Raw genomic sequence first — 66,227 nt, 5'->3', positions numbered from 1 at the left:
CTAAGTCATGAGGACAGGTGAGCAACAGGTGTGCAAATGCATCCATGGGTTAAAAACACTGCCAAAAGGACAGTGTAGGAGTGGAGTCAGAGCAAAACCAAGACAGAAATGAATTGTTGTAAAATCTATAACGCACCTCTTGCTTCTTAAGCCTGAAGTCAGCTCAGCTCTGTGGCCCCTTCATCACACCCCTACAAGGGGACAAATGTGTTTGCCAGTCCTCCTCCGCACTGTAGTCACTCCACTGTTTAATGTTCTGCATTTTCCATTATCACTAATCTCCTCACACGAAAGGAGGGAGCCCAGGCTGCTCCTCTGCCCGTGCCAGAGCTAATGTGCTAAGCCAGCCCTCCTGCCTGGCAGCACTGGGGGAGCTGGGTTCCATCCCATGCAGCAGCCTCTTCCTGCCCATCCCCTGGTGCTGGCCACAGTGAAAGCACACGTAGGGAGGATGGGCAGCAATGCACCACAGCCTGCGGGACCACAAAGCTCTTTTCCCCTTCCCACACTCTGAAAGAAGGTCCAGCATCATGACTTACATGGCTTAAAACTGAAGGGTTGCCAAAAACGTGGAAGAGGCCTTCCTGCATCTTGCAGACCCATAAAGCTCAGAATTCCTCTGGGAGGAAGATGTGGGATGAGACTATTGGCACCCCCAGGGTTACCCAATAACAAAACTGATCTTTAATAACTCTAACCATCTCTTCAGCTTTCATTAGCCTCCTCCTTGGCTTGATAGTGCTTGGGCATGAAGAATATGAGGATTTGAACAATTAACCGAATTAATGAGGGCTGATTATTAATATTCAGAGCTCAATAAAAAAGGGGAGAGAAATAAAACACTAAAAAAATGAGCTGAAAATAAGGGTAATCTTTCATTCCCCCCCAATGAGATATATTGAATTATTGCTATACTTAGAATTGCAGCACCAAAGGAATGGAAATAAATAGCTCCCATCAGCTATTAGAGGGTCTGTGAAATCTGCTGCAAGCAAACATCCAAGTCAGAAGAAGAGGGTGATAAGAGCAGGCTCTGGGCAACTCCTTTGGGGCCAGACCTTGAAGAACACTCAGTCTCTATGCTGTGGCCAGATCACCAAAGAACCCAGGGCCCCTTCTCCCCTGCCAGGGTGAATCCTGGCATTGGGTCCAGGTCCATAACCAAAAGGAGCTGGTCCATAATCAGAAGCTGTTGAGGTGTTCAACTCTTCTCAAGGTTTTAGCATTCAGTATTGTCAGAAGCCTGCTCCACTGCACCTATGGGTATCTGACCATTAACTCCTCATCTCCAGTTGCACAGAGCCATTGGTGCTCCCATGTGCTGAGGATGCAAGATCTCCGGAAGAGGGGCTGTCTGTGGAAGTCTGAACTCAGGCACAGCTGCAGCACAGATGCTGCTACCAGCAATCCCTGCCTTCCCTCCATCCCAAGTCCTAACCAGCTTCACCCTTACAAGAAAAGCACTTAATTATCTGCATAGCAAGAACTACAGAATCGACTGCCATTGCTCCTGCTCCATGGGTGGGATCGTCCGGGATTGTCAGGCCTAATGGTAATTGATGTTTCCTTTCACACCTGCTCTCTTTCCTGCTTTATTAAGCCTCTGCAAACACTGCTGTCTCTGGGGAAACAGTGGGAGTGGAGGAGGAAGCCTGTGGAAGAGAACAATTCCGGTTGTTCAGCGCAGCGCTTTGCTAAATTGCATTCGGGCTCTTTTGCAGAGTAATAAAGTGTTGTCTGAAAGGCAGCGTGGAGTTTTCATTTTCTCATTGTCAATGGATGCTGTAATCACGTAATTAACAAAGTGGGGGAGATAGTCGTTTAGAGCAAGCCGAGGAAGGCAGGACATGAAGCAGATGCTTGGGGGAGCGGAACAGCTTTTATGTGAGCTCTTCTAGACCTGGAGACCTTTTTAGTACTTGAAGGATGGAGGAATCACAGCAGTCGTTGAAAGGAGTGTGCTTTGGTTTGCTGTTTTATCCTTAACTGAATTCACAGGTCAGGTTTTCCCCTGCATTGACCCGCTCTGAGCCTGGCTACTCAGTGAGGGGTGAATCCCAGCATCCAACCCCTGGCTTCAGGGGTGCTGATCTCTCTGCTCCTGCAGCCTCAAATCTCACACTGTATTTTCTCCTGCAACTTGAAGATTTCTCCCTACCCCAGCAATCTTCACTAGACCTGTTTTTCACAGCCATTGCGCTTCTACCCAGGTTTCTTACTGGCTGGACAGAGCCCTGAGTGCTTTAGATTACAATGACACCGGTGTTTCTTCTGCTGTGGTTTTGTGGGTTTCTCCAAAGAGAGCAAAAGGCTTTTTAGACCAAATAGCTGATGGAGCGGTGAGGGTGTTGGGTTTGCCATGCTCTCTGTGTCACGTCAGAGTAATCAGCAGCCTTCAGAGAGACAGGAGGCAGTGACACGTAACCAGTAACTTCCCACACCGTGTGATGGGTGATGGGCAGCTGATGACCAGAGCAGAAAGAAATCACCCAACAGAGCCAATAATTTCGTATTCCTTCCACTAGAGCAGCTTGTTCCAAGCCCCTGTGTCCAACCTGGCCTTGAGCACTGCCAGGGATGGGGCAGCCACAGCTTCTCTGGGCACCCTGCACCAGCGCCTCAGCACCCTCATAGTAAAGAAGTTCTTCCTTATATCTAATCTAAATCTCCCCTCTTTCAGCTTAAAGCTATTCCCCTTTGTGCTATACTTACCTGCCCTTGTAAAGTGGTTGCAATTCCTGCATTCACCATCTCTAGGAGGCAAGGTTACTCCTTGACATTACGTCCCTAAATAGTATGTGATGTGCATCCCTCACCGCTGTCTTAGCCGTCACAGTTGCTCTACCTCTCAGAGCCTCATGTAGTGTTTTGGGTGTAGGGCCAGGAAGCACACAAAGACCTCCCACATCTCATTTTTACCCATCACCACATCTGTGCCAAACCGATGCCAGATTTAGACACGGGCACAAATGCACTGGCTCTGTGGATCGGCTCCCTGCTTGTGCATGAGTAAATGAAAGGACCATGATTTCTGTGTGTGCTTCTCAGGACTGTCACTGTCGGCAGCCCCTCTTCCAGATGGGAGAACAGGAAACCTCGCTGGTGGCTACGGTGCTAGCAGCGTGCAGAGTTTGTCTCCTCTGCAAGTCACTGCTTGCGCAGCCCGCAGCCACCCACAGCAGTAATTATTCACAGCTCTTTAAGTTCCTTTTGTACTGCAGTTTTAAATCACTCCATCAGTTGTGACAGTTTATGAGCGCTGATGTGGCTCATCCTCTGGAACTGACAAGCGTGCATCGGAGCAATTATTCTGTAAACTCCATGTTATTGCTCACCCCGATCCTTCAGCCATTAGGTATCAACTGCTTTCATTGGGTGCTTTTCTCCTTGCTATTCGAGCAGCTCTTGTCAGCAGGGCTGGAGCCCAAGTTCTTCTTTTCAGAGCACCCCAGAGTGTTCCCAGCTCCAGCACTCCCGCACAAATGACAGGCTCCATATTGTGCCAGGGAAAGGTGAGCTGTTAAGTGCACTTAGTTCTGTTGATGCAGGAGCTGACAGGGTGCAGCCTCCTCTTTGAGCTGCCAGGCATCCCTGTGGCTTCTAAGCAGATGCCACTCGGTTACCCTGGAAGGATAAATGGGGCTCCGAAACCCTGAAGACGAAGGGGAGGGAATTTGCTTGTGTGGCTCCTGTAAAATGATTAAGTTCTATTCATTAACAACTCCTTTTCCAGGATAGGCGTCAGAAGCAGACAAGAGCCAGGCAGCAAACATGGGAGCACAAGGGCTGTGCAGGAGCAGGGCTGGTGGCAACAGCAGGGAACAGGACAAGGAAGAGGAGGAGCTGTGCCAGGGGATGTTGGCATCAGCCCCGCTGGTGTCTTAGACCACAGGATGAGCTGCTCCAGGCCTTGCAGGTGAACTGTAATGGCTCTCCTTGGTGTACCCACTGTGATGTGTAACAGGGATAGCCCTACTGAAAGGTAACGGATGTAAAAATCACTGAAGCCTAGAAGTTTAGAATTCATTTAGGTGCCTGGTAGCCATTGAAATCAATGTTAGACACTTAAAACCCCTTAAATACAGCAGATTTTACTGAAAGCCAGTGAAGCCAATGGAAAATATCCTGCTGGTTGCAACAGGTACTCATCAGAGATGGAAATATAAGACAGAATCATGGAATGGTTTGATGTGGCCCTGTTAGTTTCTTGTGATGTTACCCTGCACATCTGCACAAGCCAGGACTAAGGGGCACGTTCAGATGTAAAACTTGAGCAATAACTTGTTTCCCAATGCACGGCGAGGTCAAGGGAAGGAGTCAGCAATCTCTGGGCAGTTTTATGATCTAATTTAATTTCCCAAGTGCATCAGTCTGTGGTTCATATAGTCCCTGACATATGTACTTGACCAAAACCTAGGAATAGGAATATGTGGGTGGCAGAATAACTTTGGATGAGACAAGAATGTAGACCCTTATCGGCAGAATGAAATCAACCCTTTATGTGTTTGAATTGCTTACCTTCACTCTCCTACAGAGCCAGATCTCCAGCTGATATATACGTAAGCATTATCAGCGGAGAATAAAGTCCTTAGAAATGTGCATTAATCATCTAGGAGGAAGCATTTGCATCTGCATGCACAGCTGAATTTTGCCTTGAGGTGTGTCAGTTCTGTCTCCATTTAAAAGAGTAGCTCTATCAGCCCAGTCAAGGGCAGAATTTGGGCCAGCGTGGTTTGGAGCAGCCAAGGAAGGTGTAAACGTGGCCAGAGCCTTCTCTTCTCACACTCATTTGCACAAGTGGCCAAGGTGAGCCTGCATTTTGATATCCTCACTGCATTCGGAAGCATAGGGAATTATTCCAGGTGTTGTGTTGAGGGCTGTAGTCCCCTTGGACTCCAGAAATCAGACGTATGGGGCCTCTCGAGTACGTGAGGAGTTAAGCTGCAGGATGCTTGGTAAGGTCATGTAACACCATGAAGGCTTTCATTTCCATGCAATTAATTTGCTAAAGACAACTTGAGGTCTGCATGCAGGGAAAGCTCATTTAAACAAGAGAGATGAGTCTTTCCAACACACCTTGATTGGCAATTGTGATAAATTCCTATCATTGCCATTGATCCACAGAAGGTGTTCGTTTGGTAGAGACAGAACGACAGCCCAGCAATGGCATCAAACAGGTAAAAGGGGAAGTTGTATGGAATGCCTGCCTCTGGAGAGCAATCTGAGTACATCTGTGATGAGCCACCAGTCTTCATTCTCCTCTTAGCACCTCTTCTCTCGTAGTCAGCTGTTGAAGTTGTTTTGCTCTGTTTTCTGACCCAGTAGTTTCCAACGTGGTCATTTACCAGTGCTCCAGCATTGCTTGAATCCCACGGGGTTTAAGCATAGGAATAATATACTTACAAAGGTGAACTGTTTCATAAGTCTCTATGGTCTCTACCAATCATTGAGAAATTGTGAGCATCACCCAGAAACATGTTGATCTCTTAAAAAGCCAGAAGTTTAGCAACAGTATAACACATGTGGAATCTTCACCTCCTCATTTCTGATTCTGCAAGTTGTTCTTGTTCATGGTTTCAAGCTTTTGTTATTCCCACTCTCCTAAAAATAATGGAAATTGTCATGTTCTTGCCATGATTCAGCAGCTAAAACTGTAAGAAGAAATCAGGGCTGAGCCCCATGATAAAACAGCAAAAGCAGGCAACATTGCGACACCCTCCTAAAAGTGAATCAGGAGGTTTGCAAAGCCTTTAACCTCTAGGGAGTCTTTCCAGATGTGTTTGGAAGTTGTTCTGGCCCCAAAGCTCCCAGGACAAGAAGAACAAGACCAAATGAGAGCTGCAGCTGGGCTCTGTGTTAAATCGGAGAAGTCCTGGGCTCAGATGCATCGATTCAGCAGGATTTGGAAGGAGCCCAGGAGGCAAAGAGCTCCAGAGCTGTTATGCTTCCATTAAGGAATGAGAGTACGAGACCAGGTCACTCGTGTTGGATACAGGGCTCTTTTAACAAGCAGACCACACGTTCATTATTCCCTCTTGGGAGACAGCCCCGCAGCCCACGCTGTGTCGTAACCTCACAGATTGAGAAACACAGGCCTGGAGCTGCATGAGCAAACCCAAAGGGGTCAGATGCTTTCCCTCTGCAAAGAAAACTGCACGTTTACATCTGCTCTTTGTTTCCAAAAGAAAACCGGTTTATAAGCGACAGAGAGATGCGGAGCACTCACACTGACCACACACAAACCTGCCTCTCTGCACCATAAACCTTCCTACCTCAAATCTGGCCAGTTGTGTGGGTGTGGAAGGCTCAGCCAGAAGCCGTGCTTCTTGCAGGGAAGAAGTGAGTGAACACAAAGCACCGGCAAAGGAAAAGAACAGCAGGTAGAGCGATTGCCTTGTAGGAGTCCTCCAGTCATTACTGCAACGACGATTTGAGTCGTGCACTTTTGCTTTTGGGCTTGCTGCCTCCTTGAAGACAGAACACCTAATGATAAAATACCACCTTTGTTAAAGCAGAGCTAATGTTTAAGAGCTGCAAAGCAGCCAGTTCACACTGGAGTCAGCTCCTTCGGCAGAGAAGGAAGGGGGAAATGTCAAGGGCACAGCGGGTGCTGCAGTTTCCTCCCAGCCTGCTTGTGCCTGTGTTTGAAGAGGGTTTATAGATTGCTCATGCTCAGGGCCAGGGGCAGTCTGCAGATCCAGCACAACATGAACATATAAGGCTGCCTGTAAGACACAGTGGTACCTCGCTCTTCACCTGGCAGCGCTGGAGCAGAGGTGTCCCCACGGTCCCCTGTGTATGGCACTGCCACCAGATACACGTACTTAGACACGAACCATTGCACACATCAACATGCCCTCACGCATGCCTGCAGCCACCTCAGGAGTACGTGGCTCTGCTCAGAGCCACAGGGAGGTCTGAGCTTTCCTTCCCATCCTGAAGAAACTGAATAACTAAAACTACCATCTACAGCCTGCCCAGCCTCCCCAGGACCATGTGAAAGGAGCTGGCACAGACCATTCACAGGGAAAGTTCTCTGTGGGGAATGAACATTGAGGTCCTGGCTTAGCCCTGCTTACAAATTGCAATCCTTGGGTTATTTGCACTGGAGGAGGACAGAGCAAGACACAGCGCAGATGGAGCCAATGCAGGAAAGGACAATGCAAGCCCTTCCTACAGGACAAGCCACTGGGAAAACATCAGGCTGAAAAGTCACTGTAGTTTTGTGCTCTGGAAGAGCTCTGAGGGCAGAGGAAGAGTGAACTTCTGGCACTGATGGGCATTTCTGAATCAGTTCTTCCAGCACAGACAGAGCCCTTCCAGTGCCTGGGTTTCTGTTCCCATTAAGGGTTTGCATTCACCTCTAAGACCTCCCTGCTGAAAAGGGCAGGGAAGCCTCCTTTATCTCCCCAAAACCATGTTTGAAGGCCCGGTTGTCTCCTATAGATTCTCCCTGGTTTCAGTGGGAATCTGGCACACACAGGAAGGTGAGGGCAGAATCAGGACTTTCATGTTAAGAGCATCATCCAAGACCAGCCCCTTTCCACTTCTTCCCCAACCACCTCCTTGCCAACAGCCCTACAATTCCATAGGATTCCTTTGTAAATGCACTGTTAGGGTGAATGGCAGAATTTGACCTGTCTGAGTCAGTACTTCCCCACCATTCCCACCATTCCTAAGTAATCACAGTAGCTCTGTATTATTGTTAAGACCCGCTGGCTTAATTCTCCTTCTCCTCTGGAATTCCAGGAGTGTGTAGACGTATTCCAGATATATTCTGCATTGTAGCCAAGGCTTGGTGAGTGCAATGTGTGTATCCCACCAGTTACAGCTGTAGCATGAGTAATTTGGGGAAGGAGGGAGGTGAGGCAGCAGAGGAAGAAAAGAGCTTCTCCAAATCCTTCAGCTCCTCACTTGGACACAGTGAATGAGATCTTTAAATACATTGCCATGGAAACAATCAAAGAGGGGGTCTGTGTGAGTGCGTGTGTTTTAGTCATCCCAAAGGGGGGATTTAATTGGAATCAACCACAGCTTTTTAACTGTGTTTTAAATTGGAGAGAAATGAAAGGAAGAAGCTGCCAGAAAAGGAACATTAAATAAAAGGGGAGGGTGGAGGGAAAGGTCCACATGAAACAAGACGGGGGGAAAGAAGGAAATCAAAAGAATAAATTTACTGTAACCAGCAAAGGATTCATTAGGGCTACAACAAAGCTCAGTTCAATTTCCCTCCTATTGACATGAATGAGTTTGATGTAGGTCCAGGCCGAAAGGCAAAGGAACGTCTCTCCCAGGGGACGCAGCAGCTGTCTGTGAACTGCTCCACCCAGGGGAATAAGGTTCCTTTTCTTTCCTCCTGATGTTTTCCTTTGTCCAACAGCACCTGCACTGAGCCTAGGAGCCTGCCTTTCCATTTCCCACTCCTTGCAGCATCTCTCCTCCCTTCTGGAATCTCTCACCGGGACAAGCTGTTCTGTTGCTGCTAAACCTGAGGTGTTATTTATTACTATCCTGCAGCTTGAATACATTGAGCTTAAGCAGGGTTATTTCTGGGCCCAGCAACAGCCCCTTTAGGCTTGTAATTAACGACTGTTATTGTTAATGTTAGTATTGAAGTTTCTATTTAAGCTAGGGGACACTGCTAGTGTGACAGCAACCTCACTGTGAGTAAACTTAGGACACATTGGAAAGACTGATCCTGGAGTAAGGGCAGTAGGAGAGGAAGCCTAACAGCATTAAGAGAAAATCAGGTAGGGTATGAATGAGATTGTACCTCAAAGAGCTGAACCTCATGGTCCAGAAGGTCTTTTCCAATCTCTTGCTCCTATGTTTTAAGCTTTTTGTGTTGAAGTGAGACGTCAAAGTGTCCGAATTACAATGCAGTCGTGCACACAGAGCGGGAGGCAGCTTCTGACCCTTGTGTAAAAAGACAAGATTACATTTGAGATTAATTCTGCATGGACAGAGGTGCCAGGAGGTGCGTGCTAAGGAAGGAGCATTGATCCCAGATGCCTGGACCAGGCTCTGATGTTCTATTGCAGAGAGAGGCAGCGCAAAATTAGCACACAAGATAGGCAGTAGCTGGGAGGAGTCCAGAGGCACAGAGAAAGGCAGGGACTTATTCAAGGTCCAGTTCTAGTCCTATTTATAGATACAGCACATTTTCACCATCCCCTGGAGAGGCAATGGGAGGATGCTGCTTGGTCCTTTCTGAAGGACTCGGAGCTCAGGTGACTGAAGAAGTTGGGTGGTTTTGTCACTATTCATAATCACCTACTGGACCTGTAAGCGCAGTGTTTAGAAACAAGGAATGCCCTGGGAGGTGAGGAAATCAGCTGAGCTGGACCAAGCTAATTCAGCCTCAGCCTTGTGTAACCTTGCAGAGCGGCTCTGTGACACTGGGAGATGTGTGTGAAGAGGCTGTGACTGTGATGGAGGTGCTCTGCACTCGGTACTCTCCCAACACACAAGAACAGCAGCCTGGCAGAGATAAGCCTCAGAGACCCTGGTGCGCTATCAGGAGCAGCTTTATCTCATGGACCAGAAATCAGGACACGCTGCGCTCCCATCAGTTGAAACCATCCTGGTTTGGCAATATTCTCCCTTCCAACTTGGCTATTCCTTGACTGGATCTTCCAGTTTCCAACCACCACAGTTCAAGTGCAGAAGCCTCTGCTTGCTTCTCCCTCCTTTTCACCATAAACCAAAGCCCTCCTGCCATCCTTTCCCCCTCACTCCCCCCACTCTTTGCAACTGGCACCTTCCTTGAAGAAGAATAGCAAGAAAGAAGATGTGGAGTTGTAATAGATTTTCCCCACTGGAGTGTACATTAAATTTAAGGCTTGGCTCTGGACACCGAATGGTTGGTCATTAACACACCTCGAACCAGCAGCATAAACCAAGCCTCATAAGTGCTGCCATGAAAAATGGTGGCAGAGATCAGAAGTGATCAGAATGCAGACAGGAGCTGCAGCTCTCGGCGTAAAAATGATTAATGAAACATCCCTTTCTTCTCTTTGCAAGGGAGGAGGCAAGCGAGCTTGACAAGAACAACGGCTCCTCATGTGAGGAGGATAACAGCAAGCATGATATGTCTCCAGGAGCTTCCCAAGGCCTTGTACATACATAATAAATGGCCCTTGTCGCTTTTGGGAAACTTATGAAGAAGAATCACCAAAGCCAGCAGAAGCAGTGAGGGGAAAGAGCAAAAGATTCAACCCAAAAGAGCCCAGCCTTGCCTGGGAGGTGCAGCAGTTCTGCTTGCCCCCTGCTTCCATTTGCTCAGCAAAGTGATTTTGAAGTGAACAGAAGGGTCCCCAGGCTCATCTCTCAGCGTGTGATGGCAGTAAAGCCAAGAAAGGGACTGCACAAAGCAGAGCTGCAGATCTTAAGCCTTGTGTCAGAGAGCAGGGGATGCCACTGAGATGCTGGCCTGTGCGGCCATGGCCTGTGCTTGCAGGAGTCTGGGTGACCGATGAGGATGCTTTGGCACGGGATCTCTTCCTGAATTGAGTCAAACTTCTTACACAAATGGTCCAAATTCATCTGATTTCTTCCTCCTCAGTTCCCTACCTGTAGTACAGAAATGCTCCCTTTCTGTTCTCTCTTGGCTGCCTATATGCAGTGCCCCATGAGCAGTGCCACATAGACTGAGCCTTATCCCTGTGAGTTTGCATAAACCCATTGGTGAGGTGAGGAAGGATTCAAAGAAGAGGTCACATTGGGAAATCTGCTTTAATTTCCTGCTCTGCCTCAAGCTTCCATGTGACACTGTAAATCACTGAGAGCAAGAAACATGAAGATAGATGGATTTGGAGATGCTTGACTGGTGCTGCCCAAAGCACACAGGGACCATCTAACAGAGTGCAGCCAACACAGCTCCAGGCAGCTATTTGTGCACATGCAGGAAAGGCAATTGGACAGAGCAGGGGTCCTTCAGGCACTGACTCAGGAGTGAGATAGTTCCCCTTTGTGAGTCATCTGGTAAGACTTTGGGACCTTGCAAATGATCTTTGTGGATTTTTCCTTTAGTGTCTCTATGTCACACTGTATTTTAATGATGGGGATGGCAGCACTTGCTGTTATCCTTCTTTCCCTTGGGCATGCAATTGAACACCTACTGCAAGTGGTCCATCCTCCCTTGCTAAAACACCATCAGCCTCAGCTGTGAGAAGATTGCCATGAATGCCTGCCAGGTGCATGGAGAAGATAAAGGCAGCTCTTGAATTGATGGCTGCTTGTTGGGTTTCTGCCACAGCTCCAGGACTGGCTGTGAAAGGAGGGCTGGACCAGAGGTAGGTAAAAGTACCCCTTGGCACAACAGGGATGTCCACGTTCAAAGAGATGCCACGAATCCTGCATTGCTATTCCACTGAGAACAATAGAGAGGAATGGCTTTTGCTGAAGCAACAGCATTCCCAGGTCTGTGCGGGTAGACAACAACCTGGTGAGGCCAGGTTAGGGCTGGCGTGAGAAACACACAGAGTTTCATTCCATGAGAATGAATGGAGGAGAAGCTTCATTCCACCTTCTACTCTGGGCATCATAGATCAATCAATGACTCTCCTTACCTGGCCACACTCCTTTACCTGCTGTCGTATCCTGTTAGTTCCAGTGCCTAATGAAAGGCAGGCTTTGGCCTCCCAGGCTCAGCCAAGTTCTTCCAAGGTATTTCCCTTCTTCCTCTGTGCAGCGCTGGAATAACAGCAGCCAGTAGCTGGGTCGTTTATTTGGCCTTTCATCCTTCAGCATGATGGATGAGGATACTGATAAATAGCTGCCTCTGTGAGAGAGTCTGCTTTGGGTCCTTAGCTCTCGTATGTGGCTGTGTGAATTGTCTTCCTGCGCCCTTACTGCATGAACAACTGCTGAAGACTTCGGGATGTTTGAATGCTGTGTCCAGCGTTAAAGCTGGGCCTCCTGACAAAGGCTGGGGATTTTCTGCTTCCTTACTGTCAATAGGAGTGAGCTCCTTCCCTCCTTACATCCAGATCCTTCCCATGGGGCAGTGTCTCCAGGGAAGCCCCACAGACACCCCTGGGGCCGCATCAACTCTGCGTGGAATTCACTGCCTGTTACGTGTCTGATCCCTTGGCACTTCCCAGCTCCCGAGGGACTGATTGCTGCTGTAACTTCCAGGTCAAGGAATCCCAGCTGCGTATCCCTCAGGAGACCGGGAAACATCCTCACGGGTTACAGGGAAGTTAAGCCAAGGGAAGCTTTGGCATGGGAGCTGCGTGCAGGAGGCGCAGGGCTGCATGGCTTTGCAGCAGTCACTGTGCAGAAGTTTCTGCTTCAATCTGCTCTCTCTTTCTAAGCAGATTCTCTGTTATTTTCTGCCTTTGTGCAAGGCAGAACTCGGGATAGCTTTAGATACCTGCATTCCTCGTGCCATGGGACACGGATTTCATTTGGGTTTCTAATTTCTCTCACAATACTGAGGAATAATTAGAATTATTAAAGCCAAAAGGCTCTTTGCTGCCTCTTTCTATTAGGCAAAGCAGCTCAGACTGCCAGGTCTTTGGGGAGCGAGGAGCAGGTTTGTGTTTTACCACCTCCCCAGCTTTTGTCCTTCATGACCTTTACTACTTTTGCTAAAATCAACACTTGTGTAAAAAAGCAGAGGTGGAAAACGGGTCCCTCTTCCCACTGCACCAAACATCCCTGTGCAGGAAAGGTTATTCCTTTCACAGCTGTGCTCTAGGGCATAGCAGATCTTCTGATCTGCCCTTTCTCAGGCTAAATCATCAGCTATAATGCGGTTCCCTTCTTTCATTATTGCTGTCCTCTCCTTGGAACAGGAGTACTTTCCATGTCGACTGTAACATTACTGCCTCTGCTAGTAGCAGATGGAAAGCCAAGCTGGAGGTACAAGTCATGTTACCATTAAGAGCCAGCAGCAAACTGCAATGGTTTCTAATGTAACCCTTCAAGTCGTTGACAGAGCTGTTCCTCAAGAAAATAGAAAATGAAAGAAAGAAGCAAGAAAACGCCAACAAGCCTGAGGCACAGCTAAATGTGCTGGTAAAACCCTGCCTTTAAGATGCTGAGGGCTTTACCACGGACTTTGATGGAACCGGGAATTTTTAGCTTTTTATTGGAATAGATCAATCAATCGAGTGAGAGCTTTCCGGGGGATAAGCGAGAAAGAATTCCCATCCTAGGAAATCAAGCAGCTGGCTTTTCAGGAGCGCTATTCCTGACACTCTCATTTGAAGCATCAGTTTAGGGTCTAATCAGCTGAAGCAAATCAGGTCCCACATAACCGGAGTGCATGCAAGGAAAATCAGAATCTCTGTGTAGTGGGGAGAGGCGCTGAGCCTGCATCTGCTCTAGCCAAACGAGCCATTTGGAAACTGCAGAACAGTTTGCTGTAGTTTAACTCAAACGGGTTAAATGGTTTGGGTTGATCCGGTGTCATTTCCCTTCCTCCCCCGCTGACATTCTTCATTTCATCTTGAGCTAAAGGCTCCTGTGCAGATCTGAAGTTCTCGTGTGGATTCTGGTCCCGGTTGGGCTGGTTTCACGCTGGGGCTGACACATTGACTTCAGGGGCATCCCGCTTACCTTGGGTAAGCAATGCAGAGGTCGGAGCTGGAGGATGGTTTAAGGAATCCTGCTGGAACTCGGGATGCGTTGCTCAGAATGGGCTCTGGAGGCACATCCATCTCCCTTGGCACAGCTCTAGAAGGCAGCTGCCCATCTGGGTTAGGAAGAGCTGGAAAGGTTGGATGTGAGCTCGAGCCGTGCCACTCTTCTGGATCTTTGGATATTGCAGTTAACGTCCCTTTAACCGTTGACTTGCCAAGGCCCCTACAAGCTTTCAGAGCCTCATGCTGGGATCATTCTGACTCAGTCCAGAGATCCTTTCCTCCCTCCCTTCCCAATCTTGTGCAGCCAGCTGCTGCCAGGGAGCAAACCCTGAACTGAGACGGCAAGAAGCTGATTTTGATTCTTTTCCTTTGCAAATGCAGCGCCTTGCCATTGTTATGGCTCTGTAGCCAGTATGGGATTTTTAAAGCTCTCTGTATTAGCCATCTTCCCCTTGTCCTGTTCCCCGCTCCCTCCAAGCCTCCTCATTCCCTATTCAAGGAACCGTGGTGAGTCTTTGTGCTCCGAAGGCCCAGCAGTCACCGTTGGGTCTCTGCTCATCGACAAAGAGAAACCTTATCTTCTGATGGACACATACAGCACATTCTCTGTGACATTTAAATCTCCCTTTGTAGCCAGCTCAGATATTTTTCCTGTTAAAAGAAGACTGTGCAGCCGGCTGATTTCATTACTGCAAATGTTATTACAGTGAAAGCTTGTTTAAGACATAATGTCACTGAAGGGAAAATAGCATCTAGCAGCAAGTGTGGCCTGATGGAGGGTGCTGGGATTCATCACAGGCTGAAAGAAACCTCTCAAACATCAGACCTGCTAATGGAGCGGCTTTTTCCTTCATCACATCAAACCAGCCACTTCCTCAAAGCCCTGAGGCTAGGAATTAGAAAGAAGATTGAAAGGAATTAGGCACCCAGCTCTCACTGACTTTATATTTGAGCTCCTGAGCTGTTTTTGCTGCTTTAGAAATTATAGCTGGGCTGCCAGGGTTCTTAGTGCCATAGACACAGTGAATAGAAATGCGTTGTGTTAAACAGCAGCCACAAGCCTCAGAAAGACACTGCTGCTGCGTGTCCATGTTCATGGTGATTAGTTCTTGGTCCAAGAACACTCGAGAAGAGAAATCATCACAGACAGGTCCCAGCTTCCCTGAATGAAATCAGCATGAAATTGCCAGGGACTTGGCCCCAATTTCCACCCTGACGTTGATGTAATTCCTTTCTTCTCCAAAGCGGATTTCCCTGAGGGGTTTGGATTTGCAAGAGTCAATTCTGAGCTCCTGCAGTTGGAAGTGCCACGCAGCCGGCTCAGCACTCGGCTTTGGGAGTATGGGGCTTTGCACGCACGGGTGTGAGCTGCTGTGTGTGGATGTGGGGTCAGGTACAGAGCAGACACCCTAACCCTAACCCTCTGCCTTTGAGGTGCTGGTTGCCAGTGACATGCTCTGTTTTGAAGAGCGCTTTGCTATGCAAGGTAGACATGACCTTCATTGTAGCCCCTACAGAGTGTGAATAGCTCCAAACTCTGCCCAATGGGGACAGCAGATGTCTCAGCTGTGCTCCCTTCTGGGAGGTGGGTCGCTCTCTTCCACTTGACATCCTTCCCACCGCTGAAACACAAGGAGCATCAGGTCAACAGCAAACCTCCCACCCTCTTCAAGGTGGTTTGGACCCAGCCTGCTCCTCTAACAAGATGTGACAAGCCCAAGTGAGCAGTCAGACAGAAAGCATCAGGATTTCACAGCAGATTTTGCCAGCAACTGCGTGCTTTTTCAGCTGTGTTTTTGTCTTTGATTCTCCCCCCTCCTGCAGTGCAGCAGCTCAAATCCATCCCAGGCTGCCCCTGACATTAACAAGACAGTGGATGACAGGCGAAATGCATCCACGAGCGATTCAGAGCCTGCCCACTAAGGAATCATAAGCACTACAAGTTGGGAACAAGGCAGGCAGCTGTCTTTGTCCCTCTGGACAAGGGCTGCTTCCTCACAAATGGAGGCTCTGCAGGCTTTACAGCGGTCGGACAATGACTGGTGCCTGTTATTGCCTCCTCCTTCTTCTTTCCCCCCCCTTTTTCTGTCTTTTAGTGGGAGACATCTCAGCATTGCCAGAACTCGAGTGGCCCCCTCCAGCAGTGAATCAATACAGCCAAGTGCCGAGGCTTTGACTTTCTGGCTGATGCTGCTGCAATGGGCACAGAGGCGTTGTGTTACTCACACATCCTCCCTTCCAAGGGTTTATTACCTCGGTCACAGCTCTTACAGGGAAGCAGGTATTTATTTGGGAGCTGGGAGAGGATTCAACAGCTCCCAATGGTGCTGAGGGTGAAGAGTGGGATGGTCACATTGGCCACGATGAGCTTTGTCTTTTCTTTCCAGCCTGCCAGAGCATGTATGGATCTCCAAGAGAAATCATAGAACCACAGAACGGGTTGGGTTGGAAAGGACCTTAAGATCATCCAGTTCCAACCCCCTGCCATAGGCAGGGACACCTCACATTAGACCATGTCACCCAAGGCTCTGTCCAGCCTGGCCTTGAGCACTGCCAGGGATGGAGCATTCACCACATCTCTGGGCACCCTGTGCCAGCGCCTCAGCACCCTCACAGGGAAGAGCTTCTGCCTTATCTCCAACCTGAACTCCTCCTGTTTCAGTCTGAACCCCTTGTCCTATCACTCCAGTCCCTGATGAAGAGCCCCTCTCCAGCATCCTTGTAGCCCCCTTCAGACACTGGAAGCTGCTCTGAGGTCTCCACGCAGCTTCTCTTCTCCAGGCTGAACAGCCCCAGTGTTCTCAGCCTGGTTCCATACAGGAGCTGCTGCAGCCCCTGAGCATCCTCGTGGCCTTCTCTGGACTCGCTCCAACAGCTCCATGTCCTTATGCTGAGGGCACCAGAACTGCACACAGTGCTGCAAGTGGGGTCTCAAAAGAGCAGGGTAGAGGGGCAGGATCACCTCCTTCAACCTGCTGGCCACACTCCTTTTGATGCAGCCCAGGACACGGTTGCACCCTGAAGCAGCTCATGTTCAGTTTCCCATCAACCAACATTCCCAAGTCCTCCTCCTCAGGGCTGATCTGAATCACCTCTCCGCCCAACCTGATCCATCACCTCGATGTAGGCAAATAGAGAGTGAAGATTGCTCTTTATTAGCCCATTACGTTGACAGAGAGTTGGTCCTACCCTGCACTGACTGCCCAGGTGACCTCAGATCCATCTTCCGTGTTATATTCCAAAGCAGCCTGCAATGGACCCACCTCTACCATACTTCATCCTTGCTGCAGTTAGAGAAGAGCCTGTGCCATGATGTGAGTGGGGATTTACTGAGTTATTGCCCCCTCAGCTGAGCACACAACCCCTCCTGGGCACTTTCAGTGCCAGGTAAATCATATTTGTTCCAACCCTTGCCAGTGGGTGGCTGCCGTGGAGCCTGCACTCCTCTTTTCAACTCTTATTTTCTCTTCTTATCCTGAGAGCTTAAAGTAGGTTTAATTCTACCTGGTTACGCTACAGCTGTCTGTGCCCTCTGCACTGCCTCCATCTGCCACCCTTCTCTGCAGTGGCTCTGTCAAATAGCACATGGAGGAAGAAATACACATATTCTTTCTGTTTATGATTGAGGATAATGAAGTCTGGCTCCTGCACCTTCCAGGTGGCTTTTGGACGCGCAGCATTTAATGCGTGAAGTGATTGAGCTCTGATCTTTAAAACAGAGCTGCGAAGACCGTGGTGAATTTGCATGCAGGGGGAGTAGAAAGGCAGGAAATAGCAGCTCCGAAACTCTCCAACCCCTGCCCTTTTGTTTCCTGGCGTTGAGTTTTCCCTGCCTGACAAGGCGAGCAGCAGTGATTTATGTATAACCAGAGCAGCCTCCAGTGGCTGGGTGGGTGAACTTTCCCAAGCAGCCCTTTACCTTAGCTCAGTTTGCAGACCCCAGCCCCGATTCCTCCCTGCTCCAAGCTCAGCCTAGGAAGAAGGGGGAACGCTGGAAGCGGCGGGTGCCCGGCTTATTCTGCTGGGAGCTGATTTCGTCCCTAATTGTGCTGAAAACATCTGCTGCATCCTCCCTGCCGCAGGCCTGCTGTGCACAGCAGTTCCCTACAACAGCTGAGCCATAGGGATGTCAGTGTGCCTGTGCCAGCATCCCACCCCTGGTGCAGCAGCAATCGGGCAAGTCTGCTTGTCAGGGGATACAGGGAACCTCCGCAGTGCTGGCCTTAAGCTATCCAGCCCTATAGGTGCTCTCTGCGGGTACCCGACACTGGGGAAGCCAGACCCTACCTCTCTGAAGCTCTGCTCCCACATAGTCTTTATCTGCCAAGGACCAGATGGTCCTTCTCAGGGATCATGGAATGATAAAGCTTGCAGGGAAGTGAGGACGCAGGGCACTTTTGCGTCCTGTCCTGCAGCTGGATGCTTCCAGAGGGAACAGTTTGGAGAGGATCAGTGCTAGGAAGAGAGAACCTGGGGTCTGTGTTTTCAGTTCTCTCCTTGTGCTTTGCTGATTGGCTCTCAGAGTGGTTTCTGCTTCTCAGAGCCCTTCAGGGCAAAAAGAGATGAGAGACAGGACTCTGACCTGGGGGTGGCTGAGAGGAGGTGGAGAAACTGAGCAACTGAGTATGGGAAAGTCACTACAAAGCCCCAGTGGTGTTTGTGCCCCCAGTGAGCCTGCAGACCCATCGCAGTGCTCTGAGTGGCCTCTTGTCTTTAAAGACAGGAGCTTCAGAAGCAACGTACCCAGCTGACGAATCCTACTGGGGGGCAAGGAGCAACTCAAGTCTCTCCTACAGCACTGATGTTTATGGAAAACTAGGAGAGGAGGTGAGGCAAAGAGGTCTGCTTTGCATCTAAGGAACCCTTACAAAGGATGGATGCTGACATTTCTCGTTGATGCAGCTGCCCAGGCATTTCAAAGCATCTGAGAATTCATTACCCAAGAAGCAGTCACGGGCTTTGTTGGGGACTTCTGGCTCCTTTGCCAAGCAATTCCAGGGTTATTATTGGAATAAAAACAGAACAACTACTAATCCTCTGTTTAAATGACCAGTAAGTTCCCTGCAGGCGATGCTCTGCCAAAACATTTATCCACCTAATTTCATCTCATGTAGGTGTTTTAAATTCAGATGTAACCTTTTGTGACGGGGGTTGCGGGCACTTCTGTTTAGAAGCACATCTTACAGACTACTGGGAATGTAATCCCATGGTGCAGGGGAGGCAGAGGGCCTCTGCCTATCCACATTAGAGGTGTGAGAGTGCACGTGTCCTTTTGGTCACTCAACCCCTGGTTTATGGAGGGGGCACAAGTGCAAAGCTCAACTTCCCTGCAGCCCTTTTCAGGATACAGGGACAGGCTTTTCCCAAGCTGGCAGCATCACACTGCAGTGACACTGTTAGCTCAGTGAGGTCAGCAAAGCCAGCCCTCACCCAGGACCTGCTGAGCTTTGTCCCTCTCTGTCACTTGTGCATCCCCGGTTGTCTGGGCATGGAGGAACTGGAGCAAAGCATGGAGGAAGGGGATAAATCAGGTTTCTGGGTGCTGCTTCTCATGTGGGGCACAGGAGCCAGAGGGTGGGATCAGCAACTGCTGCTCAGTTATGGAATCATAGATTGGTTTGGGTTGGAAAGGACCTTAAGATTCCAACCCTGATGGGGTTGACTGAGCTGGAGCCTCTGTTCCCTAAGGATCAGGTGATGGTATCTGGCAGGGACCCCCAGATCTGCAGCTTTATGGGTCTCTCCTGGGGCTTGCTAACAGTGAATGAATATTTCTGCAGGTGCAAAGGAATTGGAGCAGGCAAAGTCCATCATCCCTGGTACCCCGCTCCTACAGCAGCCAGCAGTTACTGCCTGGGGAAAGCAGCAAAGAGGTAGAGCCTTGGGTGACATGGGTTAGTGGGAGGTGTCCCTGCCTATGGCAGGGGGGTTGGAACTGGATGATCTTCAGGTCCTTTCCAACCCAAACCATCCTATGATTCTATATCCCAAATGCCTTCCTGAGCATATTCTCCATCTTCTGGGGTGTTATGCACTTCCCAGGCTGAAGCTGTATCCAGAACCCCATGCGGAAAGCTGAGAGATCTGCAATCCAGGTGTGTCCAAAGTCTTTTTGAACCCATATATGCTGTTAACCTCCAGTTTGGCTCCTGACAACCCTGCCATTTAGCTGTACATGAAGGGGGGGAAACCAGGCCTGTGATACACTGAAAGTTGATGGGGCTGCACACGTGCGACCTGTGCTGCCCATGATGGATGCTGGAAAAGCCCAGCTAAACCACGTTGCATGTACACACTTGTGGTGCAGGTGGGTCTGGTGATGCTGAGTTCATCCTTGGAGCTTCTGCATCCTGGGATCAACACAAGCTCAGCTGAAAACCCAGCAAAACTTCCTGGGTTTTCATCCCTTAGGAGTATGGGAGGGAATGCTATAAAACCTCTTAGGATGAGTTTGGCCTGGAACAGCATGCTTTGATTCTTCCCTAGGTTGGTTGTTTCCCACCACACTCCTACCTGCTGATTTGAATCAAACTTTTACACTGAAAGGGGAAAAGGGAGCATATTCTGCCTGGAAAACGCTGAAGTGAAAACCACTGCAGCACTTGTGAAGTGAATGGTGTCATTTAGAAAATGTGTCAAAACAAAAAGCTGCAATTTTCCTGTTTCCTCTACCTTTTTTCCCCCATTAAAAAAAAAAGTATTCCCTACATTTGACACCACTTTGTAAATAGTTTGTCAGCTCACCACAAACACACACACACACCCCTTTAAGTCTTAGTCTCTTAGCAAATGAAGCTGTCACCAAGCCATAGAGACCCTGGCAATAGGAGGGGGGGATGAGGTCAACTGTAAGTGAAGCAGCATCCTCTGGGCACGGCTGCAGGTTTGAGGTACGGGTGGGAATGGCACCGGCTTTTTCTTCTCCCCCTCTCAGAGCAGCTCCTGTTTTGCTGGAGGAGGAGTGAGAGGAAAGCTGGCAGGAGGATTTTGCCATGTTATTGTTGCCGTTGGTTTTGTCTGCACGGCCGTGGGCACTTGGATGTATGTGGATGTATGTGTGTGCATGTGTGCGTGCGTGCTCGCCTTGTCCTTCTCCCGCATCCCTCCCTCACCCATCCATGCACAGCATGAGATAAACAAACCTGCCTCTGGCCATGTCATGGCTTAAAATAGATGTTCATACATCAGCCTTTCTCCAGCGGCGGCGGCGGCAGCGGGAAGACATGGCCGACTGGATCTGACTACGGCACTCGCTCCGAGCCGGGGAGCCACAGCCCTCGCCAAGGTAGAGCAATGGGGTGGGCGCCTCCTCCCTCCCTCCTGCCTGTCTGTCTGTCTGTCCCTGCCGCCCGTGCGGGGCTGCCTCCTCCAGCGCTGCCTCCTCCGAGCATCCAGGCAGGCTCTGGCTGCGCTTCCCGTCCCTCCCAGCGGGGCACGATGGGCAGAGGGGCTCCGGAGCCAGCCATGAGCGGGCTTTGGGGAGCGGGGAGCAAGCCCCGTGCTCGGATGGTTAAAGAGGGGGGGGGAACAACCGATACCTGATTGAGCTGTGGGTGCCGAGAGCGCTTTGGGGTCTGTTTGGAGGTCTTGGGTGTGGGGCAGCTTCTCCTCCCCCGCAGCGCTTTGGGGGGGCTGGCAAGGTGCTGTGTTAGGGGTGGGATGCTGGAAGCCAGCTTTTGGGCCTGAGGTTTCTAGAGGCACATCCCGGGATAGGTGTGGGTTGCTGGTTTTCCAGCTGTGGCCATAGCAGGGTCTGCTGTTTGGGGTAGTTACAGCCTTATGAGTCAGTTGCTTTTTTCAGACCCTTCTGCTGTTTGTTCCTTAATGCTGCCCCATGGCTGGTGGCATGTGGCTTGTGCTGCAGCCAAGGTCACACAAGGTTTAAGGGCCCCAGCACATAGCCATGCTGGAATGCCTTTTCCAGGTGGGGGTTTGCCAAGTCTCAATTCCCAGCATGAAGGAGTCCAAAACCCATCAGGGCAGGGGAGATGTGTCAGGGTGAGACCTGGGGGAGCTCAGTGCTATGGGCAGTGCAGGCAGGGCTGAGCCGGGGTGCAGCACCCCAGGGTGCCAGGCAGGCTTGGAGCTGCCACCCTGGAACAGGGGGCATGGAAGGGGACACCCATGAGGCTCCCTGCACTCCCTCTGAGGTCCCCCATGCCCTTGCAATGTTTTCCTCCCCTGCACAGTGCCAAGGAATGGCTGGAGGCTCCCTCCTTCTGCACCCTTGGCTGCTGGCCGGCGCCTTAGGCAACATGTCAGAGCAGACAGACGTGCTCTGAGCCAGCCCAAGGTCACAGCTTTTCCTTCCCTGAGTCCCAGGGACAACTGACCAGTGCAGAGCTGCTGCTGGGGGCTCTGCTGGGATGCTCTTTGGACACCTTCCAGAGTGCGATGCAGTGATTTTGGGGACAGGGAATTGTATTCTCATGTGTGCGTGGTTCTGTCAGCGGGGCAGCAGCAAACAGGCAACCAAAGGCAGCTCTGAGGAGCATCTGGCTGCAGGGGCTGTTTCCTGCTCCATAAGGCTGTCCGGGGGGGGGGGGGTTCTTGCAGATGTGTGACAAGTATCGGCATGAACTAAAGGTCTGAGAGCAGAGCTGCATCCTTGAGGATCTGCTCTCCAAAATGAGCTTTCTCATCCCCTGGAATTAACTCTTCCCACCCCATACCAGGCCTAGATGTTCAAATGCAGCGCCAGGACTGCTGTACTTGGAGGGGTTAATCCTGTCTTTCCCTCCCCACAGGCTTTTGTGCCTGCTCTGTAGGTGTCTGGGTCCTGGCCAGACGCTGAGTGCTGCCATATGGAATCCTCCACCTGTTTGGGGGTTTTTCCTCCCCAATCCTGGTGGCTTGCCGAGGCCTGGCCGCCTTTCATTGCTTCTGATCACAGGTTGGCAGCATCAGCTCTCGAGCTGGCATTGTCCCGCTGGCAGGCAAAGCCCCAGAGCCAGCTCAGAAGGAAGGTGGTCCTGTGTAGAACACCTCTTTGCCAATGTGGCCTCAACCCAAATTCCTGGGGCTGGAGCAAAACTGCAGCCTGTGGAGACTCAGCAATCTGGCTGCCTCTGGGGCTGCTCTCACCAGCCCTGGCATCATTAGCTTCTCCCCAGCAGTATTGATCCTTGGGAGCGAGTGTAGATGGTGCTCTGTCTCACACTGGGAAGCTGACTTAGAATCATAGAATCATAGTTCGGGTTGGAAAGGACCTTAAGATCATCCAGTTCCAGCCCCCTGCCATGGGCAGCGACACCTCACACTAAACCATCTCATCCAAGGCCTCGTCCAACCTGGCCTTGAACACTGCCAGGGATGGAGCATTCACAACCTCCCTGGGCAACCCATTCCAGTGCCTCACCACCCTAACAGGAAAGAATTTCCTCCTTAGATCCAATCTAAACTTCCCCTGTTTCAGTTTTAACCCGTTACCCCTTGTCCTGGCACTACAGTCCCTGATGAAGAGTCCCTCTCCAGCATCCTTGTAGCCCCCTTCAGATACTGGAAGCTGCTCTGAGGTCTCCACGCAGCTTCTCTTCTCCAGGCTGAACAGCCCCAACTTTCTCAGCCTGGCTTCATACAGGAGGTGCTCCAGCCCCTGATCATCCTTGTGGCCTCCTCTGGACTTGTTCCAACAGTTCCATGTCCTTTTTATGTTGAGGACACGAGAACTGCACACAGACCTCTCCCCAGGAAGGTGAGAACTGGCTGCTTTGAGCCAGTGACTGTATGGAAGGGACGGAGTGAGAGGTCCCCAGCTGTTTTAATGGCATCTCCGCTGCTTCCATGACAGGACCGTGGGTGGCAGCAGCAGCAGAAGCAACCTCCAGGCCACTCTCCGGCCTTCACGATCCCACAGGTATGCCTTGTGGGTCTCGGCAGCTCCAATGGCTTTCCTATCGAGGTTCTCCAGGAACGGCACCAGGTCGCCGAGCCGGGGCACGCGGGAGGAGCGCAACAACCACCCCATCCTCAGCGTCTTCGAGCTGGAAAGGTTGCTGTACACGGGAAAGACAGCCTGTAACCATGCTGATGAGGTCTGGCCAGGACTCTACCTGGGCGATCAGTATGTATCGGAAGGGGGGCAAGAACCACGGGGCTTCAGGGCTGTTGTCGTGAAAGGGGGAAATCTGGGAGCGGGAGGATGGGAAAGGGGAGGGAGAGGAGGATGCGATGAGCATGGTACATTGGGACAAAGGAGGAGGAAGGGTGTAAGCATGGCTGTGTGAGTTCAGAGCACTGCTGTGGTGGAGTGCTGTGGAGCCAGGCACTGAGATTGAGTTAAAACACAACAGTCTGGCATATTTACCTTCACATCCAGATGTGAACATGATCCAGAACAGCCCTTATATTGTCCTTGGAAACTGTTTACTAGTCTAAACCTATGCTGCTTCACACTCTATCTTCTCTGCAGAGATATAGCAGCCAACCGGCGCGAGCTGGCTCACCTGCGCATCACCCACATCCTCAACGCCTCGCACAGCAAGTGGAGGGGGGGTGCTGAGTACTACGAGGGCACGGGCATCCGCTACCTGGGCATCGAGGCCCACGACTCGCCTTCCTTCGACATGAGCCCCTACTTTTACCCTGCAGCTGACTTCATCCACCAAGCGCTGAATGAAGGTCGGTGGTAAAGATTGCTGGGAGAGAAGGGGGGAGCAGGGATGGGAAGAAGGTGGGAAGCTAGAGTGACATCCTATTGCTAAGCAATGGTGTTTCTAGCCTGGGCTGGTGTCTCCTGCACTGAATCACCTCCTCCAAAGAGGAAACAAGCTAGATGTGAGCACCAGTACCCCAGGTCACAGCCCCAGCCTGTGTCCTAAGCTGTGCCTCAGTCTGTTTTGGCAGATAAGGATACACTGATACCCTCTGCCAGGAGGGGGACCTCAGAGCATCACAGCCATCCTATAACTGGGGCTCCACATCTAGCCCTAGAAGGCAGCACATCTGGAGGTCTAGAGTTCCACAGTGACAAACAGCTGGGTCCTCAGTAAGTTTTTAATGGGGATACTGGCTCTGCTGCGACACAGCCCCTGTGTTTCACCCCCAGGAAGGATCCTTGTGCACTGTGCTGTCGGGGTGAGCAGGTCGGCCACCTTGGTCCTCGCCTACCTCATGATCCGCCACCACATGCCCCTTGTAGAAGCCATAAAGACGGTCAAGGACCACCGTGGTATCATCCCCAACCGGGGTTTCTTGCGCCAGTTGGTCGCCCTGGACAATGCCCTGAGGCTGAAGAGGAGTGCGTGAAGAGGGGTTGTGTGCGATGAAGAGCATTGTGTGTGTGATGCTCACCCGATCCCACTGCCCGCTGAGAGGCAGAGATAGGGCTTTCCTCGCGGTGCAGATGCTTGGCAGCTAATGGGTTACATGCAACTGACCCCTGGGCCTCCTTCTCAGTTAAGAGGGTCCCCAAACATCTGAGCTATTCCTAGTGGTAATGCCTAGGCCCTCAACCTGCAATCTTGCCACCCAGGTAGGTCTAAAGTATAGCATCCTTCCCAACCTGCTCGCTCCAAGATGCCTCCAGAGGGACTCAGCCCCACGTTACAGGTTACTCTATCCCTGTGGGCTCCAGGAAGCTTTTAAGGCTTCATTCTCCCATGTGGCAGATGCATTTGCCAAGGCAGTCCTGTCCCTCCCTCCCAGGAGACCGAAGCTCTGTGTGTTCCTTGTCTTGTCTCCCATTTGTTTTTGGTCTGCGTAGCAATGTGAAGTAAATCTGGCGTGTGGGCTCAGGCAAGCAGGCCTTGTGTCGCAGTGTTTGGATGTCCTCCATGCCTTGTGTTAACCTGTACAAATAAAGACAGCGCTAAGGAAAAAGTCTGCCCATCCCTTGTGTGCTTTGGGAGAGCCTTTATGGGTTTAGGCTGGGGTTTGGCAACGGAGTTGGTGGGAGAGCATCACCAAGTGCTCAAGGCTGAGATGAACTTGAGTCCTCCTGGATCGAGGGGTGAACCCATCAGACCCCAGTGCCTGTGCTGGGCCTCCCCACTCCTTTTTCTCCATCAGTGGTGGGCTCCCGGTGGAAAGCAGAGCCGGGCTCTGGCCATCACCGGGGGCACCATCCATCACGAGGTGGCGATGTTGGTCTCCCAAAGGCAGGCACCAGGCTCGCAGAAGGGCTGGCTGTCCCCTGGGACCTGTGACAGCACCTTCGCCGCTTGCAGATGGGATGGATGGAGCCCCAGGAGGGTAAGCAGGGCCAGGAGTGAGTGCTTGTGATGGCACCGGTCCCACGGGTACCAAGCTGTCCCCGCACACGCTCATTGTCCACCCGCTCTTATTATAGCCCCATTCTTCCTCCACTTCCTGAGTGGAAACTCCGCTTGGCCAATGTGTTCTGCTGAGATCACATAAACACGGAGGAAGAGGGGCCCGATGGCCACGCAGACTGAGCCCCTCTGCTTGGAGCACTGGATAAGCTCCTGGGATGGGGACTTATAAGGTGCCCCAGCGTGCTCAGAGCACAGCATCACCCGGATCAGATCAGTTGCTGGCAGCAGGGCTGAGGTTACCCTGAGTTACCCTGAGCAAGGGCTGCAGACACTGAGCAAGGAGGAACTTGTATTGAGCAACACAACACATAGGGGCTGGTCACACCTGTGCCAGCACGGGGCACTGCTGGGACTGTTGGACACGCCAGAAGCTTCGGCAGGGGATGATTGCAGCTTGACAAGGCCTGGGGCTGTGAAATGCCTCCTGTTGTGGTTTTACAGCTTTGCTTTGTGCTCCTTGCTGCCGCAGAGCTCCCTTTGTGCAGCTTGCTGCAAACGGGGCTCTGAATGCGGAGCGGGGCTGTTGTTGGACAAAGCTGGGATCAGGGAGGCTCTGAGCATGAGGGGAGGTCGTGTATGGAGGATCAGCAAACTCATCTAGAGAGCACAACCACCGCCGGAGCCCGCGGCGTGCTGCACCTTGCTGTGTGCCTGCGGTGCCCAGGGACACCGCAGTGCAGCGGGGGAAAGCACCCCGATTTGGGGAGGACAATCAGCAGGGACCATCCTCAGAGCTGTTGGAGGAGGAGGAGGACACAGCCCCTGCGATGCTGCTGTCCCTGACACAGGGCTCATGGGGCCATTTCACGGCCCCTCGTGGTCCCCCATCACCCGCAGGGCGCACAGTCCGGATGAAGATGCTGAGCGTGTCCAAAGCCATCTCCTGCGCAAGACACCAGGAGCTCAAGCACACGCTGAAGCCGGGTCATGGCGAGCTTCTCCTCAACACCCCCAACTCCTCCTCCTCCTCCTCAGGGCTGCTCCATCCAGCCTGGGATCACCCCGTGTCTCCCATCACTCCCATCTCCAACCGCCCGGCGCTCGCCGCTGCTCCTTCGGCTGGGGCGGCCCCGGGGGCGGCCCCGGGGGCTCGGGGCGGGGTTTGGGGCCGCTCCCGTTCCCATTCCCAGTCCCGTTCCCGGCTATGGCCATGGCCCCGCGCCGCGCACGGCGGAGCGGCTCCCGGCTGCAACGGTGAGAGCGGGGCCGCGGAGGGGCGGGAGGGGTTTGGGGTACGATGGGGACCCGCTCCCCGCCCTCCTGCTGCGGGGCGATGGGGGGGAATATCCCCCTTTTCCCCCTCCCTGCCCTTCCTCGGAGCCCCAGTTCCATGCAGGAACGCACCAGGGAGCGCTTCTGCTTCCAGAGCAGCGGCTCCTGCCCCGTTCCTAGGAATGAGGCCAATTCCTGAATGAATTTGCCTTGCTGCAACCAACAAAACCTCTTCCATGTGTCCGCAGATGGGGAATAAACTTGTTGTAACGGACCCCAGGCGAGGCCCCAGCTCTGGTGTTGGCTGTAAGGAATTCTCAGGAACGTGGAACTGAGTTTGCACATGTGAGGGGGGTTCGGTTGGAAGGAGAAGCGGTTGATTTTTATGGCTAAGGAGTGGGGAAGCTGCGCTGGGAATTCCAGCATCAAAGCCCTGCCCCAGCAGCAAAGGCTGGGTGATTTTAATTTGTGAAAGGGTTACAGCCTTTGAAGCTAAATATAACGCAAGCAGTGGCTTCCTCTCCTGTAACGCATCCCTTGTGGGTTCTTGGGCAGCTTGGGGGATGAGAAGCCACCGGTGCTGCAGGCAATGAGTTCTGGACATAGGATAACGATAACGGAATGGTTTGGGTTGAAAGGGACCTTAAAGATCATCGCATTGCAACTCCCTGCCCTGGATATGTGGTAAATGGGGGGGTTCTGTTGAGCAGGGTGTGAGTGAACACTCTCCAGCTGAAGATGTAACTTGGTTGTGTTAAAGGAACGTCCTAAATAAAAGAGACTCGGCTTTTAGAGGCTCTGAGCAGCAACAGCTTTCGCTGGCTTCCCAAGGCAGGGGCTTTGGGGAGCACCAAGAACAGAGCCCACCCTTGTTCAAAGGCTGGGATATGGGTTTGGGAGCCTGACCATGGGCATCTGACTTGTACCTCTTGGCTTTCAGCCCTGAGCTCACAAATGCTGAGGTCAGCAAAGTCCAGCAAAACGGTGTCTGGGGTGCTGCAGAACTAGTGGGAATAAGTCTGAAAGCCAGGTTAGAAGTCTCATTTTCCACCTAAATAGGTGTATTCAGAGTTATCTGAACAGACAGCATGTGCCATGTGGCCTGGGCATGTCAGCTCCTCTTCTGCATCATGAGTTCTCCTCCTGTTGCTACAAGAAACCTGGAGAGGGGCTTCGGACAAAGGCCTGTAGGGACAGGCCAAGGGGAATGGCTTTAAGCTGCCAGAGGGGAGACTGAGATGAGCTCTTAGGCAGAAGCTCTTCCCTGTGAGGGTGCTGAGGTGCTGGCACAGGGTGCCCAGAGAAGCTGTGGCTGCCCCATCCCTGGCAGTGTTCAAGGCCAGGTTGGACACAGGGGCTTGGAGCAAGCTGCTCTAGGGGAAGGGGTCCCTGGCTGTGGCAGGGGTTGGAGCTGGATGAGCTTTAAGGTCCTTTCCAACCCAAACCAGTCTGGGATGCTGTGATTCTGTGATCACAGCAGAAACGGTTTGGGAGCTGTGCTCAGTTTTTCTGATGCAAAGCCCACAGCTTTTGTGTGGGAGGGGAAAGAATGGTTTGATTTAATGACCTGCTGAGTTTTCCATTTGTTTCACTGAACAAGGATCGGGGCGAGGGAGAAGCTCAGCTCAGCAAAACCTCAGTGCCTGCACACATTGGGTGGAAACTTGTGTCTGTCCTCATGTAAAACACAGAACTGCTGTATCCAGAGGACCAAACCGTGCAGCATCACTGGAGCATGAGGGTGCCATTAATGGGGTTATGATGGTCAGGGGTTTGGGGAGCAGGGCTGGGGTTCCCCCCATCAACCAGCTCAACCAGCAGCACTGTGTGTCCTCACCACAGCTTGCAGCAGGGCATTTAGGGCAGCTCAGCACTTCAATCTGGCTGTGTGGGCTGGAGGAGGAGAGGTGCAACCGACAGCCCCAACAGGTCAAACTGCATCTTTGCTGCTCCTGCTTAGGAAGGGGAGGGTTTGCAGCTCACATGAAGAACACGGTAAAATGAACCATCTTCTTGTAGTGAGAAGAGTGCGCAAAGTCAGCACTGGTCTGTAGGTGCTTTCATAGATGCCTATGATCCCTGTTGTCTCATTTTCCTACTAAATAATTGCTCCAGCCTGCTGTCTTACAGTGTCAGGTACAAAACTAGCAGAGTTAAGCTATTAACTAGACTTAAGACTACTTAAACTAACCCAAGTTAAGAAATGGGTTGTTCCGGTTTGGGTCTGGCGCCCATCAGGTCTTCATTTCGTGTTGGTTAAAGCCAGATTGGATCCATTCCCCTTGAACTAAAAATACCAACGCCTCTGTCAGGCAAAGGGCTTTGTGCTAATGGAAACCATGGCTCAGCTGTGTCGGGGAGCCCTCATGGGGAGAAGCAAGAGGGGAAGGGGCTGGGAGGACCTGGCTTTTGGGAAGGCTCCATTGCCTCGCTGGGACCCGCTGCTCCAGGGCTTGTCCTTCCCATCCCGGCTGAGCCGATGGCTGCTCCTCCACCAGGACAGGGCATTGCCATGGAATTCTTCGGCACCACAGCCTGGAGCTCATGAGTTCTGCTGAGCAGGAATGACCCTTGCTAAGCTGGTGAGTCTAAACTTAGCCTTGCCAGCTGTGTTGCGGCTGGCAGGGACGTGTTAGACCGGCTCCTCTGCTTCCTTCGGCACCAGAGTTACAGCATCTCGTGTTCCACCTCGGTTTTCTGCTCTCTCAGCACCCATGGGGCTTTTACACACAGCCCTTGCCACCCATAGGGAATTCGGGCATCCAACCCGGAGCAGTGCTCGGTAAGCGGCTTATGGGGTTGGGAGTTTTCTGCCCCATGGGATGGGGAAGAGCCTGTGTTGAGGGGCGAAGTCTGGGTGTGATGTTCAGGAGTTTGGATGCTGGGGGTTGAGCCCCTTAAGACGAGCACAAAGCACAGAGGGATGTGCTGGGAGGGGGGGGTTAGCATGGGATTGATAGGGTTTGGCTCCCATGGGGCTCTCCTGATGCTCCAAGGGCTGAGAACATTGGGGTTGTTCAGCCTGGGGAAGAGAAGGCTCCTTAGGGGGAGACCATAGAGCAGCTCCAGTGCCTAAAGGGGCTGCAGGAAAGCTGGAGACGGGCTTTGGACAAGGGCCTGTAGGGACAGGCCAAGGGGAATGGCTTTAACCTACCAGAGGGGAGACTGAGATGAGCTCTTAGGCAGAAGCTCTTCCCTGTGAGGGTGCTGAGGCGCTGGCACAGGGTGCCCAGGGAAGCTGTGGCTGCCCCATCCCTGGCAGTGCTCAAGGCCAGGTTGGACACAGGGGCTTGGAGCAAGCTGCTCCAGTGGAAGTTGTCCCTGGCCGTGGCAGGGGTTGCAGCTGGATGAGCTTTAAGGTCCCTTCAACCCAAACCAATCTGGGATCCTGATTCCCAGCCCATTGAGTACTTCTCCTGGAAACCCTCTGGGATGCCCATCCCAGCCTTCCCCTGCTCTCTGTGGTGCTGATTCTCCCACTGTTCTCATGAGGCTTCCTCTGTCCATCCACAGCTGCTCTGCAGCCTGTGTCCCACCACCAGCATTACCTTATTTAGCTGCTCAGTGCTGCTTTCAGAGCTGAACACTTCTTTTTTTTTCAGAGCATTTCTCCATCATTTCCAGCAAGGAAATGAAAAAAAAAACAAAACCCACCAATTTTCCCATTGTCTTTTCCTGCACCTGGAGGTCTCAGGAGCAGAAGGACTTGACAAACAAATCCTCCCTTTCTTGCCCTGTAGATGAATTGTCTCCCGGAGCCTTTGGCCATTGCATCAATGGAACTTGTGAATTCGAAGTAGACACCTGGGAATAGCAGGGAATGAAAGTGTCCCGGGGCAGGATCTCACCCCATTGCTGCTGCCTGCCTGCCCTGCTCGGGCTCCCCTTGCTATCCAGGTGTTCCAGGCAATGGAGCCCACAGTGCAGGGAGAAAACCAGGCAGACCAAGCCTGGGATCTCAGTGCTTGTGCAGAGGTTTCTGCCGCCTGCTCTCTTCCTGTCTCCATGGGACAGAGCGAATTCCAGCCTCATGGGAAGCAGGCGGCCCGTAATTAAAGCCACAAGTGTTCCTGGAGGAGCTGCTTGATGGGATGGCGCCGAGCGGAAGGGGCAGGGGGAGATGCTCCGTGGAGCACAGATGGGGCCGGGGGCTGCTCGCCTTTAAAGTCCTGTCTGAGAAGGATCTGATGGGAAATCAAAGCTCCGGCTCTTGTGGGGTCAGCGTGGTTTTGGGGCATAAAAGGGCTGACTTTGCACCAGCTCCTGGCAGTGCCAAGGGTTGAGGGTCCCTGTGCCTTTCCCCTCTGGGGTGACCGCATTATCATTGCTGGGTGATGCTGAGCTGCTCTAAGGGGCTGCTGCTCCTCCTGAGGACATCAACTCACAGCCCTCAAGACTGTGCTGGTGTTGGTTGCTGCCCACTTTGCAAGCTCCAGAGGGGATGGAGCCAGCCCAGGCTTGCTCTGTTCTCATAGCAGCTCCTTTTCACTTCTTTTCCCCCTTCCTCCATCCTAAACTCTGACTCTTCCCCCCAAAGGGTGCTCCTGCAGTCTGGGGCTGATTTCTCCCAGTAAACCCTGCACGATGCCTCCCATCACATTCCAGGACCTCCCACTGAACATCTACATGGTCATTTTCGGCACTGGCATCTTTGTCTTCGTGCTCAGCCTCATCTTCTGCTGCTACTTCATCAGGTGAGCCAGGGCCTGAAGCAGCAGGGCTGCATCCCTGTGCTACCCCCAGCCCTTTCCCATATCCCCTCCATAACTCGCCATAAGGATGTGCCCTGAAGAGCAGGGCTGTGCTCGTGGTCCCTGGTGTTCCCTATGGCTGGAGCATGGCAGGAAACGCAGGAAGGGGAGCACACGGAGGGATGCATTGTGTCGGGCAGGGAAGGAGCAGGGCTGCACAAGGGAGGATGTGTCTGTACATTACAGGGAGGGCTATTTATAAACCCAGAGCCGAGGCAGCAGCTGGTGTTTCTGCAGGGCTCGGGTGGCTCAGTCATTCCCTATGGGATGCTCATGCTCTGCTGATGCCCTGTGCATCTCTCGGCCATTTTGGGGGATCGTGGAAGCACATCTCAGTGCCTCATTTGGAAGAGAAGCACTATTGCAAGCAGTCTCCTTGTGCCCACATCTTGCTCCATTTCTCTGCAGGGTGATTTTCCCCTGGCCAAGGTCACAGTGGGTCTGGGAGCTGGAAATACAGCACTGGAAATACAGCGCTTCCTGCACCATGAACGACTTCCTAAGGCAAACAATCAGGGCTCTTATCGCTCCCCACTGCCCATTCCTGCCTCCTCTGGAGGTGGCACAAGCCACCTGGGACATGACCATGGGCTGCTCCAATGGCACAAACACAGCCTCAGAGCTGCTTATCCCCAACTCCCGGTTGGGAAGGGTGCGCTCCCCTGATTTCGGGTGCCTCCGGTGTGGTTTTGGCTGCGCTGTTGTCATGTTTTAAACCCAACTGATGCGACCCTTGGGGATGCTGTAAAGCTCACAGCGTCTTTTTCTCCCCCTCTGCAGCAAACTGCGGCACCAGGCGCAGAGTGAGCGGTTCGGGTACAAGGAGGTAAAGAGGCTGGTTGTTTCTATACAGGAAATATGTATACTGCACATACCCGCAGTGATCTGGGGCGGGATGGGTGGTGGATGCAGGCAGGTGGGGATGCAGCAGGGGCTGATGCTGCTCATCGCAGCTGGGTGCATTCAAAAACGGTGTGATGGGACATGCTGTGGCCCGGGCAAAATCCCTTTGGATATTAAATCCTCTGCCTCCTTTCCTTCCTCAGGTGGTTTTGAAAGGTGATGCCCGGAGGTTGAATGTGCACGGGGTGAGTGGTTCCGCCTCTGGAATGGGATGGAGTTGGGGGTAATGGGGATGATGCTCTGGGGCACATCCCGTCTGCTCCATGGGCTCAAAGGCAACTCACAAGCAAAGCGAGATGAGGATGGCTGGGAACGGGGAGGGAAACCCCCTCCCTGGGGGTATTTTGGGAGCTGGAAATACCCGGGAATAGCGGGATTTCCCCAGCCACAGCATTACGGATAGGAGCAGGGCCGTGTGTTCGCACCCACCCTCACCCTTGTCTCGCCTCCCACAGCAGACCTGCGCCGTCTGCCTGGAAGACTTTAAGGTGAAGGAGGAGCTGGGGGTGCTGCCGTGCCAGCACGCCTTCCACAGGAGGTGAGCACAGCGACGCGGGGATGCGGGGCTTTCCCTGCCGCTGGAATCCCATCCCTCTGCGTTCCTGCCCCGCAGGTGCCTGGTGAAGTGGCTGGAGGTCCGCTGCGTCTGCCCCATGTGCAACAAGCCCATGGCAGGTCCCGCACAGCCCCGCGCCGGCATCGGCACCCTCCTGGATGAGCTGGTGTGAGCCGCTCCGCTCCCTGCCATCCGCATCCCTGCTGGACCGCGGGGTTGCATCACCCACAGGCGGCATCGCCCAGTTCAGGTCCCGAAGGATTCGGGAGCTGGGAATTGCAACCCGCAGGGCGCTGGTTTGGTTTGGGGGGGGGGGGGGGGGGGGTGTACGGACACCCCCCGTTTGCTGCATAGAGTATTTTTGTACCTGATCCCGATAGGGTCCCAATGGGGGGTGGGGGGAACACATTTTGGTGTGAAAAGAGATTAAATGGGTGATTTCTCAGTTTCTGAGCGCTCGAGTGAAAGCGAATTTGCTCAAAGTCGACTAAAATGGACCCAAAACCGACCGACGTTGTTCGGAACCCACCCGCATTTCGGGACTTTTAAGTGCTTAAAAACGTAATGACGCCATCAGTGACGTCGCTGACCCCCCCGGGAGCTCAGATGGGAACTGTGCCACGTCGTAACGCCAGGGCGCACACGTCACGCAGCCGCGTGCCGATCCCATTCATCATTTGCTATGAACCGGAAGGATCGGGAACCGCGCCGACGCGCTCAGCCCCACCGCAGAGCCTCTCACTCCTAGGTGAGGGCGAGGGAAGAGTCCCAAAATATGTTCCCCTGTTTATAAATGGATCTCCCTTCTCACCACTATTTCCACCCTCATCATCCTCCTTTCACCCTTTATCCCCGCTGCGCCTCCTCACTTTTAACCGCTTATCTACGATTCATAATCTATGCTAATTTATACACACGTCGCCACGCCTCCATCCGCACCACCTTTACGGCAAAGAGTCGGAGTTTGCGACAGTGGCTGGAGCCGGCTCTCCAGAGGGGCTCGGCGGCGGCTGGGGGGGTCTCTGTGCCGGTGCCCGGTGCTTAAAGGGGCCTTTAAAAGCTCACCCTGGGGTGCGGGAAGCGTCTCTGAGGTGCCGGAAGCGGCCTTGGGGTGCGGGTCACGCTATGGAGCTCAGCGGCCTAGTGCAAGCGCTGAGGCAGGACGGGCCGCAGCCGCCCCCCGCTGTTCCCCCGGCCGAGCAGGTCCTGCTCCAGCTCGGGCAGCTCCTGTCCGGCGGTGCCCCCAAAGCCGGCGCGGTCCGAGACCTGCGTGCGCTTATGGAGGCTGCCGACTGCCGGTGGCTCTTCGGGGACCTGCGCCCCGCCACGCTGGGTGAGTTGGTGCTGGCGTTGAGCCGGTACGGAGCGCCCCCGGAGCAGGAGCAAGAGGCTGCGGATGTGCCCTGGAAGGACGGTGCGTGCGCGGCTGCAGCTGAGAGAGCAGCGGATGTCGGGGCAGTGCTCCTGCACCTCCTGGTGAAGCTGGAAGCGGCCAAGGCGCAGGAATCTCTGGGTGCCCCCGTGGTGGGCCCCATCCTGCGCTGTGTGATGGGGCCTGTCTACATCTTCGCAGCAACGCATATCGTGGAGAGGCCCTGGACAAACGGGAGGTCTCGGTCGGTGGCACGGGAGCTGCTGGAGTCGCTGGTGCAGGCCGCAGGGTGTGGGTCTGTGGCTGAATTCCTTCGGGGGAAGAGCGAAGATGAGGAGGGAAGGTTTGCGGCGGTGATGGGGCTCTTGAAACAGGAGTTAACCAAGTGAGTAGGAAGGGGAGGGCTGTGATGGGGGGCAAAGGCATGTTTGCCTGGTCTCTGTAGGAAATACTGGAAGCTTTTGGGAATCTCTATGGCTGAGGTATTACAAGACACCGGATGAAGAATATGGGGCTAGAGCTTTACAAACACCTAGTGATTGAAAGCGGGGGGGGAATCAGAGCTTACTGTCAGCCAAGAGGCCTAAATGTGTAAGCAGGGTGCATTCATTAACCCCAGCATTTGCTGAGCTGAAGTTTGTATTCCCAGAGACACCTGGAAGCGGAACCCTGCCACGAAGCACGTGTTCTCCTGGACTCTGCCTCATGTCACCCGGCCCTGGCTCAGCCATTACCTGGAGCGGGTCCTCCCGCCAGCACTGCTCATCTCAGACGACTACCGGGAGGACAACAAACTCCTGGGTGTGCGCTGCCTGCATCACATCGTTCTGAACGTGGTAAGGGGGCAGTGTTCCTAAGGCACAGCATGTGCAAGGCTTAACTGGGTGCTGAATGTGATGCACAGGAATAACCTTTTGTTCTCTGTTGTTGCAGCCAGGTGCTGATCTGTGCCAGTTCAACAGGGCTCAGGTTGTGTACCATGCCCTTTACAACCACCTTTATTCACGAGAGGCCACTCTCATCCAGGTAGGGCAGCAGAACTTTGTTGTAATCTGCCTTGTAGTACTGTGCATCAGCCCCATGAGGGTCAGCCAGCTTAAGGCATGAGGAGGCAGAATCTGTTTGCTTGCAGACAGTCCAGTCAGGCTGTTAATAGCTGATACCTGTGGCTAAGAGACAAAGTAACTCAGTAGCTCTCAGGGAAATACCAAAGTAGAGGGAATACCTCTTGCCTCCTGTCCACTTCCAAGTGGCAGCCTTGCTGAATAAGGCTGGGAATGGGTAGAAGAAGTAGTTGTGTCTTGTCAGGTGAACTGCAGGAGCTGTGGGTGGTCAGTGGGGTTGGGGCTTCCTGGTGTTTTGGAAGGGACATCAGCAGGATTGCCCACGTTTACTGTCTCTCACTGGTTTAGGCAGTGCTGCTGTGCCTGCTGGACTTGCTGCCAGTCCTGGAGAGAGCCCAGCGGCAGCAGAAGCAGGGCAGACCAACCGCTCACTGCGATGAGGTGCTGCAGCTGGTTCTGACCCACATGGAGGCAGAGCATCGCCTTGCGCTGCGGCGGGTCTACGCCAGGGCCCTGCCTGCCTTTGTGCAGAGGTGAGAGCAGCCCCACAGCCCTGCAGGGCCCTGCTTTGCCCTTGGTATTCATCTCCCTGCTCAGTGTGTTCTTATTCATGTTGGCAGCCTTGGCATCCAGACAGCACGGCACCTGAAGAGGCTGGAGCGAGTTATCCTGGGGTATCTGGAAGTCTCTGATGGCCCTGAGGAAGAAGCCCGACTGGGAATACTGGAGACACTGCAGTGCACCATAGAGCACGCTTGGCCCAGGTACCTGTCTAGGCGTGAAAGACACTACAGAGGATACGTCCTGAATGCTGTCACCCTTTCAGAGCCAAAGTTTCTGTTGCTTGAGGAAAAGGCCCTGATACCTGAAGGGAGAATCTGTCACAGGGAGAAATCACTGGCATGACCTCACTGAAAAACTAAGCTGGGTCCTCTTTTTGATCTGTTTTCTGCCTGTTCTAAAAGCATCAACTTGGCTGAAAACTAAATCTGTGTATGGCAGCTATGGCAGAGTAAGGCCTGTGCTGTGAATTGGGCTGCCCCTTGATACTCCATCCCAGGGCTACCTTTTGTGTTCAGGGCCTGTGTCTGTCCTCCCTCTGGTGGGCACATTGAGCGAAGCAGCTTCTTCAACCTCACTGCTGAAGCAGTTGTCCTGCAGTTCCTTCTCCACACGTAAAGGCAGCTAGCAGTTCCTGCCTGAGGTACCCAGGAACTGCCAGGGCAAGGCAATGCTTTCCCCTGGCTTGGAAAGAGGATTTGGAATAAGGTGGAATTGCTGTTTCCCTTTGCAGAATGCCATGCAGACTCCCTGTGCTCCTGAAAGCCCTGCTGAAGATGCTCTGGGATGTGCACACTGACCAGGGTTCAACACCAGAGCCAGTAAAAGCTGCCTTGCTCCAAGGGGCCACTGAGTGCCTCATCCTGCTGGATCGCTCTTCTGAAGGGCAAGTGAAGGTGAGCTGGGGACCCAGGACTGCTTCATCTCTGATACCTTACAAGGGGCAGCACCATGCAAGAGTTCCCACCTCCTTGCTCAGCCCAACAGTGTAGTGAAAGCATCAATTTCCACCCACCGCAACTAACGCTTGTCTTGATTGATAAGTGAATTGATCTGTATATGCTCTGCATAACTCACTGCCAACAGATAGCTGGGACAGGGTTGATAACAGCATAAACCTGAGTGTACCACAGCACTAGGAACTGATGCTGCTCTCGTTTCAGGACCTGCTGGAAGGTGTGTACAGCAGCTGTGAGGAGAACCGCGTGCGGGAATGCATCAGAAAAGTGCGAGAGAACACGCGAGGTGTAATCAGTGCTCACCCCCTTTTTGGACAGTAAACTCTTTATTTATTTCAAGTTGCTGTCTTGCTCCTCCCACCCCTGTCAGCCCCATAACCTCTCCCAAAGAAGGCACACTTGTGTGCTCACCTACCTACAGCTTTAGAACAAGGCAGCAGTGCCCCCAGCCCAGGTTCCTTCCTGGAGCGCACAGTTCAAGCTGAGCCTTGTCTAGTTGCAGAGAAGGTCAAATCTTCTTTCTTAAAACTGCTTCATGTAAGCACAAACTGGCTGCAACTGCCTGAGGTCAGGTCCGAAACCCTTCTTTTCATAAAGAAAAGTATTAGTCTGGAGTATAAGGAGCAATTATGAAGGGTCCTGCAGAGTGGCAAAAGCTGGAAGGAGTTCTGGTGGCAGATGAAGGGGTCCTGTCATTCAGTACAAAGTGCAGGTTGAAGGAGTCAGGCTGCTTTTGTTTTGCTGGCTGGCTCTGTTTCTTTTTCATACTCTATTTCAATGTAGGGACGTTTTCTTCTGGCTGGTCCTTTCAGGGGAGTTTTCCCTTTAGATTTGGAGTGAGAGCCTTTCTTCTCTACTTCTTGCTCCACTTCCTGCTCCTCTTCACTACTTGTCTCTAACTTATCCATGTCCTGAGAAAGCAAGATGAGTGACATCAAAGCATGCTGTGTAACTAAACCTCCTTTCTGCACAATTGGGTATCCAATTCCATTTTCTAATCCTGGCTCCCAGCTGTCTCGCCAGAGGAGCTGGGATGTAGTGGATCCAGCACACTCTGATTGTATCATTATGTTCCACAAATCTGATTATCCCATCACCAGAGACACCAAGAGGGAGGAGGTTCATTTCAAACAGCTTAGCCCTGACACTTTATAGCTGGTGCTTCACTTACCTCAAAGTCACTGAGGTCACTGTCATCTCCTTCCACAAACTCTCTTTTATCCATGTCCTGCAAGACACAAAGTCCGAAGCTAATGCCTCCATGCTGAGCACAGTGCAGCGTCGTGACTAGCAACAGAAGAGCCGTCAAGGCCACCACTTGTACACACGCTTTTCTTAGTTCACCTCTCTTAATTTCTTCCTTTCACCCCAACATTCACACTCCAGTGCCCGGCTTGTCGGTGAGCTGGTGGTGCTGCACCAGCTCAGGGAAGGACTGGCTGTGGTGCTGTGGCTCAAAGCATTACCTCGTCATCTTCTTCCCTCTCTGCATCGGACTCGCTCTCACTTTCTGCATCTTGCTCCTGCAGAGCTTTGTCAAAGGCATGGATGGGGAAGTTGTAAATGTCTCCATACTGAAAAGGAATATGTGGATTTTCTGTAAGTCACAGGAGGAACTCAGCCATGGGTGGCAGGGTCATCTAAAGGGCCTGTGTCAAACTCGGGTGAGTGTGGGGTTCAGCCCCTTCCCTAGTTCTGAAGGACGTGCTCCTGTACAGAAGATGGGTGGCTCTGGTTTGAGGGGAAGCAAGTCCTCCTGTTACAAAGCCACTTAAGCAGGGCAGCGTACTGTCATCTGCCACCCCTCCCATACAGGTGGCACTTCCCTTCCACACCAAGGACTGTGTTCCTCCCTGCAGGCCAGCAGGCAGTCGGAGCTGCTGATCCTTACCGTATCCTGCTTCAGCCTTTCCAGTAATTCCTTCTCAATGGCATTATCCAGCTGAGCAGCAACCAGGGCTTTCTCCTAATGGAGCAGAGAGGAGCTGTGTCAGTTGTCTGATGTGTGGAACAAAAGCAACAGACACGAGATGATGAAAAAGTGGCTTTACCTCTCTTCTCTTCTCCCGCCTTTCAATCTTCCTGCGTAGAGGAACAAGCTTCCTCCTACAAGGAACATCAAGTGCTAGTTAGTGCATCTGTCCACCTCTTTCGTAGCAGATGAGTAAATGGTCATTAAGGCCAACAACCAGCATTTACATCATTAGAAGTGTGGCTAGGTTAAGTGGACTTGGACTATGCTGCAGTTAAATCCACTTTAGCCAGGTTCCTGTATGAGCATGGCAAAGCCTCAGAAAAGCCAAGTGCAGTGGGGAGAGACAGAGACCCAGGGGACAGGCAGCAGCTCCACAAATCACACCATGATCACTCTTAGTCCTGTCACTTACTGTCGCTTGAGTGTCAGCTTCCTGATGCGGATGAGGTACTGGGTGATCTTAGTGAAGCGCTGCTTGCACTTGTGTCGGATGAACCGCGGCCAGTAGATGAGGTTCTCATCGATCTCCTGCAGTGCTTTCTCATAGTTCTTGTTGAGCAGGACCTGGCATGGGGAAAGAGTTGGGCTATGGAGTGGCAAGGATGTGGGGATGTATCTGGCCCATCGCTCCCTGCCTTCAGCTGCCTCTTGGTACACAACCCACTCCCGTTAACTCACCCTCTCCCATAGGCGACGAGGAAAAGCCGCCCGCTCTATTGTCTTCATGTACAGGTAACACCGACCTGGAGAAGAGAGCAATGTGATGCTGGCAGAGACACAATGCAGCCTGGACAGCAGAAGTGTGCTGGGGGCCCGGGTGCCATGGGGCAGACAGTATTGCCCTCTCACCTTTCTCCTCTCTGATGGTGGCATACTGGCTGTTGGCCAGCGGGCAGGAGGAGCGGTTGCACAGCCCCGTCAGGTTGTACTCATTGCGGCAGAAGTTCTGGGTTTTTGTCCTGCAAAGATGAGAAGGGAGAATAAAGGGGAAGGGTGGGAGCATCCCAGCACCCTCACCTTTGGGAACAGTGGTAAATGCTCCATCCCTGCCAGTGTCAAAGACAAGAGACTTGGGTGACACGGTCTAATGTGAGGCATCCTTGCCCATGGCAGGGGGTTGGAACTGGATGATCTTAAGGTCCTTTCCAACCCAAACCATTCTGTGATGCTATGGCAGAGAGGCACCCAGCTTTGTCCCTCCTGCTCCTCTCCCCCCGAAGCACCCCATGCAGAGCAGAACCCCTTGGCTCAACCTACCCTGTCCCCCAAAAACTCACGTGATCTTGTAGGAGCAGAACTGCCTGTTCCCCAGCATGTCCCAGACAACCTGCGAGCACAAACAGCGGCTGTCACACCCCGACACCACTGACCCAGGGCCTGGCTCCTGCAGCACCCCCGTGAGGCTCTAAGGAGGGGGGCACCCATAATTGTTGGGGTTCTCTGCACCCCATTGAGGAGCAAGAACCGAGGGGAGGGGTGACGTGTGCTGCCCCCTTCCCATTTACACCCTCCCCATAACACGCCCCGGTTGGGGACCGGGGGGGAGCCTCCCCGCCACGTGGTGCTTTGGGGGGGGGGGGGGTTACGTCCCAGCCGGATGCAACCGACTCAGCGGTGAGGCGGGTGCTGATTGGCTGCGGAGCGGGTGGTGGGCGGGGCGGGGACCGGACCGGACCGAATCAACCGGCGGACTCACGTCGTCCGAGTGCATGGTGCCAGTGGTGCCGGTGCTGCCGCGCTCCGCGCCGCCATAGGCGGAAGGGGCGGGGCCAGATGAACTCTCGCGAGAACAAGGCGGAAGGGGCGTGGCCTGGGTGTGATGACGTCATGCGGGCGCAAGGTGGGGGTTATCAGTGGTCCACGGACCTGGGATGCTGTCGGGACAGGTCGCGATAGGAGCTTTGTGTCTGTTCCTGTCGCTCCTGCTGCACTCCCCATTGAAATGAGGGGTTTTCAGCAGGGTGGGTAAAAACGTTTCACTCGCATTAGTGTTGTTTGGATTAATTAATTAATTGGTTTATGATTCATTAATTCAATGAATTCATTCGCCCTAGAGGTGGCGGATGGAGCAGCGAAGAGCTGTGCCTCTGATCCCATGCAGGGCTTAAGGATCCGGTGTTATCCCGGTGCTGGCAGCTGGAGGGCTTCCAGAGCAACTCAGCATGGATGTGGGACGCTACACACTGCAACAGCCATTTGTGCCCTTGGGTAATGAGTCATAAGGTACCAAATGTTGATGGGTTGCTGTTACCCTCCTGTTTCCCTGCTGGCAAATGCATCTGCCTTGTGCTGCTGTTCTTTCTGGCTAGTGGAGTGGCTGTGCGTGACACAAGTGCTCATTCCAGGCTGAAATGAGCTTACAGAACTGGGGGAAGACAAGTTGCGAGGTTGAGGTGTTGCTGGAAAAGGGAACATCATTGGAATTTCTCAGATACAGAATTAGCTTACTAGAACATACTTCTACAGACCATTAAACTCCATTGTTAACAGTGCAGCACTCCATTTCTAAACCTGTGACCAGGAAATTGCAGCAGGGTAATTAAACCTATTGTACTTCTCCTTGCAATGGGTTGGATCCCAAGCACAGCCTATTGCCCCATCTCAGCTGAGAGACAGGGGTTTTAAAACCCCTCTATTAGTCGCTTATAATCACAAGTGATTCAACCAGCTTTGCTGGCTGAGTATGTGTCTGAGAGGCTAAAACTCTTTCCAGCCTCATTTCTACCTGAATTACTTCATATAATTAATTGGATGCATGTTGGAAAGGACACACAAGCAGCTGTAAGTTACACATCAGTAGCACAACATATGAAGCTATAGCGAGATACAATGAGCATTTGTTTAACTGTCTTCAAAGAAGCAAGGAGCACATTAGCAGCACAGTGACATCTTTATTGAGGGGCTTTGGACAAGGGCTTGTAGGGACAGGACAAGGGGAATGGCTTTAACCTACCAGAGGGGAGACTGAGATGAGCTCTTGGTCAGAAGCTCTTCCCTGTGAGGGTGCTGAGGCGCTGGCACAAGGGTGCCCAGAGAAGCTGTGGCTGCCCCATCCCTGGCAGTGCTCAAGGCCAGGTTGGACACAGGGGCTTGGAGCAAGCTGCTCTAGTGGAAGGGGTCCCTGCCCATGGCAGGGGTTGGAGCTGGATGAGCTTTAAGCTCCCTTCCAACCCAGACGAGTCTGGGATTCTATTTAAAGGCATTAACAAATACCACTGCACTCATCAAGAGGAGATGTCAATACTATTGACACGCTGTGCCTGAGACAACATTACTCTGGAGGACAGGGTGATAGGATTCTCCTCCTCTTCATAACTTTTGTTGTACAGATGAGATGTGTTGGGTTTGGGTCAGCTTGCCTACAAGTCACAGAGCAATTGAGTAGCTTAACTAATCAAATAGAGCCTCCGAATCCCAAGTCTCTGCTCCCTGCTCTGGGTTGCTTGGCTAAGAGAACAGGTCAGTGACACAGCTTGTGTCCAGAAGCCTTGGGGGAGACAGGGTTATTCGTGGGTACTGATAGATCCATGTTCTATAACCGTAATATTAGCTTCAATACACGGCAAGCATCCTTGCGTGTGCTATTCCGCATGTTCTGCCTCCACATCGCTGTCGTCTGTGAGAGGGAAATCACGCAGGGTTTTCTGGGCTGTGTAGCTTTTGGTTTGCATGGGGCACTCCTGGCTTAAGATTGCCTGGGTAAAGGAGAAGAGAAATCATGGTTCAGTAACACTGGGGATTAATCTAAGTAGTTAACAAGAATTAAATGTACTTAAACTCACAATCTTCTCCTCTTTCGCGGGGGGGTTACGCAGGTACCAGCACAGAGGAGCGTAGGCAATGTTGATGACACCAATGATGACCATCAGCCAAGGGAAGCCGATAGCACGTGCGATCGCACCGCCTGTGGATGGGCCTGCAAGTTTATAACCAAAAAGGACTTAGGATGACAGAGAGCAAAAGGTGCTTGTCCAGTTCAGAGGGTTTCTGTGGGTCTACGGTGACTGGGTTGTGGATTCTGTGCTGGTTGCTTGCAGTGAACGCTGGGTGGAGGAAAGGGAGGAGATACACACTGAGTCAGCTGGGTGGAGGAAAGGGAGGAGATACACACTGAGTAAGCATCTCATCCTGTGAGGAAGAGTTCCTCCGTACCAATCGCAAAGCCCATGCAGAAGGCGACATCAGCTATGGCATAGACGTTGCCGTAGATGGAGGTGTGGCGAAGGTCCACGAGGTAGCCCATGATGGGCATCATTGAGGAGTCCACCATGCCTGCCCAAAGCAAGAAGGACCTGATCAGCCCTCGCCCCCTCCGAGTGGTGAGAGCTGTGTTTGAGCCGTGTCACACAGCCTGCCCACAGCAGCTTACCTATGGCAAAGCCAAGCCCGCTGTTTGGGGCAATCAGCCCGTAAATTGTCTTGGCCAGAGGTACCTTTGGGAGGAGAGAGAAAGGATGAGGGCAGGAGAGCTGTGTGAGGTGTAACACAGTGCAACCCCTGAGCATCTGCCAGGTGTGTAACCCTATGCCAGCACCATTGCCCACGCTGCCCCTGCTGACTCTTCTTGCAGAAGGGTCTCAGAATCATCTTACTTACACAAAGGAGACTGATTCCCACCACAGCCATGCCGATCAGGGAGCACAGCCACCTGCAACGAGGTCTCAGTTAGGAGAAGGAGATGTTCTCAGTGTGCACAGCTCCGTGAGCACGATTCGTGCTGAAAGCACAGGCTTGGGCTGAGCTGAAATCTCTGACGTCCCACTTACCGGCCTATTCTGTTAGCCAGAATCCCAAAGAGGTTGGTACCGATGAGGTAGGATACACTGGCAGGGAGGAATGCCATCCCTGAGAGAGACAAAGGATAATCCAGAGTGTTATCCCCAAGTGAATACAGGGGATGTGCAAAACCCTTCATTAACTGCCTCTCTTGTTTGGGGAATGTCGTGGGGAGACAAGGCAATCCCTATGGGAGCCAGTCCCTGCAGTGGTGCTTTCCTATGTCCTCCACTGCCATTGCTCCCTTTCCCATCACTCTGTGCCCTGTAGAAGGGTGGGGGTCCCTCTATGAAGAAAGAGGCATAAAGAATGCATTTGCTTTTGATGGTGAGGGGGGGAAACTGAGGCACGCAGAGGTGCAGTGCTTCACCCACAAACAGGAGCTAAGGGCAGGACTCTTATCCCCACTGCTTTAATAAGCTCATCCTCTCTTGTCGTGGTTTCTTCTTCTTCCCCATTTCCTCTTGTTTTCTGCTTTTCATTTACTAAAGAAAGCAGAATTAAAAAAGTGCTTAAGTAAAAAGCTGGGGGATCATGATGCAGTCAGAGCTCAATATTTGCACTGTTTGCTGATTTACCACTTGTTTGTTTTTAATATACTCTCCCTGCCACTATAAATAAACCTGATCAGCTCCATTTCACCGAGACAACTTCCTCATTGAAACACATGATTTATGTTTCATCTCCTTGCCTCCCTTTAGCAGCTACAGCACACAGTTAATCCTGCAGATTTACTCCAAGCTCTTCTGGTTGTTTTTCTCCAACATAACAGGAGGGAATTGAATTGCAGCACCCAAATAAAGAAGCCCCTTGAGTTCATGAGGTGGGTGAAGTGCAGTTGGGCTGTGTCTCAGTCCAAACTGCTCTCAAATCTCTGCTACCTCAAACTCCAGTGAATGTATATGGGGTTTTCTTTGCTGTCTGCTGACCTCTGGGTACTGCTAAGTCATCTCAAAGCTTCCCTTTGGGCTCAGTGGTGACAGGGGCAGCCCTCTCAGTCTGTGACATCTGTGGTTACCAGGCAGCTCTGCTGTCCCTTCTCCCCACTCTCAGTATCTCTGGGATCCTGCTCTGCCCTCATCCATCCTTGCCCAATCCCTGGTTCTTAAGAAGCATCACAGGCACTTATCAGGATGGATGCTCCTGCCTGCCTAGAGGATAACTCGATTAGAAGCTCTCTCAGCCCTCCTGCTCCCAGGGAGCAATTCAATCTAGGCTCTGAGTGCAGCCCGAGGCACCCCCTGTGTCATTCCTCAGCCAATTGGGTTTGATAACAATTAGTTCTTATTTCTATAGCAAACACAACGTTATCTCTGTATCCCATTTTCTAGGCAGCTGGTAATTAGCACGCACCAGCCTGTCCTGCCTGCGACTCTCTAAATGGCCTTGTTTCACTCTGAGCTGCCTCTGCAAAACCCATCTGCCTGCCATGATTTCAGCCCAGCACGATACCATTATCTGCCCTGCAGAAGACAGGATTGGACAGGCTTCCCGTGCATGGAACAGCCTTTCTTCCACCATTATTGCTCTTGTGGGAAGTCTGATTCCAGACCATTTTTCCAGTAATAGAGAAAAGCACATTGTAGAGCTACCACTAAGGACATTTCCAGCTGCAATTGGAGCAACACGCAGCCTGGGATCACTCATTCCATGTGGGGGAGGGCATATGTTTTCTTCTCTTGTAGGATGATAGAAGATATTATCCAAGCCACCTCGCAGTGCCAAAGCAGGACTGGTTCTAGGTAAATGATATTAAGCAGGATGGAGGCTGCAAAGCACAGCACCTACCTAGCTGCCACTTTGGGGAGCACATGGTCTGCATCATCCAGATGGGCAAGGTGGGCTCCAGCATGGCCACCCCCATGTTGGAGAAGCAGAGGGCTCCTGATGGGGAGAAAAGCTCTATTTTAGCCACTTTCTGCTGCTGTTTCAAGCAGCACAAAGGGATTTCTTCAGTCACGAGGGGCACAGTGTGTGCTGATACCCAGCTTTACCTGCAGCAACCAGGATGTAGGGGTCTCGCAGCAGGGTGAGCACTGGTGTGCCTTTGGTGCTCTGCAGGATGGCAAAGGGGGGTTAAGCTCAGAGCTGCATGTGTACCCATGGGGAATACATGGAATACATGGAATTCATGGGTGCTTGCTCCCCTCCACTTCATTCACATCACCAGCTCACCTATGGACTCACCTCAGGGGAGATCTTGGAGGGCTGCAGTGTGCAGAGCTGCAGAGCTGGGAAGCAAACATGGATGTTAGCATGTTTCTGGAGGCAGCATCGCTCCAATCCACATTTCCCTATTGCTTTTCCTTCAGCCCCACCCCTTCCATCAACAGACCTCCATGGGGTTACAGCAACTGTGTTTGGGAGCATCCCTGAAGGGGGAGAGGTGGCTCCCAGCCCTGCTCCCATAGGAGAGAGCAGCAGAAGTCCCTAACAGGGATCATGTCAGAAGTGCTTTGTCAACCCATGGAGCAGCCAGTTATGCCAATGGTCTCTGCCAGGCTGGGGAGCCACAACTAGAGCATGGCAGGAGTTCAATGTGGAAAGAAATAGGCTTTAGAAAGGCAGTTTCACGTGTAGTGCACCTACGCTTCATTTTCCAAGAGCTCTTACATGCTTCATTAAAGGTCTCTTGCACTACATCGAGGCAAGGATGGTAACTGTGGCTATAATTGAATTAGCTTAATGCTTCCCACTAAAAATGCATGTTTCTGCTGTCTCTCATGGCATCTGCAGCAGCTATGGGAGAAAGATTGAGGATCACCATTTATGCTGGCAAAGCCTGATTCCTCTGTGGCATGGTGAAGAGGCTGCAGGTGGGCTATTCCCAAACAGAGCCTCGGGTGGCATGGCCTAAAGTGAGGTGTCCCTGCCCATGGCAGGGGGTTGGAACTGGATGATCTTAAGGTCCTTTCCAACCCAAACCATTCTATGTGCTATTCAAGCCATTAATGCAATCAGGGGATTTATTAAGTAATTGGGGGACTATTTCTTACTCTATTGCTATGTCAGCCATCTGGTGGCAGAAAACATCTGATTTAGCAGTGACAGAATAACCAGTTCTGCTGCTGTCACCTGTGTATTAATGTGCCTCTTCCTTCACACAAGCCCTGGGAGATTCTCCCTGTAGCATCCACATTTAAATCTCTTCATGTTTTTTGGGGGGGTAGGATTTAACCACTTGGCTTCTCACCTCCATCCAACAGGGCAAAGAATGCCAGGACCAGGAAGGGAGATGACTTCCCCACAAATTCATACATCACACTGCCAAAGGGGGCCCCGACTGCAAGAGAAAGGTTTGTCACACAGCAGCACTGCCACCATCCCCATCACCCTCTGCATCCCAGCATCCCAGCAGTGCTCGGCTCCTGCCACCTAGCCAGCAGGTGTTAGGGGAAGGTGTCAGATCCCATGGGAAGTGCCCATGGAGAATGAGCAAAGGAGGGAGGAGGACAGGCCAGGGAAGGGGCACAGCCATGCAGGTGATGGCCAGCAAAGCTCTGGAGATGCTGTTGAAATCAACCCCATCGGGAGCAAGGTTTCCTTACTCAGCACACCCAAGGCCAAGCCTCCAAGAGCGATGCCCATCACGTTGCCCCTCTCGAAGTCGTCCGTGTACACGCTGGCCAGCATGCCCAAGCCTGGGAGCAGAGGGAGCAGAGGCCACATGAGCATGGCTGGTACCACAGTGATGGGGCTCCTCTGAAAGCAGCCTGGGTTTTGAGGGGGATCTGTCTGCTCCAGGCAGGAGCAGTGAGGATGGGTTTGAAGCCAAAGAAGGCTTCAAGGTGTGTCTGTGCTGCTGATCATTCCTGAGATGATGACAACCCAGACAAGAGGAGCCAACGCAGAGGCTAAGGGGTAGCTAAAACTTGTACCTGCGACTGATGAGAACGATGACCCGACGCCTTGGAGGGCTCGGGCGATGAGCAGCAGGGTGTAGGTGCCTGAGAAGGCAAACACTGCAGAGGAAGGGGAAACGTGGGTCAGGCAGAGCTGTGGAGTGAGCATTAAAACCCTGTAGGAGCGGCCTCAGCTTGCACCGGTTTGGGTGCTGGATGGGGCAGAGGGATGCTTGTCCTTTCTTGTCACCCATTTCTGGGACCCCTTGCTCTGCTGTCACTCCTTTCCCCTGCATGGGGACAGTGGTGCAGGCACAGAGCAGTGTGTTCCCTCCTGTGCTGCTGGGTGTGAAGGGCAGAGAGAAGGGCAATACTCACTGACTGTAGAGAGGAACATGGTGACGAACCCGATGAACATGGGGATGTGGTATCCTATCCTAGAGAGGGGAAAAAGAGGCATCTCAGGGAGGGTTCTTCATTCCAGCCCAAGATATGGCCTTGCTGCCCAGCCTCTGTGGGCAGGAGATCAACTCTTAAACATGTGGATGTGTCTATGAGGGCTGTTCAAGGAAGCATCCAGTGTCCTCCCATAAAGCTCACCCAGAGACATGGCTTGGTTTTGCCAACTCATCAACCCACCCAGAACACATGGGCATGAGCCCGGCTCAGCCCACATGTGTCTGATGGAGATAAAGGCAAAGAAAAACCATGGGCAGAAAACATTATTTCCATAGCAAGGTGGGAATCATTGCTTATATGGTGGTTACTGGTATTAAATAGCATCTGTCCTCATCTGAGGGGGCTTATGTTGTAATATCAACTTGTAGGCTTTTAGGATAGGTAAAATCCATGCTTGGTTTAATGCACATGTACCCCCCTTGCTATTCTACCCACCAGTTCTGTAATCCCACGCTTGCAGGGGCTGCACCTGGGCAGCACAGCCCTTTAAGCTCAGCTAAAGCCGATTTCATCAGCTTGAAGGTACAAACCCAGGTCTCTGCCCTACCTGTTGGTCAGGAGACCCACAGCCGGGTTCACCATCAGCTGTACCAGAGCCTTGGAGGCAAACAGCAGCCCCACACGGGTGTTTTCCTTGGCGAGGAACTCCTCGCCCTCAGGGCAGCTGCTGGGTGATGGTGGGATGCTCGCAGTGGGCTCTGGTGGGATGCTGCTCTCCGTCCCATTCACCAGCTCCACGGCACTGGTGGAGACCAAGACAGTCACCGTGGTGTTGTCAAAATAGGAGAACACGGAGGAGAAAGGAGGAGCTTTCAGGGCTGGAGGAGCTGTTTCAGTCTGAGCTGGGGCAGTGGAGCTGTTGGCGCCTTCATATTCTGTTGCATAGAGGAAGGTGGGGACGATGGGTACTGGAAAAAGCAAACAGGGTAGGAATTAGTGATCTGACTCCATTTCCTGGCTCAGCACCCAGGACTGAATGGTTCTGGCCACACATTGGTGGTCCTGAAGGCTCCCAGCGCCCAGCGGAGACGAGCATCAGCGCCATACCCACGACGGTGAGCAGCATGTTGTCCAGCAGCAGTGCCACGAACACCACCACCAGCACCAGCCTCCGGGATGCCCTCGCTGCTGCCAGCCAGCTCCAGGGCATGTGCTCCGCAGCCGGCAGCATGGCCAGGGCTGGATCCTGGTCCTCAGGGATGAAGGTCTCCAATAACCTTGGAAGAAAAGGCTCCAGGTTACAACCTCCCGATGCTGTTGGCTTCTCCATTGAGGAAGCAGCTCCCAAAGTCTTGCATCTGGGTGCTGTTCCTGAGGAGCTGGGACCACCAGCTTTGCTATCAGGCAGTGGGTTTGTCAAGCCTGCATTTAAATGGAGTGTGTTCGAACCCATTTCCATTCTCCCGACACATCTTGTATCTGCTTCAAGGCATCATTTAAGTCTTCTCCCAAAGACTCAAAGCACAGATCAAGCCGGTAGCTTATCGGTGGTAAGCTCTACATCTTCTATTCCATGTTTGTTCTTCGGAGATTAAATTTGGTCTCCAAGGAAATTCATTTGCCTTACATGTCTTTTCATTTGACCTAATTGAAATGGCATGGCAAGATACAGGACTTAAAAGCCTAATGTGTGTGATTAAGATCAGCGCTTCAGAGGGCTGAGAGAAGATTGCTTGCTTGGCCACGCTGCAAATATCAATCAGAAACTTGCACTAAACAAAGCAAACAATTAGCCAGTTACACTCTTATAGCTCTTAGGCACTTCAGAGACTAAGTGGCAAATGACTGGAGCTAAGTCCGAAGTATCACCCTTCCCAATAACCCTGGTTTCCTGAAATCCCAGGCAATGAGATTAATCGTGTTTTCATTCAGGAAAGCAAATGCTCCAGGCCCTCTGTCATCAAGTACGAGTGCCACACAAGTCACTAAGTTGGGAAACAGGGGTTGTTTCTCACTGTACCTCCAGGTACCAGTAAATACCAAGTAGAATTAATGCAAGAGAAGAGATCTATATATAAATTAATAGAGAGAAATAAGGAGTAAGGAAGCATAGACAATAAATACACGTAGACCAATGGAGCCCTTACCTCTCAAGCCCCTGTTCCCTTCCCAACACAAACCTATTGGTGTGGAAAAGGCTCTTACCCTGCAGCCCATGTTGGTGCGAGGAGCCGGCTGCTGCTGCAGGAGGTGATGTGCTCTGCAGCTCCCCGAGGGTTTATGATTACCGTCTATCAGAAGAGGATATGAGTGTCCCTTTTCCATGGAGATTTAATTGGAACCTCAAACAAGCTCCATTCAGCCCCGCAGCTCCCTCTGCGTCAGAGCAGGGCAGTGGGGTGGGCTGGCAGGAGAAAGGCAGGAGCATTTATCTGCACAGAGGCACCCGATCTCCAGCCTTTCATCAATGCTTATCTCTCTCTCTGAGCACCTTAACTCTTGCCTGGCTCTGAGCAGACCAAACACCCTACCCTGGGGCTGCTCATCCCTCTTCTCCGTGAAGGAAATCTGCTCTGCCCCATTGGAGGGTGTTTATGGGGGGCAGTGATTGGATTCATCACTGGGCTGGTATTATTATATGGCCCTGGGAAATACATAAGAGTCTAGGTCTTGGTCTGCTCTTCAGTGTCTGATGGCCATTCTCTTGCTCTTGTCCTTGGTACAGCTGCCCTCATTCCAGCTCCTCTACTGCTACCTGTAGGAGTTTTTACATCACCATGAGCCATATGTGTGTGTTCACTGGGTTGAGCTGGTGAAATCTTTATGTCCCTGGGTCTCATGGGGTGCTGAGAAGCTGCCTTTGCATAGTCCACAATGTAGATCAGCGTTTCTGTAATGCTAAGAGTGATGATAAGTGTTCATAGTGGATGGAGATATTTGTAAGGCTGGAATGCACTGATCTGCCCCCTGATTTTGGGCAGTTACGGGGCAATCTCACCTCCCTCTGGGTATCAACAGGTTGTGGTCCCTCCACATCTGAGTTCTGCCCTTGCCTCCTCCCCACAGAAGGATGCTGGCGCTTGTCCACAGCCTTTCCCTGTGCTGTTGTGCTGCCTGCTTTGTCTCCAGGGACAAGGAGATATTTCTTGCACTAACAAGGGCAGTAAAGCTGCATGGGAAATGATATCCCTGCACAGGTGAGGTGCTGCAAATGCCATTTACAAGGTGATCTCTATTCTCCCATCATTTCTGTTTTCTTAAACTTCTGACATTTTGCTCCGTGATTTCTTTCTTTAAAGCAGAACTGATGCCATCTTTCATTCAGGAGATGGAGATTCACTGCAGAGATAGAGCATAAATCCTCGGCATATTCTCCCTTTCTCTGTTGCGGTGTAAATCTGCCACTGAGACCATTTGTCTGGCTTCTGCATGATCAAAACCCATTGCTGATAACGTGAGATGAGTACATCCTACCAAGGAGTTCCCTGGGTGTGCATTAGAGCAGAAGTTGAAGCCTTTAAATATACTTCATGAGCTGAGAATTGGATGCCTAGGCCTCGAAATGGCTTTCTCAGCAGCCACAAAGCAGACCGAGGATGAGCAGTGCAGCATTGCCATCTACTGAGGGAGCTCAGAAGTGCTCAGCTGTACCTTGGGCGCTGGGTAGAAAAGAATTCAGGTTCTCCTTCAGGTGAGGAGGAGCATGTGGAGACAGTTCTTCCTCCTCCTCTTCCTCTTCCTCTTCCTCTTCCTCTTCCTCCTTTCTTCTTCTTTGTCTTCTTCATCTTCTTCGTCTTCATCTTCTTATTATAATTATTATTAATATCATTCCTCTTCTTCTTTGTCTTCTTCTTTGTCTTCTTCTTCGTCTTATTATTAGTAGTAGTTGTATCATTCCTCTTCTTCTTCTTCCTCTTCCTATTCTTCTTCTTCTTACTCTTCTTCTTCTTTGTCTTCTTCTTCTTCATCTTCTTATTATTATTAATATCATTTCTCTTCTTGTTCATCCTCTTCCTATTCTTCTTCCTCCTCTTCTTCTTCTTCATCATCTTCATCTTATTCTTTGTCCTATTATTATTCCTCTTCTTCCTCTTCTTATTTTTATTCTTATTTTTGTTATCATTATTACTATTATTATTATAATTATTTGTTATTATTAATATGATGGCAATTACTATTTCTATTTCAATTTCTTATTCCTGTTCCTATTTCCATTTCTAGCTCTGTTTCTTATTTCCATTTCTACTGTTACTGTTATCTCCCGTAGGCCCCAAGGTCAGGACATGTCTCATGTGGCAGCTGAAGGAGATTGCAGTGTCTTGGCTCTTGTTGTGCACGGAGGATGGGAAAGCTTACTCATATGTGCTCTGGGAGCATTTCCATGAGTGTGGCAGCTTTTTGCAGGCAGTTCTCCCTGAGCTGTACTTTCAGTATGCCATTATAAATGTTCGGATTTCTGCTTTCAAGAACCCTGCAGGATAAAGAGAATAAGAAATCACCAGAGTGAGATAATAAAACACAGTGAATATTTCTTGTGTAATGAGAAGTATTGGAGAACTGATGGCCCAGCATTGGATGTGGGCCTGAAAAAGGGCTGGCAGCAGCCCCCGTGCCAGCCCTGGAGCTGACTGTGGTTCCTATGGATTCAGCTGAGAGCAGGATGCACTGGAGGAGGTTGTTCACTCCTGTTCCCTCACCTCAGCAGTGCAGGGAAATACATCCCCTGTGCAGCCAAGGCTCCTGTGTGCCCAAAGGAAGCATGGGCAAATGGCTCCTAATGTGACACTGCCAGCCCGGGGCCGAGTGAGCACACAAGATTTGAATGGGCACTTGGAGAACCAGATGTTAAAGTCACTCTTTGCTGATATTCCTCCACCGTGGAATCAAGGAATGGTTTGGGATGAAGGGACCTTAAAGCTCACCCAGCTCCAACCCAGGGACCCCTTCCACTGGAGCAGCTTGCTCCAAGCCCCTGTGTCCAACCTGGCCTTGGGCACTGCCAGGGATGGGGCAGCCACAGCTTCTCCGTTCAACCCACCCCAGTGTCCCATCACCCTCACAGGGAAAAGCTTCTGCCTAAGAGCTCATCTCAGTCTCCCCTCTGGCAGCTTAAAGCCATTCCCCTTGGCCTGTCCCTACAGGTAAAGCAGTTGTAAAGCGCACACTTTGTTCAGTCCTGTTGACTCTCAACAAACAGGAGCGCTGGGTAATGTGCTCAAGGTCACGTTGCATTAGAAAGAGAGCTGAAAGCTGGCCAAAGCCTCCCAGTTTGGTGTTTAATCCACTCAACAGCATTGCCCTTTGTCTGGGGGTTGTTTATTGGGTTTGCTCCCTCCTTCTCCAAACAGTTCCTTGTGTCATTGTTTGCTCTTTCCATCAGTCTCACCGGTCCTTGGCACTTTGTAGCTCCTCCAAACCAGCTCAGGGTTGCCAGTAGCTCCTTGAGAACATTATTTCCCCAAAGCGTTTCTACTTTTAATGTAGAAGGAGAGAGAAGATTGGTTTGGAACATCAAATAATTCCATTTCACTGGGAAGCAGGGAGGAGAACAAGCATGGCTTAGTGGGAGGTGTCCCTACCCATGGCAGGGGGGTTGGAACTGGATGATCTTAAGGTCCTTTCCAACCCTAACGATTCTATGATTCTAGGAATGATACATAACTCATATGGAAATCAAAGGTTGACAGACTAATGTTTAATGGGAAAAGGTGTCTATAGATAACCCGCTCTCTAGTTTATATTAAATTAAAGGCTTAAGGCAGCTCTTGTTCTGTCCTTCAAACAACTGTAAGCCCTTGACGTCTGAGTGCGCAGCAGCAGCACAAGGGGGGTGATTCCATGGGCAGCCCTGCCTCATTGCCAGTTCCTGCCTTGTTCCTTATCTCCTATCTACCCGAAGCAGCCTCCGTTACACTCCCAGATCAAAGCACTGGTGCTGGATGAAGCAGACCCCTGAGAACACGGCTGGGCTGTGTGTGGGGACACGCATGGAGCCTGTGGGATACCCAGGGCTGGGGGTGCACGGGCAGGGGGCCAGGGCTCTGCTTTGCTTGGGTGGCAGAAGGAACCCTCAGGCATTGAACCCTTTTGCCAAAGCATTCGTTATTTAGCTTCATCCTTTTCCTTCCTTCCTTCCTTCCTTCCTTCCTTCCTTCCTTCCTTCCTTCCTTCCTTCCTTCCTTCCTTCCTTCCTTCCTTCCTTCCTTCCTTCCTTCCTTCCTTCCTTCCTTCCTTCCTTCCTTCCTTCCTTCCTCCCATCCATCCTCCCTCCCTCCCTCCCTTTCCTTCCTTCCTTTCCTTTCTTCCTTTCCTTTTTCCTTCCTTCCTCCTTCCCTTCCTCCCTTTGTCTTCCCTTTACATTTTTCTTTCCTTTTCACCTGTTTCCATTCCCTTTTCCTTTCCCTTTTCCTTCCCCTTCTTCTTCCCCTTTCCCCTTCCCTTTTCCTTTCCTCTTTTCCTCTTCCCCTTCCCTTTTCCCTTTTTCCTTCTCCCTTTCACCTTTTTCCTTTTCCCTTTCCTCTTCTCTTTCCCTTTCCCCTTCCCTTTTCCTTTTCTTTTCCTCCTTTCCTTTTGTGTTCCCTTTCCCCCTTCCCTTTTCCCTTTTCCCTTCCCTTTTCCCTTCCCTTTTCCCTTCCCTTCCCTTCCCTTCCCTTTCCTTCCCTTTTCCCTTTCCTTCCCTTTTCCCTTCCCTTCCCTTTTCCCTTCCCTTCCCTTTTCCCTTTCCTTCCTTTCCCTTCCTTCCTTTTTCCTTCCTTCCTTCCTTTTCCTTCCTTCCCTTCCTTTCCTTCCCTTCCCTTCCCTTCCCTTCCCTTCCCTTCCCTTCCCTTTTCCCTTCCCTTCCTTTTTCCCTTCCCTTTTCCCTTCCCTTTTCCCTTCCCTTCCCTTCCCTTTTCCCTTCCCTTCCTTTTTCCCTTCCCTTTTCCCTTCCCTTTTCCTTCCCTTCCCTTCCCTTCCCTTCCCTTTTCCCTTCCCTTCCCTTCCCTTCCCTTTTCCCTTCCCTTCCCTTTTCCCTTCCCTTCCTTTTTCCCTTCCCTTTTCCCTTCCCTTTTCCCTTCCCTTCCCTTCCCTTTTCCCTTCCCTTTTCCCTTCCCTTCCTTTTTCCCTTCCCTTCCCTTCCCTTCCCTTCCCTTCCCTTCCCTTTCCCTTCCCTTCCTTTTTCCCTTCCCTTTTCCCTTCCCTTTTCCCTTCCCTTCCCTTCCCTTCCCTTTTCCCTTCCCTTCCTTTTTCCCTTCCCTTCCTTTTTCCCTCAGCACCCAGGCCAGCTCCACCCTACCACCCGCCGGGGGGGGGGGGCGTGGCGCTGCGCGGGGCGGGTCCCTCCCTCTCGCTCCCTATACCCCGCGCATGCGCGGTGCGGCCGTGCGCAGAAGATGGCGGCCGTGGTGCGGGCGATGCGCGGGCTGGTGAACGGCGCCGGGCCCGGGGGGCCGCGGGAGCAGGGGGGGGCCCTGGAGCAGGCGGCGGCGCTGACCCGGGACTTCCTCTCGCAGCCGCGGCTCAGTGAGTGCGGGGCACCGGGGGCGGGGGAACCGGAACCGCTCCTGAGGTAGAACCGGGGGTGTCCGGTGGGGCCTCCCGAGCCGGAGCCCGCCGGGTGCCGGGTGCCGGTGTCCTTCGTCTGCGGCAGGAGCTGGAGGCTGCCGGGGTGCTGCGCCTTGAAGCCTTGTAAAAACAAAACAAACCGTGACTGCAGGGGAGGGGAAGGCCGAAACTGCGGTGTTTCCCTGGTGTTTCCCTGGTGTTTTGCCGGTGTAGGTGGTGGTTGCACGGTTGGCTCCCTGCGGGCACCCGAGCAGCGGCAGCGCGCACAGCGTGTCAGGCGGGGCTGGTTCCCCTGAGAGCCCCGGCCTGGGTGGGACGCCAGGTCCGTCACTGCCATTCCTGCGCACCCCCGAGCCTGCCTTGCTCTGCAGAGGGGGCTTCTGCCGAGGCTGGAGCCCGGGTGGCTGAGAGAGCTGGGCTGGACAAGAGAAGGCTCCTGAAGGGGAGACCTGAGAGCAGCTCCGGTGCCTGAAGGGGCTGCAGGAAAGCTGGAGAGGGGCTTTGGACAAGGGCCTGTAGGGACAGGCCAAGGGGAATGGCTTTAACCTGCCCGAGGGGAGACTGAGATGAGCTCTTAGGCAGAAGCTCTTCCCTGTGAGGGTGCTGAGGCGCTGGCACAGGGTGCCCAGAGAAGCTGTGGCTGCCCCATCCCTGGCAGTGCTCAAGGCCAGGTTGGACACAGGGACTTGGAGCAAGCTGCTCCAGTGGAAGGGGTCCCTGCCCATGGCAGGGGTTGGAAATGGATGAGCTTTAAGGTCCCTTCCAACCCAAACCATGCTAGGATTCTGTGAATTTGATTTTTTTTCCATGTAGGTTTTGGCTTGTGCCCAAGCTGCAATCTGGCTATGAAAAACATTCCAGTTGATTTTGGTTTGTCATAGAACTGTCTGATTTTATTGGAAACAGGAATTTGGAGTCAGTGGCGAGCTGCTTTCAAAGGGGATTGATGCTGCTTCATGTCAAGTAGACAGTTGTGTGGACAACACAGGGAGTGTGTGCCCTTTCCTGCAGATTGAGGAAGATGTGCTCATGAGACAGTCATGGGATGAAATGCTTTGCTCAAGAGCACGTTTTCCACTCCCAGTGGGTTGCATACAGCTGCAGTCTGAGCTGTGTTATAATGTCTGTGGGGTTCTCCCTGCTCGGGTGAAGAGAGCAGGCCAGCCTGTGCTCTTGACTGAGACTGATTCAGGGACATGTGTCCAGCAGGATGTTGCCAAACCTGAGGAGTTCCAGCTTTAGACCTCCTTATACACCCAGTGACCCTCAAGCCTTATCTAATGCAGTTCTGATTATTGCCAATTAAGAGATTACATTGCAACAGTTCAGGCTGTTTGTTGAAGTGTAAATGCCACCTTGTTGACAGTTGAGACAACACATGGTAAGTGTGCCAAAGCCGGGCTAAGCTGGATCATTCATTCCCTGGTACCACGAGTGCCTGTTTCCTCTGCCGTGAATGGTGCTGGTGTCTTCCCTGTGCTGCACATGGCTCCACTTGCTCACTTTTCCCTCCCAGGGATAAGTGATTAACAGTCAGTCCCTTGGTCACTGCTCCTGTGACCCTGATCAAGCTTTGACTCAGTGTTATCTGTGGATCAAGTGATTCCAGGCTCCAGCTGGGGTATTAGTGTGTCCTTAGAGTAACACAGGACACAGTTTTCACACCCTTTCCACTGGGCTGATAGCACTGGTGAGTTCTGGGCACTCAGCACCCCAGGAAGCTGCCTGTAGTACTGACACCTGAGCTGCTGATGTTTAACACATGAGCTGCTGCCTTCTATCGGGTGTCAATCCTTAAGTTAAACCCAAGAGTGGGAGCAGTTTGGCCAAGGTGAAATTCATCCTCTTACAGTATCGTGCACTGACCCGTCCTCAGGAGATGGGAGAGGTGCTGTGAGGTTTTCTCTTAGCAGTGCCAAAGCCCATAGCTCACTGGAGAAGCTGATTAGCTTTGGTGCATGGAATCTGCTTGCTTGGCTCACTAGAGGCTGTACCAGTGTCGTGGAGCAAGGCACTTCTGTGCTTAAAAAGCCTCCAAGTTGAGTATTGATTAAGTATCTTTGAGTATGATTGAGTACGATGAAGATCTTGCCATTTGTTGGGCATAAATTGCAGTGTCACCTTCATCACAAGTTACAGATGTTAATCCCTGCTTTGTTTTAAAGCTCTTGTGATTGTCTATTTTCCTTAGCTTAAAATGTCCCCTGTACATTGCATTGGTGTTTCTCTGCCATTGCCATTATCCCTGCATCTAGACCTGCAGTGGATTTCTGTGACAGTCAAGGAAATGGCAATATCATGCAGTTAATGTTACCTGAGGTGCAGGGAGCAGCCAAAAATGCTGGTCTCACCATTCATAATTCATCCTTCTTTTGTACAGTTCGTAACAGACAGCAGTGGTACGGAGCTGGGCCCAAAATCTGCAGACCTGAGGCTGGTGATGGGAATGAAGCTTTATGTAGGCTGTTACTGGTGTCCTCAGGAAGCATCTGACTTGTGCTTTGCTTTCTTACAGCTTACAAAACTGTCTCGGGTGTGAATGGTCCCCTGGTTATCTTGGATCAAGTAAAGGTAAAGATTCAGATTCTGAATGAATGAAGGTTTCTGAGGGAGAGTTGTGCCTGTCCCGGACAGACAGGGAGAGTTGTTGAGCCTGTTGAGGGCAAGAAAGGAACCAGTGCTTCAGTTTTACCAAAACCACCCAAAATGTGGTCTAAACTCAATGCAGAAACATACCTATTTGCTTTGTTCTTAACCTTTTTGTTACCAGAGCACAAGTGCTCTGTGAAAGGAACTGGAAACACTTTTGGCTTGGTCTCAAATTAGTGGCAAGCAACTGAGGAAGAGGCAAAAGCCAGCTCATTCTTCCAGCTTTCCATTAGTATTTTGGGACTATTATGGGTTTAGAACAGATTCTGGCCAGTCTTTCTGTAAGCCTGAAGCTCTGAGCAAGTGTTACATGTATACAGTCCCTGTAGAAATGGCTTTAGCCTGACTACTTTTAACTGCCTTGGAATCAGCTTTGCTCTGATGATGGATTTACTTTAAAAGCTAGACTAGTTGCTAAGTTTAAGTGTGCTTGAAACTGGTAACTTTTGTTCGTGGCTATTCCTCTGGGTTTTAATGCTTTCCACCTTTCTTGCTCATCTTCAGTTTCCTAGGTACGCAGAGATTGTCCACTTGACTCTTCCTGATGGCACAAGAAGGAGTGGGCAGGTTCTGGAAATCAGTGGCTCCAAAGCTGTGGTTCAGGTATGGTGAGGGACAGGAGTGTCTCTTGTTGCAGCAGTCAAGTATTTTATTACTTAGCATGTGTCTGAGCCATCTCAGATCTATCTTAGGGTATGTTCTTTTGGTACTTATAAATGAAAAAGGACATTACCTACTTAGTCCAAGATTACTGGAATCATACTGTAACTGTGCAGTGTTGGATCCAAGCTCTGCTATGTGGACTATGTGCAGGTATTTCTTCTAAGCAGCTGTTTCTTGTTAATATTCATTCTTCTTATCTGAAGAACTCTCCCCTCTTGGCAAAGGGAAATGCTTGAGATCAAAGGATTGGCGCTGGGTTTGTTGGTTGCTGCTGATACTTCATGAATTTGGTTTAAAATAGGTCTCTGTGTGATGTTTTATACTCACAAGCTGCTCTTGAAATCCTTTGCTTGCAGAAGACCACCTTGCTTTTCATCCTGGTGCCTGATCAGGCTGGGAAGCAGCTCTTTAGTGTGTGATTTTGTACAGCAAAATGCTTAGTCCTTTTGCCTGTGTGTTTTTTTTTTCCTTCTTCTGGTATATTCACAGGTATTTGAAGGGACTTCAGGTATTGATGCTAAGAAAACATCTTGTGAATTTACTGGGGATATTCTTCGAACCCCTGTGTCTGAGGATATGCTTGGTAAGTGCTTGATATTGCCTGGAAGAATGAGCAGACTTACCACACACTGACTTACTTTCATAGGTTTATTTTACTGCTCTTTCTTTTAGGCAGAGTATTTAATGGCTCAGGAAAACCTATAGACAGAGGCCCCATTGTTTTGGCTGAAGATTTCCTCGACATAATGGGTATGTCCTTAATCCATTTCAGATACGGAGTTAATACAAATCTGGTGTTTCTGAATGTTACAGCAGATTTGGTTTTGAGTGTAGGGTCTGACTGTTAGGGGAAGATTAATCTTTGAAGTATGTGGCACAGACTCACATCAGCTTTACATAAGTGCAGAAAGATGAGGCAGCAGAAGCTTGGAAGCTGTTCTTTGAAGTATGTGTAGACTATGTTAATTCCACAGCCTCCGAAGACAAAAAACTTAATAACCTGACAGGCTTCTCTTGGCCATTTACATGACCACAGAGTGCCAGAGTCTTGAGATCTACAAAAGGCTCAGGTTTGACCAGGCACATCTAAAGAGTTCTAGACCTAATGGTGGGGTTTGCACCTTTTGACATGAGCCTTCTACCAGTGCTCGTGGTCAGTAGCAGTTTGATTAAGCTTCAGACACGTATATAGAATAATGTATGTTCTCTTTAAAATCCATACCAGGTCAGCCCATCAATCCCCAGTGTCGTATCTATCCAGAGGAAATGATTCAGACTGGCATTTCTGCTATAGATGGTATGAACAGTATTGCCAGGGGGCAGAAAATCCCCATATTCTCAGCCGCTGGCTTGCCCCACAACGAGGTGAGTTCTCAGAGCTGTTCCCTAAACCCTTGGTGACTTATTCATGGGGGTTAAAAAGCAAATGTGGTTAAATTCTAGCCTGGATAATAGCATCAAACATCGAGGTGAGCTGAAACGTGTTTTCCTTCTAGATTGCAGCTCAGATATGTCGCCAGGCTGGCTTGGTGAAGAAATCCAAAGATGTAATGGACTACAGTGAGGAGAACTTTGCCATCGTGTTTGCTGCTATGGGTGTAAGCCAATATCACTGGAGGAAAACGATGCTTGCATTATTCTAAATCAAGCAATGCTGAGGGTAGCTGAAGTATTTGAAGTAGGTCTTATAAACAGTGCTGAGTTGCCTGGCTGAATATCCCGAATGGCCAAAAGTACTGTAACAAAATGTGTTTGATCAGGAAAAAGCATCTTAAACTTAATCTCTAGCCTGGAATTCTAGAAAGAACTCATTCTGGGAATGCAGGGGAATTTTCATCATGGAGAGCTTTGCTTATGGATTATTAATGAGGTGTTTAGACCTTAATATGCTGCAGAATGCACTATGCTGAAACCTGGTCTGGAACTGATGCCTTAATACTGTGCTTTAGGTGAACATGGAGACTGCTCGGTTCTTCAAGTCAGACTTTGAGGAAAACGGGTCCATGGACAATGTGTGTCTCTTCCTGAATTTGGCCAATGATCCAACGTAAGTATTTACAGTGTGTTGGCTGGGAAAAGGCTGAAAAGGACAAGCAAACTGGAAGAGGGAGCCCTACGGGTGTCCTGCCAGATGCCACTTACATTGGCATTCCAGTTGGTGCGAGTAGCAGAGGGTTTTAAGGTCTTTGTAACCCCAAACTGTTACCCTGCAGCCTGAAAGCACACACATAAATAACACCTTACTGTCCTATTGCAGCATCGAGCGCATCATCACACCTCGCCTGGCTCTGACTACAGCAGAGTTCTTGGCATATCAGTGCGAGAAGCATGTGTTGGTCATTCTGACAGATATGAGCTCCTATGCTGAAGCCCTGCGAGAGGTATGCATTTATGAGGCTTACTTGGCTGGTGGCATCACCACTTGGATACTGTAGTTTCAGATTTGCCTTGCCCTACGTGGTTGTGGTGCCAAACAGGGGTTTGTGTGGCTGTATTTCGGTATCACCTGCAGGAGGGGGTGCTTCAAGTTGTTAGTGTAGCTTAATGAAGGGAGATACCAGGTCTATATGAGAGATCTGACTGCTTGGAAACATTCTTCTGCATTGCCTCAGGTATCAGCAGCTAGAGAGGAGGTGCCTGGCCGGCGTGGCTTCCCAGGCTACATGTACACTGACCTGTCTACTATCTATGAGCGTGCTGGGCGCGTGGAAGGCAGGAATGGTTCCATTACTCAGATCCCTATTCTTACCATGCCTAATGATGGTGAGTTATTTTCAAGTGGTTTTAATAAATAGCACTTTAAAGGACTCCTTTAGAGCAACCTGCCCTATTTTGGACACACAGCAAATCCTGTAGCCTTCAGGTTCCTATCTCAGTGATGCATTTCTTGGCTGCCTTCTCTTTGTTGTTAATAGAAGGGCTTTGCCTATTTCAGACTTCAGGACTGTTCTTCAGCCCTGTAGCAGGAGCTCTAAACCATGCATAAGAGCTTGGTGATATAAGGGGGGTCCTGACCGATGGCATTTCACTTTGGAAGTCACTTCACTGCAATTTAGCAATGCAGTTTAGTGCATTTAGCACTGCTGCATCAGTGCTAAAATGGATCTAAAAGGCCTGAAAACTCAAACCATTTTATTTCCACAGATATTACTCATCCTATCCCTGACTTGACTGGATACATCACTGAGGGACAAATCTATGTGGACAGGCAGCTGCATAACAGGCAGGCATGTATCACCCCAGTTAGAGTATACTTAAGATTATTCTGTACTTGAAGTGTTAATGATGATGTCTTGGATGCCTTTTTCCTCCAGGTTTACCCACCTATTAATGTCTTGCCCTCCTTGTCTCGACTGATGAAGTCAGCTATTGGCGAGGGCATGACCAGGAAGGATCATGCAGATGTATCCAACCAACTGGTATGTAAAAACCTCTTCAGAGAAGCAGGGCCATGTTTCAAGCAGACCTTGTACTAAAGAGCCTGTAAAAGGCTTGCTGAACAGTTGCCATCCAGAACACTGCTGAGGCTGCTTTTAATCATGGAGTTAGTGAGACCCTTTGAGTTTGAACAGAAATGGGTGCATGAACAATCAAAGTCAAAGCACTTTGGTTTCTTTCCCTTCTAGTATGCCTGCTATGCTATTGGGAAGGATGTGCAGGCCATGAAGGCTGTGGTTGGTGAGGAAGCTCTGACCTCGGATGATCTTCTTTACCTGGAGTTCCTGCAGAAGTTTGAGAAGAACTTCATTGCTCAGGGTCAGTGTTTCAAGCACATCCCAGTCTGGGGGAGCACCTGCAAGGTCCTGCTCCCACACCTGCCTCCTGCTTGGTGCTGAGACCCTTCCCTGCCCCACATTTCAGCCTGTGCTTGCTTTCTGCAGGTCCTTATGAGAATCGCACCGTTTACGAGACCTTGGACATCGGGTGGCAGCTGTTAAGGATCTTCCCCAAGGAGATGTTGAAGAGGATTCCTCAGGCAACCCTGGCTGAATTCTATCCTCGGGATTCCACTGCAAAGCACTAACCGCAGCTTCATCTCTTAACCCCTTGCTCTGTGAAATGCTGTTTGTTTTCCTTTTTCATGTGTTGGTGTTTACTTGTCGCCCTTACAATGAAAACCAAGGATAGGTGACGTTTGTGCCAGTGTTCCAGTGCACACTGATAGCAGGTCTTAAAGCAGCCCTTCTTCCAAAGCTTGGGTCGTCAGCAGAGTATGTAGGCCAGCTCTCAGAGATGTGCAATAGTCAAAGCTTTGTGACTGCACCTTTTGTAGGCATTTCAAGGGGATGCCCGAGGATTGCAGATCTTTACTTTCAAGTATAAGAGCAAATGCTGAGTTCCTTTGTCCGAAGCATCTGCTCAGTCTGATCACAGACAGTTGTGGTGCTGCTGGTAGAACAGATGGAGCTCTGCCCTCTTGCCTGAAGCCCAGGCTAAGAGGCGCAAAGCATGGTGCATGACAACATACCCTGCTGCAAAACACAAGTCACTGGTGTTTAACTATGGCTTAAGGTTCTTCAAGGTGTGCACAAACTGAGGGCACTAGGGTGCTGGGTGCTTTTCCACTAGCAAAGGGTCTTTTCAGAGCTCACAGGCCAGTGGGTTGTTCTTCAGGTAGCATGACAAGGCTTTACTGCATTAGTCCTGAGCTGTGTTTGGAACTGGTGTGGTTTGCACTCCAGGCACGGGTCTGGCTAGAGGAGAGCTCAGCATTGCAAACACTGCAGCCTTGGCTAGTCAGTGCAGTGCTGTTCCTTCCCGTTGGTTCCGATGGGGCTCCAAGCCCAGTCCTGGCAGGCTCCCCTGCTTTTTTTCCAGGCTCACTGTAGTCCATGCTCTAGTCTGGCTAACTAAAGCACGTTGCACCTCTCTATACTTGTCTAGGAAGGTGCTAACACGACCTGAAGGATGTGTAACTAATTCCAGCTTTCCCTGGTGTCTCCTTTGTGCACTTCTTTAGTTTGTTCAGTGTTCTCTGTAACTTGGACTCAATGGCAATTCTACTCCAGTGCATTCCGCCCTAAAGCTGTGTCAAGTCTATTTTTCTTGAGGTTGGGATGGGAGCGTTGGCATGAGAATACTTTGATGTAGAGAATACCTAAATAAATTAAATATGGGAAGTGTTGAACAATGGGGGAGCTTGGGTGATCTTTGTGGTTATGAAACAGGTTGGGCAGCAGTGGCTCTGATGGTCTTTGCCACTGGGGAGCTGGGTTACATGAGTGAAACTACTTCCATTTCTGTTGAGCCACCCTCATGTTGCTGTTGGAGCTTTTGATGAGGAGGGGTTGGGCTTTAGCTTCAGGAAGGAATGCTTTGTGCTGGGGAGCGGGTAAAGGCTTTGCAGGGATGTTGCAGGGCAATGGCACACCATCGGGTCCAAAGGTGTCTCGGGGTGGTTTGCACTAGAGGAGGCTTAAGACACTTTAAAGGGCTGCTTGAAAGTGAGCTCAGGCTTATGCTGACTCAGTGTTCCCTATGAATAGTACTATGGGGTGTCAGAGGGGCCTTGTATTCAGGTGTCACCCTTTGAACAATCTGCACATCAAATGGGTCACTGAATGAGTGGAGGCACCTCCTGTGCCTGCTGATGCTGCTGCTCATCCTTAACCTGGGTCCTGATGTCCTGCCACCATCACCAGAGAAGAGATTCTGACTGATGAAGTCTGTTAAGTGTTGCACTAGTGCAAACTAAGCCATAGTTTGAGCTGTTCCTTGTACAGAAGCGCAAGTCCTTCAGGCAGTGAAGCCATCAGCTCATGATTTACACAACTCATCCAACCTCCCTGCACTGTATTTGTCACTGAAGAGGCACTTGAAGTTACAGCTCCCATCTCCTCAGTATCAACAAGGGCTTTCATTATCCCACTGATCACTGACTGGAGGAGGAAGTAGGATCTATTATGCTAAAATGGCTTAAAAAAGTTGGGATGAGTGCTTTTGCCTTTTCCTACTCATTTATCCCCTTGGTTACTGCCCCTCTGTCTGCGGGAGAGCCAGGGAATAACCCCATGAGCAGCAGCCAGCACAGGGAAAGCAGGTTTGAAAACAGGAGTAAGTTCCAAAGTCCAGAGAATTCCTGAAATCCTTCAGGTGCCAGGCTCCAAGGGACAAAGGTTGAGCAAGCTGGGGTTGAATTCCTGAGGTCGGGCCAGCGCTGCGGAGCTGCTTCATGAGACGCCTGTAAGTGTCTTGCCTGCGGATGGCACATTCCAGGGCAAAACAAGAGGAATTCCGCGGGGATAAGGATACTGTTGGCCATTAACACCCATGGAGCTGCACGCTCAGCCTGCGCTGCGGGAACAGCCCGGCGCCACGCAGGGGCACTGCAGGCCAGGGAGTGGGGAGGGATGGAGCGAGCGCATCGCTTCCACCCGCTGCATCCCATAAACTGGAGCTGGTCAGCAAGAGCTGCTTCAAGAATCAGCTGCTGGAAGCAGCACGGGTGCTGCTTGGTCATGGAATCCCAGCATGGGGCAGCCACAGCTTCTCCCTTCAACCCATTTCAGTGTCCCAGCACCCTCAAAGTGAAGAACTTAAGAGCTCATCCCAACCTCCCCTCGGGCAGGTTAAAGCCATTCCCCTTGGCCTGTCCCTGCATCCCCTGGTCCTGTCCCCACATCCCCTGACTTGTTTGGATGCCACCAACTGCAGTGAGTTTTTGACTGGTCCCTGTGGAAAGCAGGGGCAGACTCCGGTTCACTTGGCTTGGGAGCCTTAAGGGAGCTGTGCTTACAGGCACAAAACCAGCTCAGTCTCACTGGTTAAACCCCTTTAACTGCTGTGCTCCAGGACACCCGAGTGGCACCACTGTGGAACCCTGTGTGTGTAGGTGATGCCCAGCACCACCTTTCTGTCCTGGCTCCTCCTCTATGCGAGCAGTGGCCGCCATCCTGACCCACCACCCAGAACACCGATCCCAATCCCTACCTCCCTATACCCCCCCTCCCTGCTCCCTTCCTCCCTCCCCATCCCATCCCCAGATGCTCATCCCGACACTCCCCCCATAACCACATCCCCATCCTATTCCCACCATTGCTCCTCATCCTGACGCCTCCCTAATAGACAGAGCCCCATCTTCCCCTCACCAACCAACCCCTCTAGGATGCCAGGTCCCCTTCCCAACCCACCCATCC

General features: G+C 51.5%; 6 protein-coding genes and 1 non-coding gene across 15 annotated transcripts; 4 read left to right on the top strand and 3 right to left on the bottom strand.

Moving 5' to 3' along the window:
• The first annotated feature begins 20,652 nt into the window (after window positions 1-20,652).
• On the top strand, window positions 20,653-25,412 carry DUSP26 (dual specificity phosphatase 26). Of its 2 annotated transcripts, none has more exons than XM_062621001.1 (4): window positions 20,653-20,877; window positions 23,383-23,655; window positions 24,004-24,212; window positions 24,640-25,412. In XM_062621001.1, the coding sequence occupies exons 2-4, from the start codon at window positions 23,477-23,479 to the stop codon at window positions 24,837-24,839; spliced, it is 588 nt and encodes a 195-aa protein (XP_062476985.1). In that variant the 5' UTR covers window positions 20,653-20,877; window positions 23,383-23,476; the 3' UTR covers window positions 24,840-25,412. The 2 variants fall into 2 exon arrangements, with proteins under 2 accessions (XP_062476985.1, XP_062476986.1); XM_062621002.1 differs by having other exon boundaries at window positions 24,004-24,216; window positions 24,644-25,412.
• Window positions 25,413-26,931: 1,519 nt separating this feature from the next.
• On the top strand, window positions 26,932-33,491 carry RNF122 (ring finger protein 122). 3 transcript variants are annotated; one of them, XM_062621000.1, is made up of 6 exons: window positions 26,932-27,061; window positions 31,617-31,773; window positions 32,611-32,656; window positions 32,877-32,918; window positions 33,189-33,271; window positions 33,347-33,491. In XM_062621000.1, the coding sequence occupies exons 2-6, from the start codon at window positions 31,664-31,666 to the stop codon at window positions 33,459-33,461; spliced, it is 396 nt and encodes a 131-aa protein (XP_062476984.1). In that variant the 5' UTR covers window positions 26,932-27,061; window positions 31,617-31,663; the 3' UTR covers window positions 33,462-33,491. The 3 variants fall into 3 exon arrangements, with proteins under 3 accessions (XP_062476984.1, XP_062476983.1, XP_062476982.1); XM_062620999.1 differs by lacking the exon at window positions 26,932-27,061 and adding an exon at window positions 29,470-29,861 and having other exon boundaries at window positions 33,192-33,271; XM_062620998.1 differs by lacking the exon at window positions 26,932-27,061 and adding an exon at window positions 29,479-29,861.
• A 398-nt stretch (window positions 33,492-33,889) lies between these two features.
• On the bottom strand, window positions 33,890-33,986 carry LOC134164874 (small nucleolar RNA U13). The gene has a single exon (XR_009965299.1). It is a non-coding gene; the product is annotated as a small nucleolar RNA U13 (small nucleolar RNA).
• A 359-nt stretch (window positions 33,987-34,345) lies between these two features.
• On the top strand, window positions 34,346-39,744 carry TTI2 (TELO2 interacting protein 2). Its single transcript, XM_062620985.1, has 8 exons — window positions 34,346-35,046; window positions 35,311-35,497; window positions 35,595-35,687; window positions 36,074-36,258; window positions 36,346-36,489; window positions 37,020-37,182; window positions 37,450-37,531; window positions 39,105-39,744. Exons 1-8 carry the CDS (start codon window positions 34,415-34,417, stop codon window positions 39,161-39,163), a joined length of 1,545 nt encoding a protein of 514 aa, XP_062476969.1. The 5' UTR covers window positions 34,346-34,414; the 3' UTR covers window positions 39,164-39,744.
• On the bottom strand, window positions 37,533-40,943 carry MAK16 (MAK16 homolog). 2 transcript variants are annotated; one of them, XM_062620994.1, is made up of 10 exons: window positions 40,917-40,943; window positions 40,498-40,547; window positions 40,070-40,179; window positions 39,899-39,963; window positions 39,633-39,784; window positions 39,297-39,351; window positions 39,137-39,211; window positions 38,706-38,819; window positions 38,417-38,470; window positions 37,533-38,156 (listed from the first exon to the last, which is right to left on the bottom strand). In XM_062620994.1, the coding sequence occupies exons 1-10, from the start codon at window positions 40,929-40,931 to the stop codon at window positions 37,968-37,970; spliced, it is 879 nt and encodes a 292-aa protein (XP_062476978.1). In that variant the 5' UTR covers window positions 40,932-40,943; the 3' UTR covers window positions 37,533-37,967. The 2 variants fall into 2 exon arrangements, with proteins under 2 accessions (XP_062476978.1, XP_062476979.1); XM_062620995.1 differs by having other exon boundaries at window positions 38,417-38,473; window positions 38,712-38,819.
• Window positions 40,944-42,457: 1,514 nt separating this feature from the next.
• SLC18A1 (solute carrier family 18 member A1) lies at window positions 42,458-51,981 on the bottom strand. Of its 5 annotated transcripts, none has more exons than XM_062620981.1 (16): window positions 50,385-51,981; window positions 49,345-49,514; window positions 48,845-49,205; window positions 48,217-48,275; window positions 47,875-47,958; window positions 47,545-47,637; window positions 47,190-47,279; window positions 46,184-46,227; window positions 45,991-46,051; window positions 45,785-45,880; window positions 43,987-44,065; window positions 43,817-43,868; window positions 43,590-43,653; window positions 43,373-43,492; window positions 43,003-43,136; window positions 42,458-42,915 (listed from the first exon to the last, which is right to left on the bottom strand). In XM_062620981.1, exons 2-16 carry the CDS (start codon window positions 49,466-49,468, stop codon window positions 42,802-42,804), a joined length of 1,575 nt encoding a protein of 524 aa, XP_062476965.1. In that variant the 5' UTR covers window positions 49,469-49,514; window positions 50,385-51,981; the 3' UTR covers window positions 42,458-42,801. The 5 variants fall into 5 exon arrangements, with proteins under 5 accessions (XP_062476965.1, XP_062476964.1, XP_062476967.1 ...); XM_062620980.1 differs by having other exon boundaries at window positions 50,443-51,980; XM_062620983.1 differs by lacking the exon at window positions 47,545-47,637 and having other exon boundaries at window positions 50,443-51,980.
• Window positions 51,982-55,574: 3,593 nt separating this feature from the next.
• On the top strand, window positions 55,575-64,214 carry ATP6V1B2 (ATPase H+ transporting V1 subunit B2). The gene is made up of 14 exons (XM_062620986.1): window positions 55,575-55,737; window positions 58,295-58,350; window positions 58,933-59,031; window positions 59,581-59,674; window positions 59,764-59,841; window positions 60,317-60,456; window positions 60,588-60,689; window positions 61,041-61,138; window positions 61,349-61,472; window positions 61,704-61,854; window positions 62,236-62,318; window positions 62,406-62,510; window positions 62,718-62,847; window positions 62,973-64,214. The coding sequence occupies exons 1-14, from the start codon at window positions 55,608-55,610 to the stop codon at window positions 63,113-63,115; spliced, it is 1,533 nt and encodes a 510-aa protein (XP_062476970.1). The 5' UTR covers window positions 55,575-55,607; the 3' UTR covers window positions 63,116-64,214.
• Window positions 64,215-66,227: the final 2,013 nt, after the last annotated feature.

This window comes from Pezoporus occidentalis, unplaced genomic scaffold, assembly GCF_034315485.1.
Source record: "Pezoporus occidentalis ecotype Australia unplaced genomic scaffold, CSIRO_AGI_Poc_V1 ctg226, whole genome shotgun sequence".
Classification (NCBI taxonomy): domain Eukaryota; kingdom Metazoa; phylum Chordata; class Aves; order Psittaciformes; family Psittacidae; genus Pezoporus; species Pezoporus occidentalis.
The sequence above is the reverse complement of the archived record's forward strand: the minus strand, read 5'-3'. Positions and strand labels throughout refer to the sequence as shown.

Coding starts and splice junctions, on each gene's coding strand:
- RNF122 (XM_062621000.1), top strand. CDS start 31,664: ATGCCTCCCATCACATTCCAGGACCTCCCACTGAACATCTACATGGTC. Junction 32,919..33,188: donor GGAGGTTGAATGTGCACGGG/GTGAGTGGTTCC, acceptor CGCCTCCCACAG/CAGACCTGCGCCGTCTGCCT. Junction 33,272..33,346: donor CAGCACGCCTTCCACAGGAG/GTGAGCACAGCG, acceptor CCTGCCCCGCAG/GTGCCTGGTGAAGTGGCTGG.
- DUSP26 (XM_062621001.1), top strand. CDS start 23,477: ATGGCTTTCCTATCGAGGTTCTCCAGGAACGGCACCAGGTCGCCGAGC. Junction 23,656..24,003: donor GGACTCTACCTGGGCGATCA/GTATGTATCGGA, acceptor TCTTCTCTGCAG/AGATATAGCAGCCAACCGGC. Junction 24,213..24,639: donor CCACCAAGCGCTGAATGAAG/GTCGGTGGTAAA, acceptor TTTCACCCCCAG/GAAGGATCCTTGTGCACTGT.
- TTI2 (XM_062620985.1), top strand. CDS start 34,415: ATGGAGCTCAGCGGCCTAGTGCAAGCGCTGAGGCAGGACGGGCCGCAG. Junction 35,047..35,310: donor TTGAAACAGGAGTTAACCAA/GTGAGTAGGAAG, acceptor TTGTATTCCCAG/AGACACCTGGAAGCGGAACC. Junction 35,688..36,073: donor GAGAGGCCACTCTCATCCAG/GTAGGGCAGCAG, acceptor TCACTGGTTTAG/GCAGTGCTGCTGTGCCTGCT.
- ATP6V1B2 (XM_062620986.1), top strand. CDS start 55,608: ATGGCGGCCGTGGTGCGGGCGATGCGCGGGCTGGTGAACGGCGCCGGG. Junction 55,738..58,294: donor CCTCTCGCAGCCGCGGCTCA/GTGAGTGCGGGG, acceptor GCTTTCTTACAG/CTTACAAAACTGTCTCGGGT. Junction 62,511..62,717: donor CAGATGTATCCAACCAACTG/GTATGTAAAAAC, acceptor TTTCCCTTCTAG/TATGCCTGCTATGCTATTGG.
- SLC18A1 (XM_062620981.1), bottom strand. CDS start 49,468: ATGCTGCCGGCTGCGGAGCACATGCCCTGGAGCTGGCTGGCAGCAGCG. Junction 47,638..47,874: donor ATCGTTCTCATCAGTCGCAG/GTACAAGTTTTA, acceptor CTCTGCTCCCAG/GCTTGGGCATGCTGGCCAGC. Junction 45,881..45,990: donor CTACATCCTGGTTGCTGCAG/GTAAAGCTGGGT, acceptor TCTCCCCATCAG/GAGCCCTCTGCTTCTCCAAC.
- MAK16 (XM_062620994.1), bottom strand. Junction 40,180..40,497: donor TTCTGCTCCTACAAGATCAC/GTGAGTTTTTGG, acceptor TCATCTTTGCAG/GACAAAAACCCAGAACTTCT. Junction 39,212..39,296: donor GGCGGGAGAAGAGAAGAGAG/GTAAAGCCACTT, acceptor CTGCTCCATTAG/GAGAAAGCCCTGGTTGCTGC.